Source organism: Schistocerca serialis, chromosome 6 (genome assembly GCF_023864345.2).
Source record: "Schistocerca serialis cubense isolate TAMUIC-IGC-003099 chromosome 6, iqSchSeri2.2, whole genome shotgun sequence".
NCBI classification, from domain to species: domain Eukaryota; kingdom Metazoa; phylum Arthropoda; class Insecta; order Orthoptera; family Acrididae; genus Schistocerca; species Schistocerca serialis.
In genome coordinates, this window is record NC_064643.1 from 475,266,824 (window position 1) to 475,338,912 (window position 72,089).

General features: G+C 41.7%; 1 protein-coding gene across 1 annotated transcript; it reads left to right on the forward strand.

Annotated features, from left to right (window-relative positions):
• The first annotated feature begins 27,064 nt into the window (after positions 1-27,064).
• LOC126483797 (26S proteasome regulatory subunit 6A-B) lies at positions 27,065-52,446 on the forward strand. Its single transcript, XM_050106975.1, has 8 exons — positions 27,065-27,261; positions 27,548-27,754; positions 28,653-28,760; positions 39,001-39,201; positions 39,329-39,431; positions 48,503-48,789; positions 50,109-50,336; positions 52,248-52,446. Exons 1-8 carry the CDS (start codon positions 27,214-27,216, stop codon positions 52,356-52,358), a joined length of 1,293 nt encoding a protein of 430 aa, XP_049962932.1. The 5' UTR covers positions 27,065-27,213; the 3' UTR covers positions 52,359-52,446.
• Positions 52,447-72,089: the final 19,643 nt, after the last annotated feature.

Below are 72,089 nucleotides of genomic sequence, written 5' to 3' on the forward strand. Positions count from 1 at the left end.
GCTGAAATCAAGAGAATATGAACACATTTCGTGCATGAGAAGCGTATATTTCTGTCGTTGTCTGTTGTTATTATCACAGGTATTTTCCTTGGTACTTAATAATTTTCACCCATTCTTACACTTCACTCGACTTTCTAAAACAGGAATATTTTGGTAAATGTAACTATTTTTGCTTTAAAAGAGAATATGTTGAAGATTCCTGCCGTTTGTGGATCAGATCTAACAACAATTGTGGAACTGATTTCTTCTGTATTGGGAAATAGTTTTATTGCTTTTGACGATTTATTATCACGTCTGTGTGGTTTTCCCTTAGCTATAGTTGTGGTGGCTTATTTGATACGTTGAATAATGTAGGTATTAAATTCCATTTTGATTTCCTACATTCCACATTCACTGAGTTGGCCAAAAGTGTAGCGAACAAAATTCTGCTTTGTTAGATAGCTATACGACGTCTTTCTGTAAAAGGTAAGGTCTTCTGGCATTCACTAATAATTTTTTGTTATCAAAGGAAAACCACATTATTCTGTAAAAATGGCTCGAATGGCTCTGAGCACTATGGGACTTAACTTCTAAGGTCATCAGTCCCCTAGAACTTAGAACTACTTAAACCTAACTAACCTAAGGACATCACACACATCCATGCGCGAGGCAGGATTCGAACCTGCGACCGTAGCGGTCGCGCGGTTCCAGACTGTAGCGCCTAGAACCGCTCGGCCACTCCGGCCGGCTATTCTGTAAATGTTTGTACGTTACATGAGAATCTTAAGTAAACTGTTCTGTAATGAACCGTTTGATATCCCCGATGGTTCTTAAGAAACTAATTAATCAAAAATGTAGTATAATTTCTTAGTTATTGTCGACTTTTATGGCACTACCTATACTCCCTATTGTTAAAACTGCACTGATGTCCAAAATTAAAGCAACAAACGGAAATTTCGCAAGACTGATTTATTTTGCCACAAAACACTGTAAACAAGTGACAGTAAAGTAGGAACAATGTGTTGAATCATAACGTAAACAACAGCAACAAGTATAAATAGGCAAAAATGTTATTCGTTTTTTCAACTTAACGGGTATGCGCACACATTCTGACAACTAGTTAATTGACTGGCCGGAGTGGCCAAGCGGCCATTTGAATTAGTTAATTTGCTCAGTATGGGGTGTGGCCACTTCTCGCAGCAGTGTAGGCCTGACAACGACAGGGAATTGTGTTGCTTGCAAGTCTTGGAGAATGGCTGGTGGATGTTGACGTGAGGCAACCCTTCTCCCTAGTGGATCCTACACATGATCTATGGAAATCAAATCGGGAGAGCGAACAGGCCACGCCAGGCTTGGAATAATCTGTTTCCTAGGAAACATCAACCACCCATGCTCTATGAGGTCGAGCATTATTGTCCTTGAATACTAAGTCCCCACAGCGCCTTGCAACAATCGAACATGTGGTCCCAAGATCTTGTCACGACACCTGACAGCAATTAAACCTTGCTGATTCACCTGTACAATTTCTTAAAGAGCTGTTACAGTGTTAACATAATCCCTGCCCACACTGTTAGGGATCCTCCGCGGTATCGATCTCTTTCCATAATGGTTGGGACCCGAAATCGTGTTCTATGTGCCCTTCAGATGCAAATCCGTCGAGAATCAGTCTCCAGACCAATTCAGCACTCATCTGTGAAAAGAATATTGGAGCTCTGTTCGACCTTTCAGGTGGCTTGTTAACGACTCCACTCTAGACGTTTCCTTTGAAATATTCCCTTAGAAAAATTATACATTACTGTGCTTAAACTGACACACAATATTTTTTTAGCGCAACGCAATCTGACTTTCAATAATCCCTACAAGAGAATGGCCCTGACTAAATTAACCTATACGTTTCACAAATCACTTTCCTCACAAAAATCTTCGTTACTCGAACTACTGCAATACAGCGAGCGCCACTACTGCCAGCTAAATAAAAAATTCAAACTACTGAAGGCACTAACTACTGATAGGCATAGTTAGCAAAAGAAAGATTTTGATAGAGAACAAACAAGGTATTTACCTTAATGGTGTTCAAAAATCATAATATATATAGCAGTTCATGACATCCAGTCTTACCATGGAGGTAAGAATAAGGGGAGATGGCGCTACGTATCCCAGCCGTACTACGTTTTGAAGCCATGGGGGCGTGGCTCGCTGCCATGACACTCTGACCAAAACATTGCCATTGTGCTATAGCGCTGCGTGTATTACAGTCGCTAATTGCACCATATACGCATGTAACGTCATCAGATTGGTTGTTTCAAAGTTTTTGTTTAAAATAAAATCTCGTAAAGGCGAAATTCCGCGTTTCTTCTGATTAAAAATAGTTTTTAATGTAATATTACGAATAGATAGTCTTCAATGTAAACGATACAATTTTGTTAATTCAGTAATAAACGTGTATCACAAACTAAATAATAGTAACTGAAAACTAAGTCAGCTATACGCTCCCTCCAAAGCCCCATAAATACATTTTGTTTGTAATATGTACGGAACATTTCAGTTACGTTACACTACTGGGAAACACTCTTCACTACCACTAATATTTACTGAAATACGGTACATAGAATGGCAAATCTACACAGTGTCCTGTTTAGGCCTATACTGTACGCCAGTTAATGTAGTGTTAGCTTTTAATTTGGTACATGATGAAGACAAAGTGAGTTACTCAACACTCCGATTATCGACGATACGTACGTATTATACTGAAACGAGAACGTGAAAACTAAGAATTTAATTCTTTGAATTAACATACCTTTTGCAAATGTTCTGGGTATGTAGGGAAAACTGATGGTACAGCATTTTCACGCAGCCTTACTGTTGAAAGGGAAGTTCGGTCTATGTCCTCTTCTCGAAAATGCTGAGAACACACAGAGCTCCATTTAGACGCACGACAATTCTTCCTCCTCACGGCATTCCCACAGAGCTTTCGGACTTTTATTTTTAGGAAATCTAAAATCATACAGGAGAAAAATACGCTATAGTACAAGTACAGATGTAGCACACGTTCGTTCACAATGAAGTTGTAAAATCACACCTAACGAGACAACTTACACATGAAATGTTATTCCCTTCGATTTCGCATCACAATCAGAACGATTCGTACATCCGAACACCGCACAAGTCACCATAATAGCGCAGAATCCTTCCAAAAGCGAGCGACAAGCCTATGCACACAAGCTTACAGCAGCAATGTTTTGGTCGGATTGAGATGGCTACCCTCGGCTTCACATAGCTTTGCAGCTGTGACGTCACGGCGTCTCCCTCTATTCTTACCTCCATGAGTCTTACAAATGTACTGTTTCTGATGGACACACGTCCAGATCATCCGCTCTCAAAATTCCGCCATTTCTCTCCCCACATCCACCACTGCTGGCGACCCACCTCCAACTGCGCTACGCTATGCGCTGTTAACAGCCAACTGCCCAACACTACAATAGCAGACAACAATGCAAACTAGCCACAGACTGCACACAGCACAGCCAGTGATTTTCATACAGAGTGCTACGTGGTGATACCAATAAGAAAACCTAAACAGCCTATTTACACCTTCTGTGAAGACACGTCAGAGGTAAACATACAGCAGGTCTCCACCAATAAAGGCCACTCTACTAAAGCATTCTGTACACCGTTTGCCTCGGTACAACACGTCCAGTGTGTGCTGCGAGGTCAGATGCCAGTTGCAGTGCAGTACGAAAGCGGTATGTTGTATCCTTACAGCGAAACAACGGTCTCGTCTTTCTGATGTCCCACTTGGTCGGCACTGCCCTGGTCTTAGGGATAAAGTTCCGATCTCTATAAAGTGTCGCAATATCCGAGAAACAACAGAACGATTTACATCAAGTCATCGTGATTTTGCGACTGTTCTGCTTCCATTCTTCCTACGGTCCTCCACTGCAGAGTTACTGGTAGGCGTCTTCTCTGCGCCACACTGCACTGCCTGTGACAGTGCACACGGCGATTGTGATTGTGGAACCCTGGCAAACATTGCCCCGTTAGATAGGAGCGCCGACGTCATTGTGGTGTAATTTTCCGTTGACCGGAATGCCGTTTTCCGTGCAGAACACGATCCTATGAACATCTATTGACATTTTGTATGACTACATAGTGAATTAGACACAGGACGGTGAAATAGCCGTTTGTTACTTTACTTATTGGACACCGGTGTATGTTACAAATCATTACAAACCTTAGTATTCGCCATCATCTGGTACCATACTCAAAAGTGTTACTTGCCGCCGCTTGGGGAGCTGCTATCGTATCAAAGAACAAGACGTAGTGTCGCAACTGTTATGTTAGACTGTGGTAGCAGTCTGAGGGAGCTCTAGAGTAGTAAAACAACGTCGAAACTGCACCAGGCGGCCACGTTTCCTCCCAGCTGTCCGCCGCTGTTCACCCAGTGCACAGCGTAGTTCCAAGGTACTCAGTCTATCAAGTGCGTCTCAGAGATATACACAAAGTGAATGTCACATTGATCGAGGAAACACCCCTTTTTAGAATATTAGCAAATTCCAATTCAAAACGTGAAAAGGTCGCGTTCTAATCTGGGCCGTCACAGTAAAAGCCTGAGCTATGACCAGAATTTTAGCAAACTTGCCCCGTGCAGTACACAGTGTCAGGGAGGGGTCGTTGCAGTGAATCCGCACAGCCATACGGCTGCTGGTGGTTTGTTAGAACTGATGCCTATGCTGACTGTCTACTGATTACACAGTACTATCCGCCACTCTTTATAATGGCGGATCCACCTCTCTTCACATCTAGTGCCCAATTTAGCATTAGATAGAGTTGTCCAGATACTTTTGATCCCATAGTGTACTGCAGTTACCAAACGATCGCTCCTGTAGAGCCCCAGAATACGAGAGTAGACTAATTGCAGTGTGAAAGAGGCATTCCATGCACGAATGGTACGGAAGCAACCCTGTTAAGTGACAGAATGGGAAATACAGTACCAATTGCCATATAGTTCTGTGATTTGCACTTTTGCAAGATAGACGCAAAAACATCGAAACTACTAGTGGGTTTCCAACGTTTTTAGGACACTAACGCTTCACAAATTGTTGGTGTATATGTTTATCAACTGATAATGGCATCCTTGAGTCTGCTTATTTTTTTTATTAGTTGGGGCATTCGCTTTGACAGATATGGTTTAGAGAATCATTTTTGCAATATCCACAAAGTATGAATCAAGAGGAACACTCGACACATGTCGTCTGCTTTGATCAGTGACGCAGGAAACATGTGACAAATGTATATGTATGCCGTGTGTGACTTAATAACTGCTGATTCTTGTCAGACGTAATAAAGAGAAAAAAGTTTTATATCACGAAACAAATACATAAAATTACGAGTATTATAACGAATGATATAAAAATAATTATTTTAATGAAGAAGCAGTCGATTATTGTAAAAAGATACTCTAGGTTGCTATAATAGACGTCATAACATTCAGTATGAACTGAAAATAATCATTTCTCGCAATAACAGAAACTATTGGTGGAAAATACACTGCACCTATATACAGGTCAGTCAAAAACGGTCTGGAAAGCCTCTAAGGGAGTTGCAGGACAGGTTGTGCTGAGAAATAATTGTTAAGAAAAAAATCGATGCGTTCCGAGATAATAGGCATTGAAGCCAGCCAATCAGGCCTTTGTGCGCCCAAATTCAAGTGGCACCCCAGAAGGTGTCAGTAAAACTGTTCTTCGTTGGGTTTTCTAAAACCGAACAAGAGAGCCTCACATGGGACCTGGGACGGTAGTAAATATAGAACCTGAGCCAAAAGCTGAGCAGTTTCATGCGTTATCATCTATGCTTTGAAAACAACTCACACAAATTGTGTCTGACAGGCCACTTGAATTTGAGTGCAACAGCCTGATTGTCTAACGCCAGTGCCAACTAACTCGAAAACGGCTCAACATATCGAATTTTTTTCTTACAGCCTATCCTGCAATACCTTTGCAAGCTTCTCAGACTGTTTCTGACCATCTTGTATACAGGGTGAAACACCTAAAACTTGCACAGCAAATATTGAGGAAACTGTAAATGCTGTCGATGTGCAGTTTTAGCAGAATGGATTGGTAATCAGGCTCCGTAATGTTAGCTAATCACCAGATTGTAATAATATTTAAAAAGTGTATTTTTGTGCAAACATACTCTTTTTTAATGGGGCAAAGTCCGTTGACATTAACAAACTAAAATTAGGGTAAATTAGTATATCAGTGGTATCTGTTGAAGGATTCTAGTGCGAGTCACTTACGGGATACCGTATTTTGAAAAGTTCACACATCTACACTTGCAGAATGCCTGTGGTAGTACACAATAAAAAACAATATAAGTTCATACAATAGCTATGTGCTTCTTTCCAATAATGAGACAACTGACTATCACAGACTGTGTTCAAAATGACCACTGAAAGTGGCAATTTACACTTCCAGTCTGGTATGGAGATGTCTATGTTGTATATCATTGAGTGTAGTTAGTATGTCCTTGCAGATAGCGTCTTTCAGCTTTCCCCACAAAAAAGTCTACAGGCATCAAATTCCAGGAACGTGCCAGCTAAGGTGCAGGTCTTCTGCGTCCATTCAAGCGATTTGGAAACAATTTGTGAAAATTTGCTGGCATACTTCGTGCACTATGGGCTGGATGACCATCATATTGATGCCATGGGTTGCTTCTAGTCTGCATCCGTGGAAGGTGGTCTGTAAGGAGGCTGTGATACTTGTGCACAGTCAGTGTTCTGTCCATGAAAAATGGGCCTCTGAGCTGATGGTTGACTATCCCACACTCCAAGGATGCTGACATTCCACCTGTAGAAGCCAATGGCGATTGTCAACAGACCAATAGTAGTAAATGTTCCAGTGGTTTATCTGGGCATGATTCGTAAATGTGGCTTCATCACTAAACATAATACATAATACAATATGGGTATCCCATCTTAATGCCCATGTACAGATATCAACGAGATTCTCATAATCGTTTCTATGCAGCTCTTGATAGAGTGAGATATGATAAGGTTAGAACCTAAGTCGATAGAGAATGCATAAGACAATTACCTGACTCACGCCATTTCCGCGTACTATTGCGTGGAAGCTAACGTGCGATCAACTGAAACAGCTGCAAGGACATTAATTTCTCACTCTTTTGTCGTCATTTGTTTCCTTCTGTTACTTTCTGTAGGTGCTACACTATCACTTGCACGAAGCTGGTTGAAGAGGTTGATAAATAATTGCCGAGATGGTCGACATCTATTGGGATCTCCTGCCATACACACTGTACAAGAACGAACTGCATTCTTCCTACACTATCCATACGCCATGAGGATGTTGGCTTTTTCTGCATTGGTAAATCCCCTAGGCCACTCACTACTTACTGCTCGGACTGTCACATACTAACCGATTAGCAAGTCCCAGTGCACTCAACGTACACATAAGTATGCTGTAGGCAAACATAGCAACATCATATCTAGCAACTACGCGCCTAAATGACGCAAAACAAGTGTAGGTGTGGAAACTTTCAAAAATACGATATCTCGTACATGACTCACATTAGAATCCTGCAGCAAATACCACTAACTTTCTAATTTACCCTTACTGACTGACTTTTAGTCTGTCAGTATCAATAGGCATTGTTCCAATTAAAAAGTGTATGTTTGCACAACAAATACACTTCATAATTATTGTCAGAATCTGTTTATTGGCTAAAAATATTAGCCCCTGACTATCAACCAATTCTATGAAAACTGTAAATCAAAAGCAGTTTCCATTTCTGGAATGTTTGTGACACAACTTTTAGGTGATTCACCCTGTATGTATCGAGGTCGTACAGGTATAGGCAGTTACAAATGCTATACATAACCTGTTAGACACCAAGTGGAATCATAACTGACAAGGATTGCTATCTGTTGGAAACGATGTACTTACCAAATTGAGAAATACACATTTATTGTAAAGATATCGAAGGAAATATCGGAAAACGTACTCTATGTAAATAAAAAAAAAACTTGCTACTAAACAAAACAGCTCAAAACTATCACATATAAAATCTGGACAAAGAGCACTAATGGTGGCAGCAACTTTTCTACAGTCTGATATTAATAATGGCTACTGTGATGAATAATGGGAAGTCAACATGACAAATCATCACTCGCTTATGGACAGCCAAGGGGTTTTTCCTTCAAAATGTTACTGCTTCATACATAAATGTAGATGCTGTAGTAGTAGTTTATTCATCCATAGACAATTTACATTGCATGGATTTCGTTAGAAAATACATTATACAGGGTGATTCAAAAAGAATACTACGACTTTAGGAATTTAAAACTCTGCAACAACAAAAGGCAGAGCTAAGCACTATCTGTCGGCGAATTAAGGGAGCTATAAAGTTACATTTAGTTGTACATTTGTTCGCTTGAGGCGCTGTTGACTAGGCGTCAGCGTCAGTTGATGCTAAGATGGCGACCGCTCAACAGAAACCTTTTTGTGTCATTGAGTACGGCAGAAGTGAATCGACGACAGTTGTTCAGCGTGCATTTCGAACGAAGTATGGTGTTAAACCTCCTGATAGGTGGTGTATTAAACGTTGGTATAAACAGTTTACAGAGAATGGGTGTTTGTGCAAAGGGAAAAGTTCTGGACGGCCGAGAACGAGTGATGAAAATGTAGCACGCATCCAGCAAGCATTTGTTCGCAGCCCAGGAAAATCGACTCGCAGAGCTAGCAGAGAGCTGCAAATTCCACAATCAACTGTATGGAGAGTCCTACGAAAAAGGTTAGTTATGAAACCTTATCGTCTGAAATTGGTTCAAGCACTATCTGCAGCTGATAAGATTAAAAGAATCGATTTCTGTGATTTTATCCTTGCTCAAATGGAAACAGATGAATCTTTCGTTTCAAAGATTGTGTTTAGTGATGAAGCAACTTTCCACACTAACGGGAAAGTCAACCGTTACAATGTCTGTATATGGGACACTGAGAATCCGCGGGAAACAACTCAGTATGAACGTGACTCGCCTATGGTGAACGTTTTCTGTGCCATTTCAGCCAATAAAGTTTTTGGTCCCTTTTTCTTCGAAGGTGCTACTGTAACTGGACTACAGTATCTGGAGATGTTAGAGAATTGGCTGTTCCCTCAGCTCGAACAAGAAGCACTACAATTCATATTTCAGCAGGATGGAGCGCCACCACATTGGCACTTATCTGTCCGTAACTACCTGAACGTCAACTACCTGAGGCGATGGATCGGCCGCCACGCAGCCCGTGACAAAGCACTTCATCACTGGCCTCCAAGAAGCCCTGATCTTACCCCCTGCGATTTTTTCTTATGGGGGTATGTTAAGGATGTGGTGTTTTGGACACCTCTCCCAGCCACCATTGATGATTTGAAACGAGAAATAGCAGCAGCTATCCAAACTGTTACGCCTGATATGCTACAGAGAGTGTAGAACGAGTTGGAGTATCGGGTTGATATTGCTCGAGTGTCTGGAGGGGGCCATATTGAACATCTCTGAACTTGTTTTTGAGTGAAAAAAAAACCTTTTTAAATACTCTTTGTAATGATGTATAACAGAAGGTTATATTATGTTTCTTTCATTAAATACACATTTTTAAAGTTGTGGTATTCTTTTTGAATCACCCTGTATATGAATATTATATAAAATTGAGAGCTCAGCAAAAAATGGCCACGGAATGCGCGTTGAAGCAGCAAGTGCCATGACTTGCACTGAAACATGCACGATGTGTGCAAATTTGCTAATGCAGGAGGAAAGAGTGGAACGTTTAGAGTATCAAATCGCGCGCCTGAACTTAAAGCTATCAGCACAGCAGCCCAAATTCCGACGCTGCTATGAGTGCACCCCTTACCAGCAGACAGGGTGTCAGAAAGATGATTGGCGTATATTTGATATGACTACTGTTCAATGGTGCTTCTATAACAGCGTTTTGGGGATGCAGTTTCTCCCTGCTGTTGCCCAAACACCATAGATAGACAGATATTAGAGGACTTTGACATTCGTCCGCAGCAGTGTGTTTGTATGCAACAAAAGGATGAAAGATAGCTTGCAAATGCAATACCGTCGGCGTTGCACCGTTCACAGATGTTATTATGCACGATTGCATCTCTGGTAAAAATTTTCTTGTAGATTGTGGGTCTGAGAAGGGAGTCTACCCCAGAAAGCTGTATGTTATACCTGTCTAACCGACGCAGAGTATACTCGCCACACCGAATGACTTGTGCATTGAAACTTTTGGTGAACAGAGAATGACATTAGATTTGGGTCTTCAGTGTGAGCCTTCTTGGGCATTTATTATCATCAATGTCGCCAACCTTATACTCGGTGCAGATTTTTTGTCTCATGTAATTAGTGAACTGCCATTTAATTACACTGAGTTGGAGTGGTGATAGGTCAGCCATCTAATCTAACAGGTAATGAGGAGTCGATTGTGCCTGGTACAACAGTGTGGAAACCACCTGAGTGTGGCTCCAAAAGTTTTTTTGGCTGATAGAAACAGTTACTACAGTAAATGATGGCTATATTTTCAGCCCTGTACTACCAAAATTTCCAGCACTCATCTGTCCAGTGAAATGTCACTACTTGACAGTGCACCATCTTCACACATCACCTGGTCAACCCATTGCAGCTCATCTGAGGAGGCTTCCACCAGACAAGCTACTGGCAGCGCAAGTGGCGTTCCAGGAGCTGTTGGAAGTGCGTTTTGCGAAAAGCTCGGATAGTTTTTGGTTATCTCCACTACAAACGGTGGACAAAAAGACAGCACCTGGTGATTATGCAGGGTTTACAGGGCAGTCAGTGCGTGCACAACTCCCGATCGTTACCCTGTGTGTAACGTGACTGACTTTAACAGTTCCATCGCTCATGCTCTGGTGCTTAGTGTGGTCGATTGTACAAAGACATATTAGTAAATTCCAGTAGTGCCATAGGATGTACAGTACAGAAAACTGCTATAATAATTGATTTTGGGCGTTCCAGTACAGACTCATGTCTTATGGATTGCGAATTCCTATTCTGTTACATGGATGATATATTCATATTTTCACCTACAGATGAAGAGCATTTGACCCACTTGCAAGAGCTTTTTCAATACCTACAACAATTGGTGTAGTCATTAACAACGCAAAGGTTGTTTTTGACAAGTAAAAGGTTCAATTTTTAGGATAGGTAGCTCATCAGTCAGTCTGTCATCACTTTCTGGACATGTAACAACAGTGCAAGATATGACTTTGCCGTTAGTCTACAGAGGATTGCCCAGGTTTTTAGAAATGATAAATCACTACTTGCGACATCTGCCAAGGCTGGTATGTCAGCAGGAACAACTTGCTGCCCTGCTCTCAAGCAAGCACACAACTGGTAGTTGGAAGATAGCGTGGATCCCAGGGAGTGAAGCGGCATTTTATAAAGTCAAGGAACGTTTGGCACAAGCAGCATGGCTCACTCACCTGTGCATTGGTGCTCCATTGGCTCTCATGGTGGAGGTGAGCCAAAATTTAGTTGGCGCCGATCGGCAACAGAGAGTGGATGGTCGATGACAACCGCTCGCCTTTTACTCGCGCAAAGCCTTATGCTGCAGCAGAAGAAATGGAGTGTTATTAGTCGCAAATTGCAGGTGATCTACAGGGCCATTAAATATTCTCCATCACCTCTGAAAAGAAGACATTTTGCAGTTTTTACTGACCATAAAGCACTAAACAGTTTCTTACAATGTGCAACAGATCATGGCTCACCACAGAAGTGTGGATAAGTGGAATATGTAGTCCAATTTACGACTGATGTGCATCACATTTCAGGTAGAAACAACATTGCAGCAGATTTCCTGCTGGGAAACTGTGCCAGCCTTCAGATGGTGCATTGGGCTGAGACAGCGGCAGTATTGGAGCATGAGGGGTATGGCCCCAAAGTACCATTATCCAAGATGGCGGCGATGATTTCACCCAAGATGGTGGCCATGATGTCAATCAAGATAGGAGCCATGAAATCAATCAAGATGGCGGATTTTGGCGGGAAGTTTGAATTTTGGCGGGAAGAAGGTCAATTGGGCTACCTCCACTAACCTAACCCCCAGAAAAACGGCGCGAACGTCAAATTCCAACATGATAATGCACCACATCCCTGTTATCTTTACTAAGCAAGGAAAATGGTGGGAAAACGGACTTGTCTTTATTATTTAACCAATTTCAAGCAGATGTGTTCGCCACTGGGTCTGAACTCCAACTGGCTTAGTTCATATCGTCGCCACCAGAGTGCACTCTCATGATGTCAGATCATGACGCAAGTACCGTTATTCAAGATGGCGACACCCAGTGTGTTCACCACGACCTCCAGAGCCCAACTGACTTAGTTCATATCGTAGCTACCAGAGACCGCTACCGTGACGTCAGGTGATGACACAAGATCGTCTGCTCTCTCTCTCTCTCTCTCTCTCTCTCTCTCTCTCTATCTCTCTCTCTCTCTCGCACGTTATAACCAGACACGCACCACGTCAGCGGTCTGCGAGCGTGCGACTGTTGACCTCATAGCCTCCACCTTGCACGTTCATACCCATGCCACAGAAAGTCTTCTGCAAATATCGTAACGAATGTAAGAGAACACTTGTAACACCCACATTGTGCATCTGAGCTATCAATTACCTACGTACTTTATTCCATTTCAGTTTCAATCATATTCCATAAATCAATGTGCAATTTGCATATTCAATTATGAAATCACAATTTTCACATTTTCCCACTAGGAGCAGCAATATTCATTCTTCCATGACATACCACCCCCCACCCCTAGAATGGTGCACTCCTATTGGCTACTGCGTTAGTCACGTGACTCTTCGTCATCGAACCCCAGATGATGGTCTGTAAGGGGAAAAGTGTGTGAAAATGACTCAGACTGGGCTGGGCTGCTGGGGAGAGTAAGGAGGGAGTGCACTGTATTTATTTTGGAACATTTTATTTATCACACTCATACAAAAGACATACTTTGGGCCATCTCACACTGCTCACAGACCTGTAAACTACTTCTAAATAACGTTCTCCAGACACGCAAACAACTCCTAATTTACCGAAATAATTTAATTACACACTTGCAGACTCCTCCTAAATAATGCAGCACAGGGATATGTAGACACGCTTAGTATTCGTAAACTGTCCAGATAACGCATAGCACAGCCTACAGACCTGCTCGCAAAATAATTCAATCAATGCACAAAAGCACCCTCCGCCAACTCCTATCCAGTAGAGACATAGGGAACCCCATCGACGTGGCGCGGCTGTCAGCTGTCAAACCACGCACAGGCTCCCGCTCTTGTCCCATAAGCATGAGGCGGCGACATCTCATTCATACTTCGTTTCTCAGAAATTCCTATCCAAATACGTGTCCCGCCGAATGCAGGTGAAAGTTGTATGTAGGCACCGTTCATGACGCGATTGGACAGGGACGAAGGCTTATTTAAAGAGCACCCACTCCAAGCAGGGTGGTGCATGTGGGGGGATCCTCACTACCCTCAATAGTAGTTTTCGTCTTCTCTCAGCTTGTATGCACGGAAATTCTTGCCCTAATAGAACCTCTTTACGAAAATAACGCACAATAACGTCCAATGCAGTCCTAACGTGATACCCACTCCATCACATGACACCCATCCCGCTCTCAATATATGCAAATGTTCTCACAGCTATGTAGGGGCTCCCATATCCCAGCACAAAGCACGTGAATGAATCCAACGTTATCATTTCCTCTTATGGAATTTACGCGTCGAATTACTGATGCCGCCGGCGTCCAAGCACCATCCACCTCTTCTTTCTGGGACTTTCAGTGGTAAAATTATTTTGCACAGATCGCTAAAGTGCATTGACAATTAAACCCTTAAACTTGTATACAGATCATCAAATACATACCATACTCACAACGATATTGGAAGCCAGGAATATATCTACCAATGTAACTACAATTAAATATTACCATTGCTGATACAGTTGGACACCCATCATTGTACAGTTAATGTCTCCTCTTGATGGCTGTGCTTCTGGAATCAGTTTTACTACCTATAGCGCACATAATTCTCAACATAAGAATTCTCTCTCCGTTATCCATGTGCTGAAACTATACATCCCTCACGATAGGACACACAGTCATCCTCTCTAGTCACGCCACAACATAAACAACACTAACTTTACAATGCAATATATACACTTTTACACAACATAATCCACATTATCATTACAATGCAATAGATACACATCTTACACAAAGAGTGCACTTATCTTTTATATCTGTACAGCACCCAAAAAAATAATCATATGCCTGCACTCAAACCCACTGTATGTCACTGCGCTCCTCAGTCCTAGGGAAGCACCGTCCACCTTTTCTTTCTTTCTACAGATGTGACATTAAGCCACAATAAGCTATTTTGCACTGATCGCCATATTGCACCAGCAACTAAAAATCGAAAAGTGCCATACATATCGTCAAATACGTAAACACACCTACTCATTTACACTCTCCTCCCACTGGGTCCAGGAGCTCGAATATTAGTGTGTGAAACCGATCTCCAACTCAGCAATATATCAATGTGTATGGTATCGATGTAGTAAACATACAATTCATATCCTACGCAATACAAAATCACCCATTTTACATCAGAAAGCCCTCGCTGAATCGAAGTCACTCTCAGAGCTGACGTGCAAAGACCGAGTCCTTTCCCCATCGATACAAACGTGCTACTGTTTCAAGTCTGGACCTGTCTGCTTGCTTGCCTTTCTACACCCATCTCCAGACTCTGGGGTTACACGAACACAAGTATTTTCGCATCATCAACCATAATTTTATATGGTTATCGCGGTAGTTCCTGACATCAAGCACACAGTAGTAGATATAGACTCGAAATTATTTCTCTACAAACCTGAAACTTTACCTAGGTGCAGCGTGCTCTAGACCTTTGAGTAACTAGAAACAAACAGATGAAAAAATGACATCACCACTTGCGAATACCGATCTCACTAACTTAACATACTCCAAATCACCAACACATACTAAGTATTAGTTCTCTATTCGATCGTCTAAAGACGTCAAAGTTAACTCATATACATTCCTACACTTCTATACTCCAACAGGCCTCAGCATTAGGACGGCTGCTGCCGTTAACAGGCAACATGAATCATTCCCATCATAGCCCATGCATACACGGAATTATTCCAAAAACTGGTCACATATATCTTTTATCATTATACTTACAATTAAATGTTACGATCACGATCTCAATTGAATGGCATTCGACAATGAGCGAAGTATCGGAAATACCCCCTGCTGTCGGCAGTGGCTCTGGAAATAGAAAAATCTGTACCTTCCTTACGACTAGACATACTCTTCCTTTGCTATCACAATACTCCATGTCAAATCCAGACCCTCCTTATGAGTGGACATGGTCATTTCCTTTCCACAAACACATACTTTATAAACCTTATGCTCAAATGCGAACATATCACGCATTCCCTCTACTACTATATGTAATACTTCTTCAATACACGATTGCCTGCAATACGAAATGATACTGACCGAAAATCAGCCATCTTTGTGCATGTCAATTACGTTTTTCTTGAGTGTCCTTCCACCCTATCCTAGACAGAGAGATGTAATTGGTGATATGTTAAGAAAAAACCTGATCACAGCAACTACCATATTTTACTGTCACAAGTGGTCTTGGTTCTACAGGTGCGCACAAGTATCCATGTTGAAAGCTATACCCACTTCACGAATCGAGGTACGACATTGCCTGTGAATGAGGTGTTATTTTTTTTCGGACAAATACCGTGACGGTGATTGTAGGCATGCGTATTATCAGCCCATGATGCAAACTCGTGATAAAATTACCCCATTTTGAAAGTGATTCGGCTAAGGAACGTCGTGGTGAACAAACTGGGTGCCGCCATCTTGAATAACGGTACTTGCGTCATCATCCGACGACATGAGAGCGCACTCTGGTGGCGATGTTATGAACTAAGCCAGTTGGAGTCCAGACCCAGTGGCGAAGCATCTGCTTGCAATTGGTTAAATAATAAAGACAAGTCCTCTTTTCCTGCCATTTTCCTTGCTCAGTAGAGATAACAGGGATGTGGTGCATTATCATGTTGGAATTTGAAGTCCACGCCATTTTTATGGGGGTTAGGTTAGTGGAGGTAGCCCAATTGACCTTCTTCCCATAAAAATTCAAACTTCCAGCCAAAATCCGCCATCTTGATTGACATCATGGCTGCCATCTTGGCTGACGTCATCGCCGCCATCTTGGACAATGGTACTTTGGGGCCATACCCCTCTTGCTCCAATACTAGCAGCCAAACAACAAGAGGACACAGTACTACATGACTTAGTGCAAAGTGAACACACAGGCCTGCAGGTTCGACGTATATCTGTCCCATATTGAGCCACAGGTGTTTGGTGTCACACATCCTGGGACAAAAAACATGCATACATTTCCACAGAATTCTGACACATAGCACTCTGCATAATCTGGTTCCTCCAGGCAACAGTCACAAGTGTTTAATGAGCCCCTCCAACTACGCAGCTGCAACCATCCTGGCACCACTAGCTTCCATCCTGCTAGTAATGGAGTGGTGGAGAGGCTGCATCACCTGCTGAAGGTGCACTAATATGTTACTCATCAACGTGATTGGACAGCTTGCTGCTAGAATTATTAGGCCTGTACAAATCAGTAAAGAAGGATAGGCGATATTCGTCAGCCCAAATGGTCTGTGGTGGGCAGCTGTGGGTGCCAGGTTAACTCATTGTAACAACACCACTTTTGCAAACTGCTGCAGAAACAGTGACAGCATTCACATGACATTTCAGCCCCCAAATGCAACATTTGCCTGCAGCCCCACCTGTCAGGCACGGAGAGAGGTTCATCCATAAAGATCTGCTTACAGCATCACATGTCTGGCTAAGATATACACCATGCACCTATTATTTCAATGATCCCTGAAGGGTGCTTTAGAAAGAGCAGAACACTTTAAAGATTGACCAAATCGGTAGACACGAAACAGTTCCATATAGCGACTAAAGCCTGACTATTTCTACTAGGAGGAAACTCTGCAGCATCATCCTGTCTGTTTTCTACTGACCTCTACCGAGCCTACAACGCCGAGTGACACTGCAGCCTCGCCAAGGACATCATAGGTCGACACAATTCCACCAGAGGCTGCCAAGAGCGCCTCATCCTCCCACTCCCTCCCCCCCCCCCCCCTCTCCCAGCGATCGTCACAAGGGCTGACTGACAGGCTAAGCACCAGTACTCTAATATTCCTGCAGCACTCAGCTTTAAAAAGGGTGGAGGGGGGGGGCTAATGTGGCGACATTACCTTGCTTGTGTCAGCTGCTTGCACAGGAACTGAAGACGCTACACCAGGCATCCTCCTGCCCTCCTGCCCTCTTTAAAGCCAGGTGCTTCAGTAATAGTGAGGCTCTGGTGCTTAGCCTGTATATTCTAAACTCTCTGGACACAAGAGATAGAAGATGAATTGCTGGTTTGGCAAAGATTCTTTACTATCAAGAGAGGGTTTTGTTAAATATTACTTACTTTCTTAAATATTACTACCTTTGTTAAATATTACTTACTTTGTTCAATATTATTTATTTATTTGTTACATGACTAACTAAAAATCGTAAGTGGATCTGACATTCATCTGAAATTGGAACTGGAAAGAGATCATGTGACAGCCCTCAATTGTTACTTTTGAAGTGTCTCATTAGGTTCATCATAAATTGGAAAGTAAACCGCAATACCAAAAAGTAATTAATGTAAAGTAATTAAATTTCAGGAATACATTTGTCTAGCTAACATACAAGTATTTAATGATTAACATAGTGAGATAAGACACTGCAAATGTGAAATGCTGGTACATTAATGACCAATGTAACCGCCAGAATGTTGAATGCAAACATGCAAACATGCATGCATTGTGTCGTACAGGTGCCAGATGTCAGTGTGCTGAATGGAGTTCCATGCCTACTGCACTAAGTCAGTCAATACAGGGATGGCTAGTGCTGTTTGTGGAGGTCACTGGCGTGTCGTCTGATAGTGTCCCATATGTGCTCGAATGGAGACAGATCTGGTGATCAACCAGGCCAAGGCAACATGGCGACACTCTGTAGAGCATGTTGGGTTACAACAGCAGTATGTTGGGAAACACTACCTGAAACGCCGTTCATGAATGGCAGCACAACAGATCGAATCACCAGACTGACACACAAATTTGCCGTCAAGGTGCGTGGGTTAGCCACGAAAATGCTCCTACTGTCATATAAAATCGCACTCCATACCATAACTTGAGGTGTAGGTTCACTACGTCTAGCGAATAGGCAGGTTGACTGCAGGTCTTCAACTGGCCTCCTTCTAACCAATGCACAACCATGACTGACACCGAGCTAGAGCCAGTCATCATCAGAAAACACAACAAACCTCCACCCTGTCCTCCAAAGAGCTCCTGCTTAACTCCACTGAAGTAGAAAATGGCTGTGGTTTTGGGTCAGTGGAATGTGCGCTACAGGGCATCTGGTCCGGAGCTGCCCTTGAAGTAACTGCTTTGTAACAGTTCATTGTGCCACTTTGGTGCTAACTGTTGCTTATATTGCTACTGTAGATGCAGTACAATGCGCCAGAGAAATAAGCTGAAGACGGTGGCCTTCCCTCTCAGTAGCGCCACATGGCTGTCTGGAGCTTGGTTTTCTTGTGACCATACAGTCTCGTGACCACTGCTGCCAGCAATCATATACAATGGCTACATTCCTGCCAAGTCTTTCGGCAGTATCGCATAAAGAAGATCCAGCTTCTCGTAGTCCTATTACACCACGCCATTAAAACTCAGTGATGTGTTGATAATGGCGTCTTTGTCGCCTTAAAGGCATTCTTGACTAACATGAACTCACGACGTCCAGTCTCAAAGGAAACTAACGCAGATGACCGTTGCAACGTGTGTAAAAGAGCAAATCTAATTTGCATCCTCATAGTGGCGCTACTAGCACCACTCTTATGCGACTGGCGCGAAATTTGATTAGACATCATCTTTCAAACGAAGAAACTCATCTATCAACTTCCGTTTTTAAAACACAAGTTCATTTTGGTGTTGCAACATTTTTTTCTGTCAGTGTATTTCAGTTGTTTCAATGTTATAACTTGGGTGTTATGTCAGTATGCCTTTTAAGGTGAAAGCACAGTAAAGGTTTATCCCTCTAGGGGCGATTTGTTATAATTAATTGTCATTTAATAACGTATCATCTGTTGAAGTGTATGCCTATGAACCGTTTTAAAGCATTATTTAGTCTGTGTTTACTATAGTTGTGTGGTTAGAGATGCATAATTGTGGAGTGGAAGGAAGTAGGTTCGAATCTAGGTACACAGTAGTACTTTTTCATCTCTGTGTTTGTAACACGTTCTGGGACTTCCTTATTCTTGTAACAGAAGTATGTTTCGCAGTATTCGATGTTATTTATATATACGAGTGTGCTCTCTCAGTAATGAGTTCGTTCCAAGTTGTGAATTCTCACCCAGGAACCCAAGAGCGCAGCTTAAATTGCTCAAAATAAAACGAGGAGCAGTTACATCTATTGTCTTGCCTGTACCATTGATTTAGTGTTTATTCTGAATATAGAGAGATTTCCTGATCAAAAAAGGAAAAATGAAATTGCTGCTAGTGAACCAACCTGCAGAGATGTTTGTATTCCTTGTTGTCGCAAATATTTGACCGGTTTTCCCGAATGTGTCACGATTTCCAATAGTATGCTTAGGCAGAAACCTAAGAGTACAGTTTAAATTGCTGCAAGTGAAAAGAGTGGCAATCTCATTCATAATCTTGTTTGTCACAAATACACTCTAAGATATAAAAAACGACGCAACACGAAGGGATTATCAGAAGGGGATAGAAATCGTTAGATGTGCTGTATATGTACAGACAAAGAAACGGTTATAATTTCAGAAAAATTGGTTGATTTATTCAAAAGAAAAAGCTTCACGAACTCAGCAAGTCAATAATGCCTTGTCCACCTGTGGCCCTCATACAAGAAATTATATGGCTTGAGATTGATTGAAGAGTTGTTGGATGTCCTCCTGAGGGATATTGTGCCAAATTCTGTCCAGCTGGTACGTTATATCGTCAAAATGCTAGCTGGTTGGAAGGCCTTGCCCATAATGCTCCAAACGTACCCGACTGGGAAGCAATCAGGTGAACATGCTCTCCAGGTAGGGTTTGACAAACACAAAGACATGCAGTAGAAACTGTACCCATAAGTAAATGGGCATTATCTTACTGAAATGTAAGGTCAGGATGATTTTTCATGATGGGCGACAAATCGGGTTGTAGAATATTGTCAACGTACCACTGTGTTGTAATGGTGTCACAGATGACAACGGAAGTGATCCTGCTATGAAAAGAAATGGCACCATAACTTGTGGTTGTCAGGCCATATGGTGGGCGATAGTCAGACTGGTATCAGGTGTGTCTCACGTCACGTCTTTGGTGGTCACTGGGGCTCAGTTCGAAGTGGGAGTCGTCACTGAAAACAATTCTTCTCCAGTCAATGAGAGTCTAGGCCGAGGATGTGTCTGGAGACGCCACAGACAATGGTGGGATACCTCATATGGCCCGACAATCATGAGTGATGGTTTGGGGCGCCATTTTTTTCACAGCAGAACCCCTTTAGCTGTAATCTGAGGCACCCTTACAGCAAAGCGATATGTCATCAACATTCTGCGCCCAGTTTTATTGCCTTTTGTGGCAAGCCATCTTGGACTTACATTTCAACAATATAATGCCCCCTCCCCCCCATACAGGGCAAGAGGTACTACTGCTTGTCTTCGTGTTTGCCAAATATACCTTGGCCATCAGTGGTGCTGAATCTCTCCCCAACTGAGAACGTTTGGAGCATTATGGGCAGGACCCTCCAACCATCTCGGGATTTTAACGATTAACACGCCAATTGAACAGAATTTTCCACGAAATCTCTCAGAAGGACGTCCAACAAATCTATCAATGAATGCCAAACCAAATAACTTCATGCATAAGGGCCAGATGTGGACCGACACCTCACTGGCTTGCTCAATTTGTGAAGCTCTTTCTATTGAGTAAATCGTCCAAGTTTTCTGAAATTGTAACCGTTGGTTTTTCTATATGTGTATACCACATCTACCGATTTTCGTCCCATTCTGGTAATTACTTCATGGTGTGACTTTTTTTCGTCTCAGAGTGTCGTTAGATGCGATCGAATCCTTAACAGTTCTTCAGTAAATTTGTCAGTCAAGACAAAATTCGCACCACATGAGCGAGGGATCTCATGTGACTACTTTCTGACTCCAGCCAAAAGGAACCTACTGATAAATCGCCTTGTCCACAGTTCTTATACGGGAATCATTTCTTGTCTACAAAATATCCATAATACAAACACATCAAACAGTGTTTATGGGGGAATATAGACAGCCTGTTTACTTTATCCATTATGTTTTTTTTCCCTTACGTAACTAATAATGTTATAGATAACTGGCTGCTCGTATGTTCTGTCCAAAATAATATTCATATGTCAGGATTGCCAGAAACTTCATTGATAGTTGTAACCACAAACTGTTAAATGTACTGCAAGATTCAAACAATCAAGGACTAACAATAAAATCCAAGGAGTAACAGAACTGTCAATTGGGTCTGTCCCAGATAATAAAAAACAACTTGCACTACATGCACTTCACACTGGCACTGACTGCTCCCGCACAGCCTCCCCTCCCTCACCCCTGTATAGCAGAGCTCCAGGGACTCAAGGGTATTTGTATCGATGTATCGTCCTGCCCTAGGGTGACATACAGGTGTCTGTGATTTCACCACTGGGTCGGCGTGATGTGTGGCTAATGATGTGTTTCTTTTCTGTGTTCTTTCCTCTTCCTGCAGTTCCTTCGAAGCAGGCAGTGTTTCTTCCTGTCGTCCATGCTCTGTTTCCGCATCTGACATTAGCATTTGGGCAGGTTTTACCAGGTCTAAGAAGATGATTTGTTGTTTCCATTGCACTCTGTCTTTTCGTATGCTCACCTCTTGTCAACACCTTATAAGGTCCAGAGTGGCTGGTTGCAGTGGTGATGGAACTGCAACCATCCTTAACCACTCATAGGACCAGAAACAAATTCTTTCTGTATGAATGGGCTGCCTCCATTGCATCTTGAGCCCAGCGCTGTGTGTAGGTACCTACCTTAGGACGTCTGGCATTTGTTCCATCTCTGACTGTCAGCGACATGAAGAAATCTGCTGGTCGGAGCAAGGCCTCTCCATAAACCAGATCTGCCATGGATGCCTCTAAATCCGGTTTATAAGTGGTTCTTAGGCGCAGTAACACTAATGGAAATGCCAAAATCCAGCTCACCATGTGGCACATGAATGTTGCTTTTAATGTCCTGTGCCAGCAGTCGACCATATCATTATTTGCCAGGTGGTAGACAGTCATGTGGTGATGCTGATATCTGCACATCTCGGCCAGCTCCAGAATACTGTCGATTCAAACTGATGGCCTTGGTCTGTGGTCACATGCAATGGACAATTGAACTGCACAATCCATGCCAACAGAAACACAAGGGCCCCTGTCTCCATCGATATATTTGCCAGTGGCACTGCTTCTACACATCACTTGTACCAGTCCACAGCAATCAGTAAATAACAGTAGCCTTACAAGGGCATAAAATGTTCTACAATGCCCTGGTGGATGTACGAGAACCAACGTTAGTTGGTGGGAATTCTCCCGCTGGCTTGCAGAACTACTGGCCAAACTTATACTTCTGGTACAGCATGCACATCTTCACGAATCTAAAGCAATCCTTTTTAATGCTTGGCCACACAGACCGGTCCGTCTGAAGTTTCATGCTTGTGGTACCATTTGGGAGGGTTAGCCTGTGGATGATACAGAAAACTGCCTTTCATAGTTCCTTGGGATCTAAAGGTCTAGGCTAATCTCATGTCATGTCGCCACCAAATGCTAACCCTCCCTCCTGCCAGCTGCATTTGATTGAGCTGCAGTTCTATAGGAATGTCCTGCTAGTACTCCTGTCGTTGAGGGTCTGTGGCTTGTGACACTGCCAACTCCTCATAATCAATTGTCTGAGAGATGGATTCAGCTCTTGAGCAGAAATAGGCGATGACGCTTTAGCTCCCTTAATACGAAGCAAATCTGTCGTGAACTGGCCGATGAATTCTAATTGTCGGAATTGTCATGGAGAACAGTTGTCTTTATGCATGCTGAATGAGAATGTGATGGATTTGTGGTCAGTATAAATCATGAATGCCCTGGCTTTTATATATGGACGGATATCTCCCACTGCCTCATACATCATGCTCAGTTCCCTGTCATGTGCACTCCATTTTGTCTGTGTTCCTGTGAACCTGTGCAAGAAGAAACCAAAGGGCTACCAATGCTTGTCCATCTATTGGTGAAGGGCGACTCTAATCTCTTTCTGACTGGCGTGGACCACTATTGATAACGGTACTTGTGGTAATAAGTGCGCCAACAGAACTGCCTTTTGTAGGTTTGCCCTCACTTGGTCGAACGTTTTATGGATTTCTGGAGTCCCTGCAAGGACTGTCAGCCACTCTTGCCTGCTAGAGGTGATGTCAACAGCACCTGCACTTCGGCTTGCGCTGGAAGATGTTGTTAGAAGAAGTTTACCGCTCCTAAAAGCCTTCTGAGTTGGCGGTAATTATTTGGTCGATGCATCGCTTTGGTGATTGATATTTTATCCTTCAGGGGGCATATCCCGGCTGCCGACACTGCTTAGCGCAAGAATGCCATCAGCTGTTATCAAAACATGCATTTCGCCTTATTGATTACCGCTCCATAAGTGGCACACTCGAAAAGACCTAAAGGTGCTCTTCATGCAACTTCTTCAGCTTTGAGAACCCCAATATATCATCCAAATACACGAAATGGCACTGCAATCCCATTAGCATCTCGCAAATAAACTGCTGCCACATCTGCACCACGTTCTTCAATCCAAACAGCACTCACACATTCTGAAACAAGCTGGAAGATGTTGTTGCTGCTGCCTTTGATACATCATTTTCCGCAATTTGCATCTGATGGTATGCCTTTTTGCAGTCAATTATTTGAAATATTGTCGCTCCTGTCAGGAGATTGGAAAAGTCCTTGATGTTGGGTATCGGGTAGCAGCAGTTATCACAGGGCCTCCATTTACCATCTTTCTCTTTTACCCTGTGTAGTGATGAGGCCCCTGGCCTTCAGATCTACATAGCATGTCAGTCTTCAACAAACCTTCAAATTCTTGCTTTGCTGCTATGAAACGATCTGGGCCTAACTTCCATGGCCACTTCAAGACTAGTTGACCTGAAGTCATCCTAATGTGGCGCACTGTGCTGTGTGACACATTCGGCATATGCACCAAGTTGCTGCCACTTTCACCATTTACTACCAAACTGTGTGTGTGTAGTTCATGGTCTGATTTGTTTTTCGTCCTAGTATACCTGTGACGAATTCTCCATCTTTCCTAACCTGTGTGGCGCTGATACATACGTCTATTCCCGTCTCATATAGGAAATTGGCACCCAGTATGGTCTCTACCACTTCCGCTAGTACAAAGGTCCCTTGGTAACTCTCTCCGAACCCTAAATCTACCTCCATTTTGTAGTTTCCCTAGCTCGATGTTGCTGACTTAGTCACTGCTATGAGATTCATTTGCGGGGCTGTGGCTGCAGTTCTGCTGTCTCCAATGGGCTGTGCACTAACGTCTGATCCTGAATCAATTAGGATGTTGTGTCCCAACCTCATGTCTTTAACATATAACCTGTGTGGTGGAGTAGATAAGTTGACAAAGTTTCCTCATCAGACTCATCTCTCTGCTGAAAGCGCTGCTGTTGATTTTTGCAGCCTGCCAGGCCAACGTCCGGACACTGTTGTCATTTGGCGTCATTTTGGTATGCAAATTGTTTGGTCCATCTTGTTGCTCGGCCGCCAGACAGCTGTTGATACTAACAAAACTCTTCCTGTTGGCTATTTCCAGTAGCTGTGTTTTACTTGTTCCTGGCCTGGGTACGTTCTGCTTGTTTTGCAATAACATCGACACTTGCCTCTCTAGCACAGGGCTGTTGTAGCTTTTTAGTAATATCCATGTGCTGGCCCTTCCTTATTGCTGTGGTCTCTTGCTGTGCAAAACAGTCAGAGACCATTGTTATGTATGCTGTATATGTACTGTTCAATATTGCGAAAACTTCGTCTGCCAACGTTATCTGCACCTGCACATCGTCTTTATCACAGGTCACTACTGCTCCCTAGGCTGCCCCCAATAACTGTGCTAGCCGTATGTGAAACAGCTTTGCATCAGGTAGCTCTCCTTCACTGTTGGTGTCACTAATATTCGTAGGATGTTATGTCTTCCATTTCCTTGATCTTCAGTACCTGTCTAAATGTTGAGCTAGCAGTTTGCACGTCCTGCTGATCATAATTTTCCAAGTACATATACTATCATTCTGCTGGCTGGCTTAAGTTTGTTGTCTAACAGCCACCTTCATGTATAATTTGTTGATTGGCACCAAAAACCCCACGCGTTCATTGCATATTTCATTCTGCTCAAATATTGCTTAAGCATCACAAACCAAAGTTTTAGGTACTTCAGTCCGGAGCCACGCTGCCGCTACGGCCACAGGTTCGAATCCTGCCTCGGGCATGGATGTGTGTGATGTCCTCAGGTTAGTTAGGTTTAAGTAGTTCTAAGTCTATGGGTCTGATGACCTCAGATGTTAAGTCCCATAGTGCTTAGAGCCATTTGAACCAAAGTACCGGTTTGTCTGGCAGGAACTGCACCATCCGCACCTCCGTTTGCAGGTTGTTTGTCGCCGCATATCTGCTGTACTCGGGCTCGGCATTGAACTCCCCCGCTCCTCCATTGACCATTGTCAACTGCAGCTCTTCGATCTGTCTGTGCAACGCATCTCGGAGGTTTGCTAACTGCTGGTTAGTATGCATGCACATCATAACTTGACCCGATAATATTGCTTCGCCCTGCATGTCTGTTTGTGAATCTCTGATTGTTTGGGAGGTCATCACTTTGTAAGTACCCTTACTACTCCTATGACGTATCCAAAAAATTTTCACACGTCAAGATTGCAATAAAATTTATTGACAATCACAGGCATAACCAAGAAATAACAATAAAATGCAAGGAATAACGGAACTGCCAACTGGAACTGTCCCAGAGAATAAAAAACAACTTGCACCTATGCACACTTCACTCTGGCGGCGACTGCTCCCACTATGTCATAATTTAAACAACTATGTTTTTCTCCTTCATTAGAGCTGAATGTTTCTCTTAACATGTTATTTAATGAAAATTGCTTCATCAACTTAAGTTCTTGTACACACATGGTACGGGTGTCAGCTCTGTTCTGTTATTTTCAAATCTAAATAATTTTTCTGTTTCCAACAATCAACACCGCTTGTGGAAGAAAACCCAGTATTAAAAGAAAATCCAAGTCGCCATGGAACATGTGCAGTTTAGCACTTCCGATGAAAACAGATGCCAACTTTGTCAAACTTTTCTCCTCGAGAAATCTTGACGTGACGGTCAGTTGAAGGTGTGGGTGAAAGCCACCATTGGAAATGCATTGTAGAATGTTTAGATGTATCGTGAAGGCCTGTGTGAATGAGTCTTTACAGGCGTCTAAAGCTAGCGAAATGAGGGATGCTCAACTACCGGACCTACCGATAGATGGCTCTAGCGCGTGCCGGCAAGAGGTTATATCATTGAGTGTCCGTCATATCTGAATTTGGCAAAAAAACGAAGTGTCAAAACACGGATGAAAATGTTTTTCGTTCTGCGCCCTCATAAGTATTTTATATTGGATGTTCTAGATATCTACACATCAACATAATTAAGTGTTTCTAATCTAGCGGGAAAAAACAGTGACAGTTCTGCTATGAAATTCCTAAATTCGAGTGTGTTTTGAAAGTTTGAAAAGCTGACCTACTCAGGGATATTCCTCTTCCAGAGATACGATTTTTGAGATTCATTTTTACAATATGTACAAAGCATCACACACTGAACTCTTGTACGTACTCATTCTGTGAATTATACCATGCAACAATTTTTTTAAAATAAAAACTCGTTATTTCTTTTAGTCAACCACCTTGGTTGTTATCGACGACGAAAGTAACATCTGAGGTTGGAAACAAACATGGCATCGACAGCGGTGGAAGAACCTGTAACATGGGGAGATGGAGAGGTAATTTGTACAACTGATGTACCTATCACGCTACGTAACTTTTTTTTCACTATGCTAATTACGCATGTGCCTGATTAAGTTGCATCTTGCAGAATCTTTTTATTCAGAAACAACAGTTTCAAAGTTTGGCCATGTCAACGATGACTTGTTCAAAATTGAATACTGTAGTTATAGGTTAAGAAACAGTATCTTGCAATTTTCGAATTCTCGGCTTAATTACAGTTTCAGTTACAGGTTAACAAGTGTCATCTGTATATAAGTGCGTGTTTTCTGTTTACAATTGTAGGAAGGCTTGGGGGAGGAGGTCCTCCGAATGTCAACAGATGAACTCGTTAGTAGGACGAGGCTTTTGGATAATGAAATAAAAATAATGAAGAGTGAAGTGATGAGGATATCTCATGAACTTCAAGCACAAAACGAAAAAATTAAAGAAAATACTGAGAAAATAAAAGTTAACAAAACACTTCCCTACCTTGTATCAAATGTTATAGAGGTAAGTTCACAGCCGTCAAACAACTTTTTCTATATCGTCTTGATTTGGGTTGACTCGTTCATACTAGCTGTATTTTAGTTCCTAGCCAACACGAGATTTAGTTTCGTAAGCAAACAAATGTGATTAAAGGAAGGACGCAATGTAGTGCATGGAGAGTAACTTGCAGATAGTGTTGCAAGTGATGTGCGGTGTGTTGATTTGACAAGTTCCGAAGGTTTGCTACACGAGGAACGTTTTATTTTTGTTGCAATTGTCTCAGAAGCTATTAACATTGCACAAGTGCTAACACTTCAAAACTCATATAGTACAACAGTGCACAATTCAAACATAAAATGCCTTTAATTTCGTGACTTCGCAATATCTTAGAGTTACTAACATCGAAATAGTAACATTTAACATGTTGATTTACATGAATAATCGTCAAATGATTTTGGGTAGTAGTAATAACATGTCTGGGTAATATGTCATTTGAAATACTGAATTACTAATAGTGAGTAGGAAACACCTGAAGTCAAATCTTTCCCAGACTGACTTCAGCTGAGAATCAGTTTGAAGAAAACCAGAGCACATAACGAAAGTAACAAGTGTACAGAGCCATTTGGCATGAAATATCAAAACTGTTAAATCATTCACGTCAAGACTAATGAACGTGTGAGTTACCCCACCCTGCTCAATTGTTGCTAACAGTATTTAACATGCCTTTGGCAGCAATTGCTTAAGAACAATTTTCAATGATTTATGACATAAGGTCGGTCTCTCTCTCTCTCTCTCTCTCTCTCTCTCTCTCTCTCTCTCTCTCTCTCTCTCTCTCTCTCTCTGTGTGTTTAGCTACATTAGTCAGGCTTAAACAAAGCATGAAGTCCATATTCCCCTGAATATTAATTTTTTTTTCTTGCAGCTGTTAGATGTTGATCCTCAGGATCAGGGGGAAGAAGATGGGGCAGTTGTTGACCTTGATTCACAGAGGAAAGGAAAATGTGCTGTAATAAAAACATCAACAAGACAGGTATGGTCATATTATAATGAATAGTCATTTACTGGTGCCGTAAAGGAAAAGCAAATCCTGATAAATGTTAACAATATACCAAATATACAATCATCTTACTGTTCCCAATTTTAGTGATGGGATTTTTTAAAGTAATTAGCTGTCTTGACCTGATAGCTCAGGCACATAGGCTATGCTTCTACTCCTAGGCCTCGGGCTATGCTGCAGATCCGTGACACCACAAACAAGATTCACTCTAACCAGCCCGTATGCAGCAGTCATCTTCTTACTGTTAATTTTCTTTTATACAATCTTGCATATATTTAGTAGTAAATGGCTGCTGACTGCATATAGAGTGTGTGTTGCCACTGTGCATTGCTAACTCCATTGCCCTCATAACAGTTTCTGGTAGTCCTACAGTGTTTAGGGCTTGTAATATATTTTGTTTTTAAAGAGATATGGTGTGTGTACGGGCCTTTAAAAGTTTTATTGGAAAAGGAAAAGATTTGGTAGATACCAAAAATCCAATACTGGTTGTTGGCTTTCACCCCCCCCCCCCTTCCCCTCCCCGCCTGAGGTCAACAGCAGGGTGGATACTGTATTTTGCCTTTGTTATGACAGCCTCAGTGTCACACATTCAAGATGCAAAAACATGAAAACAATCCCATTATACAAAATTTAATCAAAAGAATTTGAAGGAGAACATGAAACTTACGGAGCAGCTATATGAGTTGGAGGTTTTGGGTGCTGACAAACAAAATAAACAGCATTCCTAATATAAAATACATACTCGAAAAGAAAAAAGTAGGGAAAAATCCACAAAGCCTCCATACACAAACAAAGCAGTAAAAACTTATGTTGAAGGCATCACTTGACCTATAGCTCGAACGAAGTCCCCAGTAACACAGTATACAATGCGCTGTAAAAACTGGTACAGAAAAGTTCATGTATGTAGCTAGAACGAACTTCATAACACCAAAACCCAAGAAGTCGCTGCACTATTATCACAAATCTAACTAACTTAAAATAGCTAGAACAAAGTCCATGACACTAGAAACCAAAACTCACTGATTGTACTGTTATCGAAAACCCAAGTTGACTGAAATAGTTAGAACAAACTGCATGATCCCCACCAATCTTAATAATTAACTGCAGCTAATAACACAACCTACAGATTCATAAAAAATTCAATGAACGCCAATTTCCGTACACAGCTAAAACAGTCATGTGCGTACTAATGTTCACCATGCATTGATGATAAAAATGAGTGTGCCCCCCCCCCCCCCCCCCCCACACACACACACACCAGTCCAATCAGTCTCTAACAACACTGAAACATTGTCATTCAACACAACCAAATACTACAAAATGCCCCCTTCATACAAAGGCATCTTAGAGACATGATATACAATGCTACAGGGTGTCACTACACAGTACAGAATGTCATATGCTGCACAACCATAATGTCATGTTATAACAATCATATCACGAGTCAAAGCTGACATCCAGTATCACATGTTTCACTTGATCCAATATTTGTGCCATCTGTGGCAGAAGACGAAAAAGAAAAATTTCAGAATTAATACCCTCATTCCTTTCACAGAATGCTCTTTTATGTAAGTACTGTCAGCAGCATTAACTGGTTGTCAATGTTTTGAGTATTGGGTACTTTGCTAGGTGACTGGACTAAAACCTGTTTTGACAGTTAGATACCTCATCTTGTACCTATAGTAAAGTAGTTTTTGTTGATTGAATGTTTCCTTTATTCATGAAATTGGGGTATGTATTGTGGCTGTGCAGATGAGGAAAGTTGATGTAGCTTTTTTGCTGTGGTCATAAAGTTCATTTGATAATTTGAAGCATAGAGTGATAACATTGAAGGGTGTTGATTTGGTTAACAGTGTTACCTGGTTGAGTTATTGTTGCTTTGGAAAATGACCAACATTTTATCAACTTTGATCTCTGTTGTTATCTGGAACAACTTTTGTTAGATGTAAAATGTTAGCTGATGCTTCCTGTGGTGCTGTATTTGAGTTGGTGTATGTTGGTTCCTGACATATCTATGGGGCTGCGCAAGAAAGTTTTGCAGGCCTACCTGAGCCAATAACGGAATGCGATTTTGTAAACATCGTGGTGGAAATGCCTCAGTGTTGTCACAGCTCTATTGATGGCCACGGTTTTTGCCTGCAGCACTGGCTGCGGATCCGGGGGTTAGAATAGGTCCAAGGTATTCCTGCCTGTCTTAAGAGGCAACTAAAAGGAGTCTCATACTTTCCGGATGTATGAGTTCAGGTCCCATTCTATGATTTGACCTGCCACTTTCAAAATTGTACAAAAGTGTGGGCCATATGGGGAAGGATGCATTACATGGTGCATGAGTTAACCATAGTGCCCTTAGAATCGATCTCCTGCCTCTCGTCATGGCTTTGAATCTCCACCTGTGATTCAACTATATGGAGGAGGACATATTCCTGGGTGTATCATCTTCTTCCATTGTCTCCTGTCTTCATTCGCCCCCACGACAATATTGGATTTCTGTTTCCAATATCCAGCACTGTAGCCAGTCCGTTGTGGTTGGGCTGTGATATACCCATTTGGTGGTAGCCCCCAGACAACATAGGATTGCTCTGCTGATGCCTGAGCTGTAAACTCCCCATGTATGCCAAGGAGTAGATTCCTGTCTTCCTGGGGCATCAGGACACCCAGAAACGGCCATCATGCCAGTTGGCCTTTGCTGTGGCTGTGGCACCTGTGGACAGAGCCCCTGATCAGAGTGGGTGGCATCAGGGCAGACGACCCTCAATGAAGCACACTAAGTCATCTCTTGCTGGTGACCGTATGGCACCAGCAGTCTCTAAGAAGGGCAAGATTGAATAAAACGCCAACAGGTATGACCCTAAATGGTTTCCCTCCCTTGCTACACCATGGGAGGAACATAGGGCTACAGAACGGAGAGAGCCATATTCACCTTGGTTTTTAGTCTGTAGCAGAACTGATGAGGACTCCTTCCTACTTATGAATCCTCAATTTTTCATTGAACACCTTGAGGATAAGTTTGAAGAAGTGACAGCGCTGTCCAAGATGCGAAATGGGTGCGGTCTTGATTCAGACAACATCACCAGCCCAGTCCTGAACGTTACTCACCTGTGATAAACTGGATGATATTCTTGTTTCCGTCACTCCCCATAAAAGCCTCAACATGGTGCAGGGGATCAGTTTCCATTGCAATCTCCCCTTGCAGTCTGACGACGAGCTCTGTGCCAACTTAGAATGGCAGGGTGTTCATTTCATCCGGTGCGTTTACAGGGGACCCAATGACAACAGGGTTGCTACTAGTGCCTTCATCTTGGCCTATGAGGGTGATTTATTGCCTGAAAAGGTCAGGGTGATGGTTTACCACTGTGATATTAAACCATACGTCCTTCCCCCTTGCGGTGCTTTAAGTGATGGAAGTTCGGGCACATGTCTTCCTCCTGCACTTCCAGCACCACATGTTGAGACTGAGGATGTTCACTGCACCCAGATACTCCATGTGTGCGTCCTCCAACTTGCATCAACTGTGGGGAGCAGCACTCCCCATGCTCACAGACTGCCCAGTACTCCAAAAGGAGCGGAAAATTGTGGAGTACACGACCTTGGACTGGTTGACTTATACAGAGGCTAAACATAAATTTGAAACTATACACCCCATTCTATTGACGTCGACAAATGCTGCAGCTATGTTACAAGTGCCAGTGGTTCCTCACTTCGTGCCATGAACAATGGGCCCTCTGGGCCACCACAATACATCCGCCCCTTTGGTGGTAGGGGGCAAGTCTTCCTCCGTTGCTCCCAGAGCACCTACTTTGGGAGCAAGGCTCCCCTAAACGTAGGGGACATCGGTCCCCTCCCCCCTGCTGGAGAAGCAACAGCCTTCTCTGGCTCCTCTTGTGCGGAAGGGGTCCCTTTGGGCCCTCTCTACAAAGGTCTCCACTAATGCCACGGTGGACACTTGACAGTGGCTCAAGGAGCCAAAAACTGCTGGACGAAGAGCTTCACGGTCTTCCTCTGTGCCTGAAGCTGCTTTGGAGAAATCTTCCCAACAAGCTCCTAAAGAGAAGCGAGAGAGCAAGCCAATTAAGAAGTAGTTTGCTAAGAAACAGGACCCTCTGGTGGCCCCAACACCACCACTCCCTATCAGTTCTGCATCTGAGGATGCGGTGGAGATATTATTGTTCCCTGAGGACCTGGATCTCACTGATGCCTCATCCACCGTAAAAACGGCTACAAATACTCATTCGGTGGCAGCAGGTGACCCTGAGTCATAACCTGCCTCCTTGCGCGCTTCATGCCTTCCCAGCATCACGATAACTTCATCCTCCAGTGGAATTACGGTGGATTTTTCCACCACTTGGATGAGCTACAGCAACTCTTAAGCTTTACGCCTGCTTTCTGCATTGCCCTTCAGGAAACCTGGTTTCCTGGAAATGCGGACCCCTGCCCTCCACAGCTATAGGGGACATTACAAGAATTGTAGCGAATATAATAGTGTCAGATGGATTTTGCATTTGTCATGGACTGCGCCTTCAAACCCCTCTTGAAACTGTGGCTTTCAGGATAAGGACGATACAGGAAATAACTGTTTGCAATGTATATCTTCCTCCAGATGGTGCAGTACCCCTGAACCTATTGGCTGCAATGATTGATCAACTCCCTAAACCTTTCCTACTTCTGGGAGGTTTTACTGCTCATACCCGTTGTGGGATGGCACCCTGCTTACTGACTGAGGCAGAGATATCAAAAATTTACTGTCACAACTTGACCTGCTTCTTAAATACAGGTGCCCCACAACTTGACCTGCTTCTTAAATACAGGTGCCCCCACACGTTTGTGTGGCCCATAGCACATATTCGGCCATTGATCTCTGTTTGCAGTCCTCGCCTTGTCCCATCAATCCACTGGAGAGCACATGACAACCTGTGTGGTAGCGACCACTTCCCCATTTTCCTGTCACTGCCCTGGCGTCAGGCCCAGCGACACCTGCCCAGATGGGCTTTAACCAAGGCAGACCGGGATGCTTTCACCTCAGCTATCACCGTTGAACCTCCCCCACATGGTAACATTGATGTGGTGGTTGAGCAGGTAACTACAACAATCGTTGCTGCAATGGAAAACGCTATCCCTCACTCTTTAGGGTGCCCCTGGTGAAAGACAGTCCCTTGGTGGTCACGCTGAGGCAATTAAGGAGCATGGGCGAGCTCTACAGCGGCATAAGTGGCACCCTTACCTGGAACACCTCGTAGCCTTTAAATGGCTCTGTGCTTGCATTTGCCAGCTTATCAAAAGATGGAAACAGGAGTGTTGGGAGGGAGAGATAACTCTCGACCACTGAGTGTCATACGTCACCTTCCCAAGTCTGGGCAAAGACCAAATGAGTTTTTGGGTACCAGACCCCAATAGGTGTAACCAGTGTTAATTGTAAGTGGCATGTTATCTACTGACACAAACGCGATTGCCGAGCACTTTGCTGAGCACTATGCTCGCGCTGCTGTGTCAGAGAATTACCCTTAACCCTCCCCCTGCGCCCACCTTTCGCACTCTCAAATAGCGGATGGAAGGGAAAGTCCTCTCGTTCACTACACACCACAGTGAACCCTATAACGCGCCATTCCAGAGTGGGAGCTCCTCAGTGCACTTGGTCATTGTCCTGACACAGCACACAGCTCCTGGACCCAATCAGATCCACGGTCAGTTGATTAAACATCTCTTGTCTGACTAAAAAGTGACATCTCCTCATAATCTTCAACCAAATCTGGTGTGATGGCGTCTTTCCATCGCACTGGTGGAAGAGCACCATCATACCTGTGCTCAAACCCAGCAAAAACTCGCTTGATGTGGATAGCTATTGGCCCATCAGCCTCAACGACATTCTCTGTAAGCTGCTGGAATGTCTGGTGTGTGAGCAGTTGTGTTGGGTCCTGGAGCCACGTGGCCTACTGGCTCCGTGCCAGGTTGGTTTCCGCCTAGGTCTCTGTCTTGTGTACCTCGAGCCTGCCATCCAAACAGCCTTTTCCAGATGCCAACACATTGTTGCCATCTTTTTTGATGTACGAAAAGCTTATGACACTATCTGGTGACATCATATCCTTGCGTCACATTATACGAGTGGGGCCGTCCGCCTCACCCTCTCTGTATGCAGACGACTTCTGCATTTCATACTACTCCACCAGTACTGTTGTTGCTGAGCGGCACCTACAGGGAGCCATCCACAAGGTGCAGTCATGGGCTCTAGCCCATGGCTTCCAGTTCTCGGCTGCACAGTCGTGTGTTATGCAGTTCTGTCGGCATCATACCGTTCATCCGGAACCAGAACTTTACCTTACTGGCGATACCCTCACTGTAGAGGAGACATATCCATTTTTAGGACTGGTTTTCGATGCCTGATTGACTTGGCTTCCTCACCTCCATCAGTTTAAGCGAAAGTGCTGGCAGCACCTCAATGCCCTCCGCTGCCTGAGCAACACCAACTGGGCTACAGATCGGTCTATGCTGCTGCAGCCCTTGTTCAATTCCGTCTTGACTATGGGAGTCTGGTTTACGGTTCTGCGATGCCCTCAGCATTGTGTTTACTCGACCCAGTGCACCACTGTGGCGTTTGACTAGCGATGGAAGCTTTTAGGATGAGTCTGGTGACCAGCCTCCTAGCAGAGGCTAGAGTCCCTCCATTGCAGATCAGGCATGCTCAACTGCTCACCAGTTACGTTGCATAGTTCATAGTTCTCCTGCGCATTTGAATTACGGTTTCCTTTCCCCACCCCCGGCAGTTAACCTCCTACATTGGCGGCCCAGGTCAGGGCTTACAATTGCAGTTCGCGTCTGATCCCTTCTATCTTGCCTTTACCACCTATATTCTAAGTCCATTTGTGTGCACCTGCATGGTGTACACCTAGGCCGCAGCTTCGCCTGGACCTTTCACATGGCCTAAAGGACTCATTTCACCCCGCGGCTCTCTGCTGTCACTTCCTCTCGATTCTTGACATGTACCGAGGCCATGAAGTGTTTCACACAGACGGCTTGGATGGCTGATGGTCATGTCAGTTTTGTGTTGCCCATGGAGGACATATTGAAGAGCATTCCTTGCCAGATGGCTGAAGTGTCACTGCTGAGCTGGTGGCTACATCTCGTGCTCTTGAGGACATCCGTTTATGCCCAGGGGAGTCGTTTCTTCTGTATACTGACTCCTTGAGCAGCCTACAAGCTATTGACCATTGCTACCTTCATCATCCTGTGGTAGTGAACATCCAGAAGACTGGTCCTAGGCCCTGGAATGGTCTGGTCGTTCAGTGGTGTTTGTGTGGACCCCAGGACACATCGGAATCCCAGGCAATGAACTTGCTGACAGGCTGGCCAAACAGGCTACACGGAAATCGCTTATGGAGACCAGCATTCCAATAACTGACCTGCGTTGAGTTCATTTTTACGACGCCAGGATTTAGTCTTTGGGAGACGGATTGACATAGTCTTGGTATGAAAAACAAAATGCATGCCGTTACGGAGACTATGAATGTGTGGCAGTCCTCCATGTGGGCCTCTTGCAGGGACTCTGTGCTTCAATGCTGGCAGCTCCACATTGGCCACACTTGGGCGATTGACGGCTACCTGCTGCGCTGTGAAGAGCTGCCTCAGTGTCGATGCGGTTCCTGGTTGACAGTGGCCCATATTCTGGTGCACTGTCCCATTTTGACTGCCCTGAAACGAAATCTTTGGTTACCGCACTCGTTGCCACTAATTTCATCTGACAATGCCTCATTGGCTGATGTAGTTTTGCATTTTATTTGTGAAGGTGGGTTTTATCATTTGATCCAAGTTTTAGCGCATGTCCTTTGTCCCTCTTGTGTCCTCCACCCTAGTACTTTTAGGGTGGAGGTTTTAATGTGTTGCAGAGTGGCTGACTTCTCCTTTTTATTCTCATGGTCAGCCAACCATGGTAATATGTTTCGTTGTTTTAATCTCTTCTACCTGTTTTTTGCCTTTCTGTGCTTTTCTTCTCCCCTTTTGTCCGTTTAAGTGTTTGTTGACCCCCGTCGTTCTTGCTGTTTTTCGTTTCTCTCTGTTTTGTGTTGTCAGTCTCGCTTGTTTTATTCTCACACTTGTGGCATTGTTTTATTCGGAACAAGGGACCAATGACCTAGCAGTTTGGTCACTTCCAACCTTTTTGCCTACAGTTGGTAGTGCTTTGCAGCTGAAAGCTGATAAGTGCTCCAAGCTGTGAGGGACCTTCTTATGTGGTGCCAACTACAGGCGTCCTTTCGTGTTGATTATGCCTAAGAGGTGGCAGAGCGTAGACACTCTGTGGTGTCCTTTATGCCTCGTATGTTGAATATAACCCAGTCCACTGATGTGTATGAAAGGGGCATGACCAGCAAAATTTAAGCTCCTGACTCGCTTCTAAAATTCCCTGGACTCGCATTTGGGAGGACAAAGGTAGAAACCCTTGTCTTCCCATCCTATTTAGTTTTTCAGTGATTTCCCTAATTACTTAAGGCAAATGCTGGGAAGGTTCCTTTGAAAGGGCTTGACCGCTTTCCTTCTCCATCCTTCCCTAACCCGAGTTGGTGCTCAATCTCCAATGACCTCATTGTCGACAGGATGTTAAACTCTTAATCTCCTCCTCCTCCTTCTCCTTCCTGTGGGGACGTGTTCCTCTTCCTCTCAGATTTGGTCTAAGCCCTGTAGCCTTTTGCCAGTGACAGTTAACTGTCTAGGGTTTTATCCTACAGGGTCCTTGCAAAATGCCTCATGACACAGTTTGCAGCAACATTGGTGTCCTCTTCCTATCTTACTACCTTTCTTTGGCAGACACGACATGTTCAAGAAACCTCCCTCTGTTTCAACCCCCACCAAGCTGTAGCCTATAATGAACCCTTATCTGAATATCCTTCCACTACATCCTTCCCCAAGATTTGTCCTAGTGTAGTATCACTACCCTCCAATCCTTCTGAATTCTTCAAATTAAATGCCTGCGTGACCTCAGTTGCCAAAACTTCAGCTGTAAATGTAAGACAAACTCTGTATTAATCTATTACACAACATAAAAATGTTGACCTCAGCAGCAAAAGCTGAATCTGTGAATGTAAGACAATCCTTTGTAGTCTTGCAATGGTTTGTTGCGCAGACTAAGATTGTGGTCAGAGTGGGTCATTAGATATGTAACTTAAACTGTTACTTCAGAAGTGTAACTATTTTTAACAAACTGCCATAGATTGCCAACAGCCTTTTCTACATTAAAAAGTTGCACATCCTGAGGATGTGTTAGGTATAGGACATGAAAACTTGCCTCTGAGACAAGACTAGCCATTGTTCTCTCATTCAACAATTGAAATACGCTGTTAACACATACCCTGACATTCCAGTCACACCCCACAGCAAATTATGCCAACATTACTACAGAAATAACACTTTGCTTTATTCTTAACTTTGATCTGTTTTCCCTGACTTTCATACAGTAGTTATGTCGAGCATAAACTTTTTATTTATATAACACGTATTAGTGGAGATTCCTGTAGAGGTAAGGAACATGGATTGATTTTGCTTCAGAATTGTTGTCAAAAGTGGTATTTAATATTTTATTTGAATATGAAATCTGATTTTGGTTCAGAATTGTTGTTAAATTGGTATTTATTATTTTATCTGAATGTGGAATCTTGTTTGTGGTGGGAGACTGATACGTGGCATAGCCTGAGGGCTATGTTAGGTTGGAAGATGATAGTCTTATTTTCCATGAGCAAAGTGAATGGTGTAAAGAAGCTTCAAGATGAGAATTTTTAGGATTGTGTCAGTTAAAGATTATTATCGGTCAGCCATGTGTTAATTTTCTGTGTATTTGGCTATTCATCACTGCAAGCACATTTTATTTGTTCTTGTATGGATAGTAATTTGAGGTTGTTGTTACTAATATTTTCTTTTATCTCACAATAAAAAGAAAATCTCATTAATATGAGGTTACCAGCATATAACTGGCTTCTGTTCAGCCATTTTCATCCCTTTGATCACTTGTGGCAGGATTTAAAAAGAATAAAATCACCAAAAGACAAATTTATGAAGCAACATCTTAATTTTACATGCATTTAATAACATTAGTGGGTCCATCGGCGTACCTGTGCCAACTCTCTCTCTCTCTCTCTCTCTCTCTCTCTCTCTCTCTCTCTCTCTCTCTCTCATTTACACTTGTTCACATAGGCACATATTTGACTAACTCATCACAATTCTTGATGTATTTCAGACCTATTTCCTGCCTGTTATTGGACTAGTTGATGCAGAACGTCTAAAACCTGGTGACTTGGTTGGTGTAAATAAGGACTCTTACCTAATTCTTGAGACATTGCCTGCAGAATATGATGCCAGAGTTAAAGCTATGGAAGTTGATGAAAGACCTACAGAACAGTACTCTGATATAGGAGGACTTGACAAACAGATTCAAGAGGTTAGTCAGTCTGTCTTATGAAATACTGTATATCTGCTTTCAGGTCACTGCCATTATTTTTTGGTGCCCCCACCTCTCAATATCGTGTTGCTAACACTATCAATTTTGTGTGTTTTAATACTTGCAGTTAATTGAAGCGGTGGTACTGCCAATGACACACAAGGAAAGGTTTGAGAACCTTGGGATACAGCCTCCGAAAGGCGTTCTGTTATATGGTCCACCTGGAACAGGTGACAACTTATTAGTTTTTAAAAGACATAATGTAGCTTCACCTAAGCTTTCATTCGCTATATTTAGTGTATTTACAGTAGTGACATACTGGGTAAAATGAAAAGAAATTTTTTCAAGTTGGTACCAATTTAACTGTGAAATGCTAGAGTGAATAAAGAATGTTCAGTCCCCTTCTAAAACCAAAGTAAAATAACAGCCAAGAAAAGAAAAGTTAATTGTTAAAAAAATAAAGCAGTAATATTGTTTAACACATCCCAACTGCAGTAAACCTGTTATATAACTGCAAATGTTTGGAAGCATTTGAACATAGATATCTAAAATTAAGGTGAGTAGTTCTTACTGCCTGTAGTATCCAGGAAGCTGCACATGCACATGCAAAATGAACACCTCAGAGAAATTAACCAGCTGTGGCTGGTCTTGACTTCAGAAAGTTGGAAGTCCTAAGACAGGGCTACTAAGCTTTTCCAGTATGTGTTCCCTTTGCTAAGTATTGTAAGGTCTAATGACACTATCAATCATCATGGAAAGAGTGGCTCTGGTGTAGTACATGGATTACAAGGATTGTAGAAAACACTTAAGAAAGAAAACTACAAAGCATGAGGCAAACCGTATCCAAAGAAAATGCAGGGATGTGGAGGCAGAACATACTGTAGCAACCAGCTGCTGGACTCTTGCCACACCTGTGGGTGCTGCTGAGGCGGCGGAAACTGTGGGGGTCTCCAGACTACTTGTAAGTTTATACATTTGTGTGGAAGTAGTTCTGTTAGTGCACTTATTGCCTGATACATGTAACTGATGCAACTTTGTGTTAAAAAGATTATCGGTGTATAGGTTGGGCCATGATTTCCTTGATGTGCGAACTATCACTCAAAAACTGGACTAATTCTGTACGAGTCAATGTATGGACATTTTGCAACCTGCCACTTTACTGCTGCTGTTGTCAATTTGTAGAATTATTTAGAAAGAAAGATTAACAAACATAACAGCTGCTGTCCTGAATGGCTGAGCCAGTTTGATCGCATTGACATAATTTCATGCGTGTACTCAGTAGGTTTCACACTTTTCTGTAATTCTGCTACAAATTGTTGAGTAAGAAGTCTTGAAAGCTCAAGATGAAAAAATTGCTCAACAACTAACCTCCCACCTTTTTTTTTTTTTTTTTTTTTTTTTTTTTTGTGTGTGTGTGTGTGTGTGTGTGTGTGTGTGTGTGTGGGGGGGGGGGGGGGGAATAATTATACTTTGTCATTATTTTAAAATTCATAATTTATCAAAGAACTAAACTGAATATGAAAAATAAGTCTTGGAACTTCGTCATTTTTTAGTATACTGTCAAACGGGGTGATTTCAGACGGTTTTGTCGTTATTTTGATTGTAACTTTCATATATATTGTTAGATTAAATTGATTGTTATGGAAGTGGTAGGGTATATGTGTAACGAATAAAATATCACAGAACCAGAAAGTGGATGTGTAGGTATATTTATCTGAGGCAGTTAAATAAAGTGTCGGAAGTCACCCCATGAGTTGGGGTGATTTCGGAAATGTGTTTCTTAAATCTTTGTCCGAAGTGACAGTATACGAGGGTGAATTCGGACAGTTACTGCCTCTTTCTAAAATTCTACATGCTTTTTATTTGATTCTGGTGACATTCTACACATTTTAAGGGAGCCCTTTGTTACGAATAAGTGATATGGAATGATATTTTGTTGTTGTCGTCTTCCGTCCTGAGACTGGTTTGGTGCAGCTCTCCATGCTACTCTATCCTGTGCAAGCTTCATCATCTCCCAGTACCTACTGCAACCTACATCCTTCTGAATCTGTTTAGTGTATTCATCTCTTCGTCTTTCTCTACGATTTTTACCCTCCACGCTGCCCTCCAATACTAAATTGTTGATTCCTTGATGCCTCAGAACATGTCCTACCAACCGATCCCTTCTTCTAGTCAAGTTGTGCCACAAACTTCTATTCTGCCCAGTCCTATTCAATACCTCCTCATTAGTTATATGATCTACCCATCTAATCTTCAGCATTCTTCTGTAGCACCACATTTCAAAAGCTTCTATTCTCTTCTTGTCCAAACTATTTATCGTCCCTGTTTCATTTCCATACATGGCTACACTCCATACAAATACTTTCAGAAACGACTTCCTGACACTTAAATCTATACTCTAAGTTAACAAATTTCTCTTCTTCAGAAACGCTTCCCTTGTCACTGCCAGTCTACATTTTATATCCTCTCCACTTTGACCATCATCAGTTATTTTGCTCCCCAAATAGCAAAACTCCTTTACTACTTTAAGTGTCTCATATCCTAATCTAATTCCCTCAGCATCACCTTAGTTAATTCGACTACATTCCATTATCCTCGTTTTACTTTTGTTGATGTTCATATTATACCCTCCTTTCAAGACACTATCCATTCCGTTCAACTGCTCTTCCAAGTCCTTTGCCGTCTCTGACAGAATTACAATGTCATCGGCAAACCTCAAAGTTTTTATTTCTTCTCCATGGATTTTAACACCTACTCTGAATTTTTCTTTTGTTTCCTTCACTGCTTGCTCAATATACAGGTTGAATAACATCGGGGATAGGGTACAACCCTGTTTCACTCCCTTCCCAACCACTGCTTCCCTTTCATGTCCCTCAACTCTTATAACTGCCATCTGCTCTCTGTACAAATTGTAAATAACCTTTCGCTCCCTGTATTTTACCCCTGCTACCTTCTGAATTGGAAAGAGAATATTCCAGTCAACATTGTCAAAAGCTTTCTCGAAGTGTACAAATGGTAGAAATGTAGGTTTGCTTTTCTTTAATCTAGCTTCTAAGATAAGTCGTAGGGTCAGTATTGCCTCACGTGTTCCAATATTTCTACGGAATCCAGACTGATTTTCCCCGAGGTCGGCTTCTACCAGTTTTTCCATTCGTCTGTAAAGAATTCGTTTTAGTATTTTGCATCCGTGACTTATTAAACTGATAGTTCAGTAATTTTCACATCTGTCAGCACTTGCTTTCTTTGGGATTGGAATTATTGTATTCTTCTTGAAGTGTGAGGGTATTTCGCCTGTCTCATACATCTTGCTCACCAGATGGTAGAGTTTTGTCGGGACTGGCTCTCCTAAGGCTGCCAGTAGTTCTAATGGAATGTTGTCTACTCCGGGGCTTTGTTTCGTCTCACGTCTTTCAGTGCTCTGTCAAACTCTTCACGCAGTATCGTATCTTCCATTTCATCTTCATCTACATTTTCTTCCATTTCCGTAATATGGTCCTCAAGTACATCGCCCTTGTATAGACCCTCTATGTACTCCTTCCACCTTTATGCTTTCCCTTCTTTGCTTGGAGCTGGGTTTCCATCTGAGCTCTTGATATTCATACAAGTGGTTCTCTTTTCTCCAAAGGTCTCTTTAATTTTCCTGTACGCAGTATCTATCTTACCACTAGTGAGATAAGCCTCTACATCCTTACATTTGTCCTCTAGCCATGCCTGCTTAGCCATTTTGCACTTCCTGTCGATCTCATTTTTGAGACGTTTGTATTCCTTTTTGCCTGCTTCATTTACTGTATTTTTATATTTTCTTCTTTCATCAATTAAATTCAGTATTTCTTCTGTCACCCAAGGATTTCTACTAGCCCTCGTCTTTTTACCTACTAGATCCTCTGCTGCCTTCACTACTTCATCTCTCAAAGCTACCCATTCTTCTTCTGCTGTATTTCTTTCCCCCATTCCTGTCAGTTTTTCCGTTATGCTTCCCCTGAAACTCTGTACAACCTCTGGTTTTTTCAGTTTATCCAGGTCCCATCTCTTTAAATTCCCAACTTTTTGCAGTTTCTTCAGTTTTAATCTACAGTTCATAATCAATAGATTGTAGTCAGTCCACATATGCCCCTGGAAATGTCTTGCAATTAAAAACCTGGTTCCTAAATCTCTGTCTTACAATTATATAATCTATCTGAAACCTGTCAGTATCTCCAGGCTTCTTCCATGTATACAACCTTCTTTTATGATTCTTGAACCAAGTGTTAGCTGTGATTAAGTTGTGCTAAATTCTATCAGGCGGCTTCCTCTTTCACTTCTTAGCCCCAATCCATATTCACCTACTACGTTTCTTTCTCTCCCTTTTCCTATTACCGAATTCCAGTCACCCATGACTATTAAATTTTCGTCTCCCTTCACTATCTGAATAATTTCTTTTATTTCATCATACATTTCTTCAATTTCTTCGTCATCTGCAGAGCTAGTTGGCATGTAAACTTGTACTGATGTAGTAGGCATGGGTTTCGTGTCTATCTTGGCCAAAATAATGTGTTCACTATGCTGTTTGTAGAGTCTTACCCGCACTTCTCTTTTTTTATTCATTATTAAACCGACTCCTGCATTACCCCTATTTGATTTTCTATTTAAAACCCTGTGTTCGCCTGACCAAAAGTCTTGTTCCTCCTGCCAGCGAACTTCATTAATTCCTACTGTATCTAACTTTAACCTATCCATTTCCCTTTTAAAATTTTCTAACCTACCTGCTCGATTAAGGGATCTGATATTCCATGCTCCGATCCGTAGAATGCCAGTATTCTTTCTCCTGATAACGACGCCCTCCTGAGTAGTCACTGCCCGGAGATCCGAATGGGGGACTATTTTACCTCCGGAATATTTTACCCAAGAGGACGCCATCATCATTTAACCATACAGTAAAGCTGCATGTGCTCAGGAAAAATTACGGCTGTAGTTTCCCCTTGCTTTCAGCTGTTCGCAGTACCAGCACAGCAAGGCCATTTTGGCTAGTGTTACAAGGCCAGAACATCAATCATCCAGACTGTTGCCCCTGCAACTACTGAAAAGGCTGCTGCCCCTCTTCAGGAACCACACATTTGTCTGGCCTCTCAACAGATACCCCTCCGTTGTGGTTGCACCTACGGTACGGCCATCTGTATCGTTGAGGCATGCAAGCCTCCCCACCAACGCAAGGTCCATGGTTCTTGGGGGGTGGGGGGGGGGGGGGATGGAATGATATAATGAATTTTATATATTACAGCTAAGTTTTTATTTTGCAAGAATTTAAATAAACAGTCTCTTTGTTCACTTCAGCACGAGCTCATATAATATTTTCGCTTAAGCGAACGGAAAGATCTGACTGTCGTTTGAGGAATAAAAGCAGCCATTCTTCTCCTGGCAAGATGATATGAAATTCCTTCTCTTTTTGGCTAGATTTATCAAGGTAGCCTTTAACTAAATATCTAATATCGAATTTAGTGAAGGTAAATCCCCAGTGTGAAGCCCTCAAGATACAGTGGTTCAACATTTCTTCTTCTCTTCTTCTTCTTCCTCCTCTTCTTCTTCTTCATTTCGCACTGGCTGTACTCCATTTTTTTTTCCCCCCCCCGAATGTGCTTCCTGCACTTTATTTTATAGGGTTGATTTAGGTATACCATACAAATTGCGTGCTTTTCTGTACGATAATTTACCACTGTGAATATCACGAACAGCTTTATCTAATAGTTCCGGGTCATAATTACACTGTACTGTAGCACCTTTCCTGCTCTTATACATTCTTGGCATTGTCCGAAATCACCCCACACAGTACACAGTTTTACAAAAACCGTCGTTATTTTATAACCTTGCACGAGAAACTCGACAAACTTGTACAGACATTGTCTCAATGCTGTTAGCTACTGAGCGCGTCGACAATTACAGTTACAATAGCTTCCCGCTCGGCGCAACAATAGAAAGTTTCCACTTTACGATAATGCATGGATTTTTAACACTGAGATTGTTCATCAATTATTCACCTAGGGAAACAATTGATGCAAAATAAAAGTTGTGTAAAGCGATAAATCCAATCTTGCGCTTAAAATAACTGGCACATGGACGTTAAAATAAGTAACTCTTTGTTTCTATGCAGTAGGAAAGAGCAAATAAGCCATACTGTCTGAAGTTGCCCCAGTGTCCAAAATCACCCTGTTTGACGGTATGTTACTCCTGAAGAGGCATCAATTACATGTATGTCAGTAACACTTTAAAAACAGCATAAATGGGCTGTTTCCTAGGTTCACTATTCTTTTAAGTCGCCAGTCTCTCAAAAGCATTAAGCTGTTTTATAACCCTCCTGTTAATATTTTCTGTCATTGTAATATTATAAAAATTGATAATCAGTTGTATTAGTTGAAAATTTTGAAGGATAGAGTCAGTCAATTCCCTCTTCTTAGTTGTTATAAAGTAACGCAGTATCATGAAAAGGAATTCAGTTCCTGGTATGCTTATTTTCTGTTACCACTATACTTGTGCAGAAGCTTGAAAATAATGGAAGTGAAATAGTTTGGATTTTTGCAGAGCAGAGCAACAGTAAGTTGTAATTATTAGTAATTTTTCACATTTCAGCTAATTGTTATCAAAAGCAAATTATCAAACATATGATTATGCTAAAATAACACTGTTGTTGGCAGGGGCTGGCTGATTCTGCCAGCTAGTGTGCAGAATGCCACATTTTATATTTTATGAATAAAATAGTCTAGTTTGAAGGTGGCTTAATTCAGCCAAAACTGCTGATTACAATTGGATAAAAACAAGATGACTGCTCTCTGTTGCAGTAAAATGCTGCCTTTCTGCTTATGCATTTGATAGTTGGAAGTGTGCATCAAACTAAAATAAAGTGCATAACTGTTGCTGTTGTTTCTGTTGTTTGTGGAGAGGATAGATGCACTTCAGTTATATCACACTGTCAATATGTCAACAAAATATTAACAATATTTACTGGGTGTTTAGTGCATAAAATTTCTGCATTTTGGGCTAAAAAATGGAATGACTGTCATGGAGAGAGAGAGAGAGAGAGAGAGAGAGAGAGAGAGAGAGAGAGAGAGAGAGAGACGGGAGGGTGGGGGGGGGGGGGTGAGAGAGAGACTAGTAATCTATCAAAATGAGGCCTATTCCAAAAGTAAGCAACTGTTCATGTAATGTAAAATTTGATTCTGGCCAAGTTTGAAAGACATTATTAAAGGAATTGGTAAAAAGTGCAGTTAACGGTGTTGGTGGGTTTTGCTTTGCATGCTGCAGTTTGTAACTGTTTGCAGAGCGAATGATAGGAAATGAATATGACAGATCATTAGTCGAATGATTAGACAACCATCTCAAAAACTGGGGCATCCTGAAACAGTCCCACAAAGTTGTTGAAATGATGATTGCCTATGGCTATAGCCTGATATGTAACACAGCCCAGTTCTCCTCCCATAACATTTATTGGCTTCACCAACTCATAACTAACGATAACATTGGAATTTGGAACAATATATAGAGAAATCCTGTCATATTCCGGAAATGTGCAATACAAGAAGCAAATACGAAAACCAGTAACCGAGCTTCTAATTCATCTAGCCAGATCAGCAGTTGTCATTATTGTGCTTGACTCATATTGTACACCAAAACTAGTCATTAGATGCAGCAATTCTCATTGGCTACTGTGTACTATCACCTGATTGGCTACTACCAATGGAAATAAATCGCCAAGAGCAGCATGCAGTGGAAGATCTGTCAGCACCATAGGTGCACTTTTCCCTCAGGTTTAGCAGGTTTAGTGGTAGGGCTACCTGTGCTATATAAAATCTATTTATCCTGATGGAAGAGATAGCTCTGAAATAAATTTGTGTTAATCATTTTTTTTCTTAGCAGTGTGTGGCTTGAAGAACCCGAGTATCACATTTTTCATTGCAAACAATGTGTTGAGGTGTGATTGGCTGCTTAATTTCAATCCATCATAATAACTATCACAAATAACTTATTGATAGCCTGTTTGGAATGAATCTATGATGTGGGACCATAAGGTGAATAGAATCTTTTTTTTTTAACTGAACAATTTCCTCAAAATAACGTGAAGACCACATTGTCTAGAAAACATCCAAACCCAGACAAGAGTTTTAATGGTGCTTGCCGAAAATTTCGTATCTGGCAATGAATATTGCTGTGCTTCAGTTGCTCTTTTTTCCCCATTGAGTCATAGCATATGGTATGCTTTATCAGCATTTGGTTCTCCACTGTCTTTCCAAAGAGACCAATGTCTGTGCAAATAACGACACAGTTACTGAGTTGTAGAAATTTTATGCACATTTTTCTGTTAGGTGTAGCACAGAGCAGACATGTTTCCTGCTATGCTCACCCATTGTAATGTGAATGACAGAGCTGTGCTTACAAAATGTGCAGCATGAGGGAACACATGGAGATTGGGAATCACCTGCCGTTGGATGACAGCTGGCCCTTTGTACATATGACAGACAATGGAAAGTCCAGGGTGGAATAATAACAATATTATGAAAAGGATAGATTGCTACTCACCTTAGAGAGGAGACGCTGAGTCACAGACAGGCACAAGGGAAAAAGACTGTTACACATTTTAGCTTTTTCTGGAGTAGAAAACACTCAAACATTCACACAAGCACAGCTCACATTCACATGGCCATTGGCTCAGATCACTGTGGCTGAACTGATTTCTAACCATGCCTGACGGGAGTAACACTCCATCATGGGTGGGAGTAAGGAGGTGGCATGGGGTGGGGAGAGGGAGTCACAGGTTATGTGGCAGAAGGTTGAGTGCTGCTTGTGGGAGTGTGCAGGAATGTGGTTGGGACAGGGTAGGGGGCTGCTAGGTGCAATCATGAGGTTTGGGTAGGCAGAGGTTGGGGGGGGGGGGGGGAGGGAGGGAGGGAAGAGTGTAGAAAAGGACAGAAACAGAAGAAGGAAAAGGAGTAGTGGGTGCATTGCTGGAATAGAGCACTGTGTTGTGCTGGAGTGGAAGCAGTGAAGGGAGATTGGTAAGTGGAGGACAGGGACTAGTGAATGTTGAGGCCAGGGGGTTATGGGAATGTAGTTTATGCTGTGTGGAGATTTCCCGCCTCCAAAATTCAGGAAAGCTGGTGGTTGTAGGAAGAATCCTGATGGCACAGATTGTGAAGCAGTCACTGAAGTGAGCAGCATGTTCAGCAGCTTGGAGGTCCAGTCGCTGCCCAACAGCAAGAAACAACAATCAGTTATTTAAAAAGTGTATAATAGACTATCAGCTACTCATTTATATGTTGTGTTTATATCCTACTAGGTAAGACACTGTTGGCACGAGCTTGTGCTGCACAGACAAAATCAACATTCTTGAAGCTTGCTGGACCACAGCTTGTACAGATGTTCATTGGAGATGGTGCTAAACTTGTACGTGATGCATTTGCCCTTGCCAAAGAGAAGGCACCAGCAATAATATTTATTGATGAATTGGATGCTATTGGCACAAAAAGATTTGATTCAGAAAAGGCTGGTGATAGAGAAGTACAAAGAACTATGCTGGAATTGTTGAACCAGCTTGATGGATTCAGTTCTACTGCAGACATTAAGGTAATTATAAATAATGTAGCTATGTTTGTGTGAGTAGCAATTTATGAATTAAATGTTGCTGAAACACTGCAACATTAAAATGACTGTCACTTGCTCCCCTAGAGGCACATTTCAGAGGAAGATGGATACCTACTAGAAATTTTTCAGAAGATAGTTGTATCTGGTACTTCAACTTATCGTAGTTTCAAACTTTCTTCCTCCCCTCCCCTCTCCTCCTCCTGCTCCTCCTTCCCCTGTGTTTTTATCTGTGTCAGATCTATTAAACTAGTTCCACATTTGCCAACTGGTAAATGTTATTTTATCTTAATACAGTTGCTGATAGCAATTAATGATTGATTTTCCTCGTGTCATTCTTCTTTATCCTTGAATAGTCCTGTTTCCTTGTACAATTTCTTCTCTTTTGCCAGATAAAGAAATTAATATGAAAGGTGCTGTTTGTGCCATACCTTTTATTTGACTGGTAGAGAGTGTGTTCAGAGTTCTTTGTTTGTTGCTAGTATTTCTGCTGATTACAGTATTTGACACCACCAGATTTTGTATGCTATACCTTTTTCATTTTGATGTATTCAGTGTCAAAATTAGAGTTAATAACACACTCAGAAATCATTACATTTCTTGTTAACTTACTTGGTTACTTACCTTTCAGATCGCAGAATTTGACAGGGAAAAATGATAGAACTCTCTCTCCTTGTGCATTTTTGTAGTCCATACAGTAACATTTTCTTTTAATATCTGCATAAGATTGCATGAAAATCATCATACCACTATGGAAACAATTATTTAACTTTAATGAAGCTCCACAATTGGAAGAAGACAATCTGAATTTCATGCAGTCTCAGAAGCTCTACTTTATGTAAACACACCATTAGGGAAGAAATAGGGAAAAAGTAGATTTGTTGACCCATGCTGTATGTTCCAAATTGTAGTGTATCCATCTTCTGTGCTCATTCCACCTAGGGAGCCCCCCTTACTTTGCTTTCACATAGTTTCAGGTTTGACAACAATATCTCGGGCATGAAAGTTTTGTTTAGACAGTTTTCAGCACATTGCTTGTGTTCACCCAGACAGTTACTAATGTGGCATTTCAATTTTGCTACAAAACTGTCTTCATACCTGTTCACTACTATTTAACAAATCTACAAATTAAGCACAACACATCATATCTAGTAAAATACTAATGACTTTAAAAGGTACTTATTGTATTTAATTTGTTAACCTATTACATTTGTAAGGTAGTGGACTAATCTGAAAGTGATTTTATAATAAATTTGAAACTAGTTATCATGCTAAATTTATGTATATATGTTTACCACTTTTAGGTTATTGCTGCTACCAATCGTGTAGACATTTTGGATCCTGCACTTCTGCGATCTGGTCGGTTAGATAGGAAAATAGAATTTCCACATCCAAATGAAGAAGCCAGGGCTCGAATTATGCAGATACACTCTCGTAAGATGAATGTCAGTAAAGATGTAAATTTTGAGGAGTTGTCACGCTCGACTGATGATTTCAATGGAGCACAGTGCAAAGCGGTTTGTGTTGAAGCTGTGAGTATAAAATCTGTTGTTACCTAGACTTTTATTCTAGTGAGATGCTTTTTTCCTCCAAAATATTGGTGTTTAAAGAAATGGAAGGGATTCAGAAGTATACAGAAATTGTGCTATTACACATGTGTTGTAAACAGTAATTCACACTGAAATTCTGTCAGTAAGCTAAGTGTACAGTTAAGTTAAAGATAAATTTATTTGTGTATTCAAAAAATTTCTTGCTTTTGTATGAAATAAATTATCCTAATTGTTCCTCCAGGGTAAAATTTATCACTGTTCTCACAGTAGTGACTTCAGGTACAGCTTCATTTACCAGAAATGTTTTCACTTATATGTTTTTTAAATTCAACATGACTTTTTTATTTTGGCAAGCAGCATTCCCTGTGTTAAATACACGTCATATCATTGTGGATTGCACAGTAAATTTCCAGAAAGACCACAGCTTGTCCAGTTTAATTTTTAATTAGAAGAATAAATTTTGGCTGCAGTTTACTGCTAACTCACAGCGGACAAGACACCTAGCCATAAAGGCAAAATAGATAACTGTCAAATCACAAAGTGAAAAGCAAACCCAATTACCACGGGCCAAAACCAAGAATAAGAACACCAAAAAGGAGACTAAAATCATTCTCATGTAAAAACTAACCTTAAATATTCTGGTTTATCCTGTACTATGATGTGTTTTGAATGTTTAGTTCTTAGTTATTACATGAAAAGCATATCTGATTGATGGTTCAGTAAGTGAAGATTATAAAATATCTGTCAAGAAAAACCATTTACTGTGGAGATCCTTCAGTATTTATTTTAGTCACTGATCATGACAGTTAATAATGCAAATACTCCAGAAGTCCATAGTTTGTGCTGTTGTTGATAAATTTAAAATTGCTGCACCAAACAGACACAGAATGGTCCATTACCACAATATTGAAAATCTTTTTGGATGAGGGCTATATATCCCATAATCAGTCACAAATAAATAAACAGTTTGGTAGACTGAGATTGCATTACACAAGTGACTGGATCAGTATTTATCTGGACTGGATTAGCATTTATCTGGAGTCTTTAACAGCATCAAAAGGTAGCCCATACTCATAATTTATAAGAAAATTGATGCTGTATTCTTGTGAAAGGGGTGTCTGCTACTCGATGTCTTCTCCAAATGTGTGCATTTATTCCACTTAATATTTACAGATATAGCAAATGGAATTTATTTGTACCCAGTTTTGAAGTTATAATAGAAATTCAGTGAGGTCATTTCTGCTTCATCTTAGTTTAAAATGTGCATAATTGGGGACCTATTCAACTTGCAAGAAAGAAGAGATTGTCAAATTAGCACCAGATGAGCTCAATTCAAAATATGATCCTTGATAACTGTGACAAATACTGGCAAAAAAGAAGATACAGGTACTAATCATAGTAAATTCAGTTGAATGCCTAGCAGTTTTTTCCATGAAATTTTGTGTAAATATTCTATTCGTCGGGAAAGTTTTAAATTGTGGACCCAGTTATTTGTATTTAAATAGTTCAGCTGGGAAAATCGAAACAGTACTGTTGCTTACATGTGCTTGAACAGGCTTAGATGACTACATTGGTTTAAAATAACCTATACAGCAACGTAGTGTCCAAGATCTGAATAAAGCATTCAGTTGTTTCTGCACTTCTTTTAAATAAGATTTCTGTGCTCCTTGTTGATTCAAAATTTTGAAATATGTTTCGCATGTTTCCAAATTTAGGGAAAAGAACTGTTTCAAAAGGACATTTAAGAAAGCTACTTTGTCAGACTTCAATTTCTGTAACTGGAACATTTAAACTGAGCATTGAACATTGCTGGGTCATGTTACTCATACCCAAGTGTACTTGAAAATCCTGAATGCTGTTATTGTGATATCTCACTACAAATATTTTTTTCAGGGAATGATTGCATTGAGAAGGAATGCACTGACTGTCACTCACGAAGACTTCATGGATGCTATACTGGAAGTCCAAGCCAAGAAGAAAGCTAATCTTAATTACTATGCGTAAATGTTTTGTGTTTCACATTAATCTGAGACACTAATGTATGAACAGTTTACTGTGGTAAATAAATTATGTAATTCTGTAGTAGTATGAACTGTGGCAGCAGCAGCTGACTTTCATTCATCTACATACATTCAGAAATGTTCAGAAATATGATGCCTAAATTAAGGTTAACATTTTAGTAAAATTCCTTGTTTTGCTGTGATTGTCTCTCTTACAACTTATTTTCTCTCCTAAAAAGTTTTGATATTAAAGAACTGTGAGTTATGTTTTTTGAAATTGTATTGTATTGTTTTGTGAATACAACTGGTGGTCTCATTTGTTTATACCACACAGCCTAATGTGTCATGTAATTGTTTCAGGGTCAAGTTTTATCTATGCACTTAAACATTATGAAATGTACAGGTTGTCGAGGAATCAGGACTTAGGAGTGGGCATCAAGGACTGATATTACATGAGAACAGGAAATTGGGTCAGATAAAGAGCATGTATTTCAGTATATGGAATACATGGGGGCAAGCCTAGGGTAGGAAGTTAACAGGTGTAGGTCAGTCAAGGAAGTTGAACAAACAAAAGAAATGGTCAATGAGAGAGGTGGTGGTTCATGTTAAGTTTTGTTGGTGACCGATCTTGGAGTGCAGAGCCAGAGACTCTGAATCCAAAAAGAGATGTGTTCTCTAGTTGAGGTTTGGATCACAAGAGTGACAAGAAACTGTTTTGTTCTTTAGAACCCTCCAGTGTCCATACATGTGACCCACCTCCATGCTTGCTATAGGCCAAACTGATGGTGTGAATTTATCAGCAACTTCAGCAGAGGGCTTGAAGGCATCTCATGTCAGCATATTTAACCAGACAGGGCTGCCTCTTTTCTGAAGGCAGGCAGCTGGGAGAAAATTGGTAAAAACTTAAGTGGGGTGTTTCAAATAAATTTTTTAAAACTAAATCCTGAAAAATTCCTTGATTGTCTGCCACCTTGTACAAAAATTCTTCCTCCCACAGGAGTAATGGCACATTGTTTACAAAAGGGAGTCATCACTCCCTGGAAAGATGGTCTGCTGAAGTAGGGGACTTGAAAACCTAAAAGGGGGGTTTAATACACAATTTTGTTAAAGTGGGAGGGATCTAAATATAATTGTATTTCAGATTTCATCAGATAAGTAAATAATAAAATATTAAATGTTCAAATTTTGTGCAAGAATGTAACATTCTTAGTAAATGAAATTGTTCGTATCAATTAAAACCAGTCATAGTCAGTATAGCAACATAATGAATGCAGTGGAATAATGGAACAAACTTTAAAGAATCAAAAAAATTTCTCCTAATAGTTCAGTTTTACAGTGCTAAACTGGATCTAATAAAAGATTAGATACTTGCTGCACTTAATTAGTGCTGATATTTTAAAGATTCACATTGCCCCTAGGAATGTGTAGTAGTGTGTTTGCTGGCACATATTAATCTCATTGCTACACAGGGAAACCAATGCCAAAACAAAATGCCTCAACAACATAATCAAATGCTTAATTCTACAAAAATCAATGTATTTGGGTGACAATGGAAGATAATAAAATTTTGATAAAATGCAGAATTCAGTTAGCAAGTTGAGGAGAGGGTGTATTTCAAAACACATAACCCAAACATTACCTACATTAAACCATGCTAAAATATAGAAGCACGAAATTTTTTCTTACATTACACAGAAAATTCCATTCAAAGTAAAAAAAATTTCTAATTGCCAGATACAAGCAGGTAGTTGATTTCCCTGGAATGCCAGGAACTTGTATTCTAATGCAGTTACGAAGGGCATGACAACCAAGCTGTTTGTCCTCATGAATGGCCACTGACAAACTGTGGTCAAGAAACAGTCAGATCACCAAGTTGCTGAGCACGCTGCCCAACACAGTGATCATCATTTTACAGGCTGTGCTGTCTGGATTCTTCCTACCAGTACCAGCTTCTCTGAATTGTGCAGGTGGGAATTTTTCATGCAATATATCTTACATTCTCCTAACCCTCCTGGCCTTGACTCTCATTAGTCATTGCCCTACACCCACGTATCCTCTTCCCTGTTCCCTTTCTGACACTACACAGCCCAATGTTCCACCAATGCACCCACAGTCTTTTCACTTCTCTCCTTTTCCTGCTATCCCATTCCATCCCTACCACAGCCGCCTCCTTACCCCCACCACCCAGACTGCGTCTCCCATCATATGCTGCTGCTTGCAGTCTGACCTCAGCAGCCAGAGACTGCATCGCATGTATGAGGGGTGGGTGTGTGTGTGTGTGTGTGTGTGTGTGTGTGTGTGTGTGTGAAGACCTTCATAAAATAATCAAAAAGAGGGTGCAGAATAGATCCCAAGGTAAACACAATTCAAAATGGTGAGTTTGATTGCTTGTTGGTATGTAGTTCACTATGGCAGTATCACAAGAGCAGGGTACTAGTAGGACACTGCCACATGGGACAAATGGTAAAATTTTTAGTGTAAAGATGAGAGCAAAACTGGTACAACTGTGAGGGTTCAGCCTAAACTTCCCTTCGTTGGCAGAATAGAGGAAGAATAGTGCTGATGACACAGTAGGAGGATAAGAGTCAGGTGGGAGGGAGGTGAGGAAAGAGCGATCACCCACTGAGATTGGCAGAACAGATGATCATGATCTGACTTTCTCAGCAGCTTGAATAAACTGTATCATAAATTGTCCAAAGTAATCTCCCATTTGCTGTAGGAAAACAACAAAGTATCAAAAACAAAAACTGTCGAAAGTGTTGGTAGTTAAGGTATAATAATTTTCCTCAGTTAACTGTATCACATGTTTAAATGGCAGAAAGAACAAGGGTTTAATTGAATCAGTTTAACAGTAAACTCACAAATTTCTGATGTTAAGGTGCTTGGTCTGGGATGTAGGTGATATTTTCCATTGCTTAGTTGACTATTACAAATGAGGTTCTACAAGATCTTATATGCTTTGAAAATTAAATTATCATTTCAGTATATAACTCTTAAAAGCAAAAATATTGGATAATCAAAACAGAAATGGGGAAAGGAGTAGTTTCCAGTCAGTATTGAAAGTACAAAATGTTCTAAAGCTTGTCAAAGCATTGTCACCAGCTAAGCCAACTGGGAATCAGTAGAGTTTGGTACCAACAATACTAAGAAAAATGGTAATAGTTCCTAAGGACTCAGTATTAAAATGTTCTTGATAATGGCTTGGGTTTCAAGGCTTAACATTTTTGGGATTTGCACACAAGTGCAATCATTGGAGACATACCACTATAATACATAATTAAAATAAAACTACAGAATTCAACTATCAACTGGAATAATGATGCAACATAAAACATACATGCTAGGACTGGTGAGATTTAGGAAAAGGAGAGATTTATGGAAAAGTCACACTCATGCGTCACAGGAGACGTAGTGGACGGGATGAGAAGGAAAGACAGGCTTTGGGGTACCACCAGATGGGATATGAGAACCTGAGAGCTTGAAGGTGGAAGATAGGTTAATAAGCAAGACAGAGATTACTAACAAAACAACATAACAGGAGTTAATCAAAATGGAAAGCTACATGCATCCCTTCCCCCACCCTTTCAAGATCTCAGGTTTTCAAATCCCATCTGGTGCAGCTCTTTTCCCTCTTATTCTATTCAATAAGTATCCCCTGACCTGATGTTCTGGGTAACTTTTCCATAATCCTCCCCCTTTCCTAAAACTCACCAATCTGTTTTTCATCCATCGTACTTCCCCTTCAACCCTTCTGCCAGAAGAATGAGCCACTGGCTCCAAAAGCTTGGCTCCTGCAACTGCTTGGTGAGTAAATTTTTTTTATCTAATCCATAATATGCTTCAGTGTAGGGCAAAAGCCAGAAAGTCTTCCACTTTAAAATTACAGGAAGGTTTCAGTGGACATACAAATTAAAAGTGCACCATTATTTTTAACCCTTAGTGACACTTTGAAAGAAAATAATGGAAATGAATGCTTCTCAATTGACAATGGACTTAGCTCATCAGCAGAGCAGTGGAACATAATTTAAAAAAATTAGACGAAAATGTTAAGTGTAAAGGTCATTGAGCAATAAAGGTAAACAGAGGAGAGACTACAAAAAGAGTTGCACATTCTTGATGTGGCAACAAGACGAAATGCGCATCAAAGCAGATCTAGAAGACAGGGTGTGGCAGAAAATCTTATGCAGCAAGTTAAACTTAATGCCTTCTTTCATTGAGGCCCTACTGCTTGCACATAAATAACATCAATGGAAACACCACACTGATTCATATATCAACAAAACTTTACTGTCCTCTGCGGGGTAATAGCTGAAAGTAACCATATTCTTGCTTAATAACCTGCAAGGGCACAACATATCACTTCTCTTTTGCCACTCATTATAAATCGTAACCACATGATCTCCACACTACGGATCATTAACTGCTCCATATCGGACCGTTTAATGCATTGTAGCCTTGTGCACTGAGTTAACCAGTTACAGGCAGTTAACAAATATGAAAAACAAAAGGGTATGGACCGAAACAGAATAAAAGGTGGGGAGAAGAATGTAGTGGGATGCAGAAAGAAGAGAGAGAGAAGAGGGCGAAAGTTCAATCCTTTTGTTTGGTAATCTGGTGTGTCACAGTGTCTCAGCAGTACTGGCAACACAAATGCTAATCGCCTAATTAAGATTGTGTACACACTTGATGTCTAAAGTTGCCTATCCTGCAGGTAATCCGACAGATGCTACCAGGATTTTTAGAAAAACACACACACACTCTCTCTCTCTCTCTCTCTCTCTCTCTCTCTCTCTCTCTCTCTCTCTCTCTCCCCCCCCCCCTCCCTCATCAAGGTTCAGAGGATTTAATGTGCCAATGATTTCAGAAGTCTTACAGTTGTGGTATGGAGCTGCTGGGGGCTACAGAACCTTTAAAGTGATCACGTATGTGGAGCAGGGAGTAGGAACATACAAAATACTCTCATCAGGAGTCCCAGAAATGGTGTTACTAGGAAAGGCAAAAGAAAATAGTATGGATCATGACACATAAGTGAAATGGAGGAAAATCCCATTAATGGCTAGGAAACTGTGTGCCAGACACAGGGAAATCCATCTGTATGTATTATTCAATTGTGACTTTTTTTAAGATTGAAATTTTTGCTGAACTGTCTGTGGTAGATCATAGGATGTACAGTCAGTGTTACTAGCAGTGCTTTTGTTAGTTTATAAATTTAAAATACCACAAAATAAATTGATGGAACAAAAAGATTTTATAGCTAGTCCAAGTATTCTTGGGGCAAATGCCTGCTAGTACCGCTTGGCACTCCTTGACAGAATTCATAAGTTGTCATGATGTTTGCCACTGTGCTTGTTACTGCTGAAAATCTGTCAAGATGACACAGTTGCACTGCAGTACCTACTACTCTGTACTCTTCTTGTTATTTGACCTTGAGCTGTGGCTGTAATTTAATTTTGTATTGCTTTCATTTATACAAATAATCACCACATGTGAACATGAATGTTGCTTTAATGTGCTTCTTCACAAAACCTTGTTTCTTGTGTACATAATTTTCTTCGTAGCAAGTGGTCAGGATACAGTGCCAGCTGCAAATATTGTCAGTGCTGCCGGAGATGTTCCCCGCACAACATTCCTCACCCAGTGGCCACCATAGTACCTACCATTTCATTTCCTGCGCAGGGCCTCTGATGTAACTCAGAAGCTGGACAAGCTATAGCCATCTAACTATAGAAATCAATTTTACAATAAATATTGATTATCAATTGCAGCGGTGCCTGAACACCACTGTCACCAAGTTAAGTGATAAATCCCCATGTCTAGCTCTTGGCACATTTGTCAGCGACAAATAATTGTAACTTTTCTGGAGATTAAATATATTTAAATACAGACTGAGCAAGTTTTTTGGTGACACAAATAGTGTTCATTCCACTAATGGCAAGCCTACAGGAGTTTAGAGATTCTAGCATTGTGATTTTGTTAGTTACATAAAAACTGTGTTGGCAACATTACTGATGACCATCATTTCCACACTTGGCTCTTTTGTCAGTGTGCTGCTATTTTACATGTGCTGTGTTTCCGATTTAAGTACAGTGCCTATTTTCATTTATTCAGTCACATCCCGAAAGGTTTACCAGCAGCTAAGGAATGACTCTTCTGTTGGTCATGCTTATTACTTCAGAAGGATCCCAAGAAGCCCATTTCACCTAAGTTAGCTAAACTACGTGAAGAATTTGACTACACGAAAACATCTTGGAACATACTGTGCTCTACTCTTTGTGATCATGAGAATAGTTTTCTACATAAAAATAATTATTTAGCATGGACGTGTTACAGACTTGTAGGTAGCAGTGTGCATTCCTTGTTCCAGAAACTACTGCAGAAAGAAAGCAATTTTTTACGTGAGCTGTTAAAGAAATGTTAGACATTACTTTAGCCTTACGAAATTTGTCATTTATGGGAAGTAGCCACTAATTAGGACAGCCAGGTAATGGTAACTTCTTGGGATTGAGTTATTGGCTAAATATGACCATTTTAAGAGAATATACTATTTATGTTGAAAGCTGTCAAGAGAAACAGAAAAGGTAGTGCACTATTTGTCTTGGAGGGCACTGAATGAGCTGTCTTTGTGTGGGGACAATATATTACAGAGAATCATAGAAGCAAGGCAGGAAGCTCTGGTTTTTTATTTATTTATTCATTTATTTTATGTCCGATGCTACTCCAGATGTGTCTGACTGTGGTATTGTCCAGACATTGTGGTGCCGTGCCTTAGTTGGCAAATTGTATTGATACCACAGGTGTTAGCAACGGCTCATTGCAGTCTGGAATAATGTATGGAAGGCACTCCTGAAGACCACACCTCTCCCCTAGCACTGCAGTCTCCTTCCCCCCACCCCACCCCCAGCACTGCAGTTTAGTTCCCCCTGCACTGAGGTCAGTATAGTGTCGAGCATCCAAGAGCTACCCCAGGCTGTGACCAGTTTCAGCAGTCATCATTATTTAGTAGACAGTGTTAGTTAAAGTCTCAGTGGAACCCGTAGTTTTGTTGATTTTGAACACTGTACTTAAAGAGAAAAGTTTGTGATCATTAGCATCAAGTGATACTTTCATAATCAATAGTTGTGAATATTCTACGCCCTCTTGTGACAAAGAACTGTCTGAAGCTAAGTAAATCTTTTTATTCATTCATGTAATAAAATAAACTAGGATATCATCTGTTGTTAAAATGAACCGTCTCCCAGATTATTCAAAGAACCCGCAATTGTGGCTGGACAATTTTTGTTTCATCTAGTTAGTACAAAGATTGAAAAGAACATTCTTATTGTAAGATATGGTTTGTTTTTAGTTCTTTGTGTGGTTTTTTTTTTTAAAGGAGGAAAAAAATGGAAAATTCATGAGAGGCATCTGGAATATTTTGATTTACAGAAAAATTCCAGTGCTACAATTAGTAATGCTATCATAGATACAGTTACCAAGCATTAAATTGATTTACAGCTCTGTCATGGTCAGTGCTTTGATAATGGATAAAATATGATTGGGCAAATAAAAGGCGTGCAAGCAAAAATTAGATTCATTTATCTGCTGCTAACTTTTTTTTGCCTCATGCAGCTTATACTTTGAACTTAATAGCTCGTCTCATAAGTTATCGCTTTCTGTCGCGTGGGAGGGTATTGAGATCCTGGCATTTGCCCGAGTGCTGAGGGAAACCTCCCTAAAACCTCAGCAAGGATCTGTTGATGCTTCTCTTTCTTGTGTTTTGTTGTTTTCTCTTCTTTGTTGTCTTGTTAGTGTGTGGTTGTGATTTTCATTCTTGTTTTATGTGTCGTCTTCCTCTTCTGATTCTTCGTCCTGTAGGTGTTTTGTCATGTCCTGTTGTATGTCATCGTCAGTGAAGTTTGTTGTACCTCAGTACGGTGTAATTTCCTAGTAGAATGTCTGTTGTGGCTGTTCTATTGCCCAATCTGTTGGTGCCGATTTTAGCGGTTAATTCTAGCCATCTTCTCCTTAGGGGGTGCACTTGTGCGTTCCTGTATACTACTTCGTTTCGTGTCCTGGCGTTCATCTGGCCTGTTATCCTTAATATTTTCCTTTATGTTGCCATTAACCTCTGAGTCACTGTTTTGTTCGCCATCCATACCAGAGCGGCATATTCCAGTATGGGGTGGACAAAAGCTTTGTACGTGTATATCACTGTATCCCTTTTGGCTCTGTTTGTCCTGCCTCTGAGTAAGCGGAGTAGGTTTAGTCGTGTTTTGGCTTTTATCTTGATGTCTCTTGAGTGTGCCTCCCATGACATATACTTGTCGAGTGTAATGCCCAGGTATCTTGCCGTGTCTTTCGCTTTTATGGTTTGTCCCCATAGCTGTAACCTGCAGTCTTCTTGGTTCTGTTTGCGCGTGCGGGCTCGTTTGTGGTTGAACAGAATAAGTTGTGTCTTGGTAGCGTTAGGCTTGATTTTCCATTGGCTGAGCCAGCTTTCTAGGAGGGATAGGTAGCCTTGAGTTTGTCTGTTGGTATCTTGTGTTGTTGGTGTGTGGCACCAGTACGCTGTGTCGTCAGTGTACAGTGTCAGACCCTCGTTCCACTTGTTGGGTAGTGGGATGTCTGCTGTGTACAATGTATATAACAGGGGAAGATATGATGGCTCCCTGTGGGACTCCCGCTTTTGGCGTAAAAGGGTCTGGTTCTGCATCGTTGACCAGACCTTGGATGGGCGATTTTTGAGGATGTTTGACAAGAGTGTGGTGATCTTCGCTGGTACTCTCAGTTTTAGGAGCTTGTAATATAGGCCATTGTGCCACACTTTGTCGAATGCCCTTTCAATGTCTAGAAATATGGCAGCGGCACAGTCCAGGAGGTTTAGGCCTCTTGTGACGCCGCTACATAGCTGTACTATTGGGTTCTATGGTGGCGTGATTTTTTTCTGAAACCTGATTGGCAGTCAGGTATTAGGTGGTTTGTATCCGCAAAGGTGATTAATCTGTTCTTGATTATTGTCTCGAAAACTTTTCTTATTACCGGAAGTAGGGTGATGGGCCGATAAGATCTTGGGTCATTGGGTGGTTTCCCTAGTTTGGGGAGCATTACTATTTTTGCTTGTTTCCAGTGTACTGGGATATTGCCTATTTTCAAGGTCGCATTGTATAAGGTCTTTAGACAGGTGAGTATCTTTTCTCTAGGGGCCAATCGTATCTGGATTCTTTTGATGCCATCTTTTCCCGGAGCGCTGTTTTTTCCTTTTAGGATTGCTTCTTCCACTTCCGAGTCTGTAATTTCCGCCGTTAGCGCTGCTTCGGCGTCTGTCAGTGTAATGACAGTTTTTTGTAATTTATCTAATTTGAGGGTGATCTCCCTTTCGTGTCTTAGGTCGAATTTTGGGTCAGTTGGGAAGCTGTGTACTTTGTCTAGAACTTCTCTAAATATATTAGCTTTTTGTTTGTCATCTGTTATAATATTTCCTTCATGGTAAAGGGGTGGATCTGATTTGTGGTGGATTCCTGTTACTTTTCTAAAGGCATGCCAGTATCTGTTTGTTTGCCTGTGAGCTAGGTTCTTGCTTATTTCTGCCCACTTGTCTGCTCTGAACTCTTTCAGCTGCTGCTTGACCAAATTGTTTAATCTATTCCATTCCCGTTTATATTCGCAGTCAGCCGTTTGTTTGAAGAGCTTGTAGATGCGTCTTTTTTCTTTTATTGTACGTAGTATTATCTGCGGAATTCTGTCTGCGTTGGGTTTAATGACTTTGATCGGCGCGTTGTTTGTTGTCGCTTTCGTAATTGCCTGTATAATGTTGGTGTTACATTGTTCCAGATCTTCAATGCTTACGATTTCTTTAGCTGGCGGTAGGCTCTCCGTGAGTTCATTTTCGTAGTTTTGAATGTTTAGCTGTTTAATGTCGATTATGGCTTTTCTGTTTTTGTTGTTAAGTGGTGAGTGCATTAGGTGCGTTTGTGTTATTAGCGGCATATGATCTGACCCTGTGCTGTTCCGTGCCCATGGAGGGCTGAAGTGTGTATATATGGATTTTGCGCAAATGAAGTGGTCCGGGATGGAAGTTCCCTGGTGGTTAATAAATGTTGGTTTGTTGTAGGGCAGTCTTACTCCGTTTTCGATGTCTTCCAGGTGCGTTGTTAATGCTATTCCGTTCCTGTTGTTCTTGTTGTCTCCAAATGTTTCCGACCTTGCGTTGAAATCCCCATGATTATAAAGTCGCCTAAGTTTCTGATGTATAGAAGGAATTCAATTGGGATTTCGTCGCCAGGTGGGATGTGGACGGTTATTAGGTGTAGGAATTTCCTTACACGTGTTTGTAACTGTAGGTGGATTGCCTGGACATGGGAGAACTGGGGCGGTAATTTGACCCTTATAGCTGGGGTTTTCTTGTTGTGGAAAACCGCCACGCCGCCTTTAGTAGTGCTTCTGGGTACAGGAATGGCTTTTAGTACATGTGTGACGAAGTCAAGTAAGCGTAGAGGGTAGTTCGTTGTCCTCGTTTCCAGGACCCCTAGAATGGCTAGTTTCTCCTGAAGCCATTGGCATTGACGAAGCCAATGTTAATGTCGTCTTTGTACGCATCCTCCATCCTGAGTGTGTCTTCTGTCTAGTGTGTGTCCTGGTTACAATTGTGACGGCCTTGATTTGTGCGCCAGCGCTTCTTGTACGGAATGTGATGTTTGTTGGCTATCTGAGCTGCGTGTTGTGGGTTCTTGCGTTGTTGGTTCACTATTGGGAGTGGCTGGGGTCGTGGCTTCCTTTAATGCGAGTGGTTGTGTTCTATTTTGTGTTGAGGTGATGGGTACCTCTTCAACTGGCCCATTGTGGCGGGAATCTGCTGGCGTCTTCGTGGGCTGCAGATGGAAGTGTAATTTGTTTCCTACTGGCACTGTTTCGAGCTTTCTGCCGAAGAAAGTTTTTGACACCTCTTTCATTGCTTACACTACCTTTGATTTCCTGTCTGGTACGATGTTGATCATGGCTGTTGTGATTGCCCTTATTAGGTCGTCTGTTTTGACGTACTGGTCGTTCGCGGGTGTTTGCGACTCCTCCTGTGCCGGTTTGTCCATGCACTTTATTGTTTGAGTAGTTTCTAGGGTCGTGGGGGCTGTTGGCCTTTTCGGGCATTTGAGGTCCATAGGGTGATGGTCGCCTTCGCAGTTAGCGCATTTAACCCTTTCCTCTTTCGAGTTGCATTCGCTTGCGAAATGCGCCCCAGCGCATCTGGCGCACTTTGGCGACTGGTTGCATTTGTTGACCGTGTGTTCGTAGCTGAAACACTTAGTACAGTGATCTGGTTGTGGAAGAGGCAGGTGAGGCGATTCTACTTTATACGAGCGCATATGAATTCTAAAGTGCTCGGTTAGGAGTTTTTCCACAGTATTTTGCTCCCTGGTCAGAACCCTAATGTTGGGTGTGAGCTCCGACGTGTTTCATGATCTTATGCAGACCACGCGCTCAAAATTGTACGCCAATGTGGTGAGTTCCTCTTCGATCTCCGCCGTGCTGACATCGAAATCGATGTTTTTGATTACCACACACATGCATGGTTTAGTGTTGGCCTTTCGGTCTTTTGGCGTGTGGTACACTTTGATAGTGCAACTGGCTTCCGGGCGGTGGTGAGACAGGAACTTATCAATTTTGTTTTTAATATCTTGGTGTGTGCTGTATATAGTGGCGGACCTGTTTCGATGTACTACTACATTGGTTATGTACTGTGCCACATTTAACGCCTTTAGTGCATAGCAGAAGGATTTTTGGGTTTCTTCTGCTGCAAGATTTTGCACTGTCAGAGACATGCTTTTCCATGGTAAGGCTCGTTTTTGTTCTCTTGCTTTGCGTGTTCCTCTGATTTGGGAGGCTTTACTTTGGTCACGACAATATTCGTGCCGTTTGGTGTAAGTGTTGCTTCATATTTCGGTGTTTCAGCTCATGGTGTTGCCATTACATCTGAATATGATTTTCCTGCCAGTGAAGATTGCGTGATTGACCCTTTGGGGGCTGTTGCAACTTTTGCACATGTTCTGGGTTTCGCAGTCTTAGATCCTTTGTCCATGGCTGAACCGGAAGTGAAGATGCTTGGTGAACAAAGGTGGCCTGAGGAAGGGCGTGCAGTGTGCGCCGTGTATAAGTGCTGTGTGATCGAGTGCGTAATTTCCTCTTCGCGGATGTACTGCTCTGTTCCTGCTCCTTTGTCTTTGCCTCTGCGGGCGTGGGCTGATCCGACTGGTTCGTGTATATCCTATCTAACAGCCCTATTTCCGGCTATCCGGAATAATGTCCTATCCCTGACTCGCCCTAAGGACATGACAATTTGCTTTTTTGGATAGACAAGGTAAACTTGTCGAATATGCTCTGCGCGTGCACGCTTGTCGAGAGTGTGACTGTGACACAAACTGCTTCTGCGGCGTTTCGTCAGCTACGGTGTAGAAGAAAGATTACCAGAAGTGTATCATGATGGGATAGGTGAGCTGATCAATTATTTCTCTAAGTTTGAAACATTGATTCTCTTGAGTATTCAGAGCATCGTTTTTGACCATATAAGTGTAAGAAGTTTGATTCTGAAGTCAAAAGATACTTCTCTTGAAACTACAATGAAAAATATTAAAGCTCCTACATTTACCCTAGATAAGGTGCAAGACCTCTTGGGTTTGAATTCTTTAGCAGAGTCAAAAGAAGGGCTACTGAAATTGAGAGTGAGGTTTAAAAGAAAAAAAAAGGGGGGGGGGGGGGGGGGGGAGAGGAATAGAGGGAGTTCTTTGAAGCAGTGGAGCACCTGACAGTCCCAGATGAAACTGAAAAACAATAATTTAAAAAACAGATTTTTTGATGTGATCAGACACAAGATTCTTTCTCAGACTGTTTCTCAGTATGATGAAATGGGGAATATTTGTACAATTTTTGAAGCCATTCTTAGAATGATGGTGGTTATACAGTTAAGAAATTAATAAGAATTTATCATGATGATCTAGCTGAATTTTACCAATGAAATAGAAATTTTTAAGTCAGTGAGTGTAGCTACTTTCCCAGATTTGACAAATATAACAGAAAACAAAGGACTTCTATTTGCTCTTATAAATAAAATTTATAAGTTGAGGTGATAATACACTGCACTCAGGATTTTCATTACCGTACCAGTGACAGTATCTCAAGGTGAGAGGGGATTTAGTAAATTAGCATTAATCAAAATGTCACTGATGATACACTTTTAGGCCTTCAGAAACCTAATCTCCTCACATCATTATGAATAGAACAGGAACTTGCTTCTAAAATGAGCTTCAGTGATGTAGTGGGTAACTTCATCAGCTGCATGAATAGAAGATTCTGTGTTCCATCTACAGCTGTCAAAAATTGTTTAGCTGACACTGACAGTTTCAACCAGACTTTCTAAATCAAGACACAAAGTATGCTAAAAGGTTTCTCACTAAATGTTAGGTTTGTTTCTTTTCATAGCTGTTATTATTATTATTATTATTATTATTATTATGTGTATTAAAATTTGTGTCCATTCAAATACATTACATTCAGTTAATAAATAAATTATTGACAGCGCACTGTGCAGCATGGTTTATTTACTGCTCACATTAAAACATTGTACTGAAGAATGTGTATTTATGATTATTAACTCCTGTGGGATGAGAAAACTTGGGGGCCTTCACAAAAGTTTGGCTGGGCCCCTATGAAATCTAAGGATGGCCTACTGGAAATTATCAGAAAACTCTACTATGGGGCCACCTTAGCACATAACATTGAAAAATATACACTACTGGCCATTAAAATCGCTACACCACGAAGATGACATGCTACAGATGCGAAATTTAACCAACCGGAAGAAGATGCTGTGATATGCAAATGATTAGCTTTCCAGAGCATTCACACAAGGTTGGCACCGGTGGCGACACCTGCAACGTGCTGACATTTCTCATACACAAATAGCAGCTGATCGGCATTGCCTGGTGAAACATTGTTGTGATGCCTCATGTAAGGAGGAGAAATGCGCACCATCACGTTTCCGACTTTGATAAAGGTCGGATTGTAGCCTATCGCGATTGCGGTTTATCCTATTGCGACATTGCTACTCACGTTGGTCGAGATCCAATGACTGTTAGCAGAATATGGAATCGGTGGGTTCAGGAGGGTAATACGGAATGCCGTGCTAGATCCCAACGGCCTCGTATCATTAGCAGTCGAGATGACAGGCATCTTATCCGCATGGCTGTAACAGATCGTGCAGCCATGTCTCGATCCCTGAGTCAACAGATGGGGATGTTGGCAAGACAACAACCATCTGCACGAACAGTTCGACGACGTTTGCAGCAGCATGGACATTCAGCTCGGAGACCATGGCTGTGGTTACCATTGACACTGCATCACAGACAGGAGCGCCTGCGATGGTGTACTCAACGACGAACCTGGGTGCACGAATGGCAAAACGTCATTTTTTCGAATGAATCCAGGTTCTGTTTACAGCATCATGATGGTCACATCCGTGTTTGACAACATCGCAGTGAACGCACATTGGAAGTGTGTATTCGTCATCGCCATACTGGCGTATCACCCGGCGTGATGGTATGGGGTGCCATTGGTTACACATCTTGGTTACCTCTTGTTCACATTGACAGCACTTTTAACAGTAGGCATTACATTTTAGATGTGTTACAACCAGTGGCTCTACCCTTCATTCCATCCCTGCGAAACCCTTCATTTCAGCAGGATAATGCACAACCGCATGTTGCAGGTCCTGTACGGGCATTTCTGGATACAGAAAATGTTTGACTGCTGCCCTGGCCAGCACATTCTCCAGATCTCTCACCAATTGAAAACGTCTGGTCAATGGTGGCCGAGCAACTGGCTCGTCACAATATGCCAGTCACTACTCTTGATGAAGTGTGGTAGCGTGTTGAAGCTGCATGGGCAGCTGTACCTCTACACGCCATCCAAGCTCTGTTTGACTCAATATCCAGACATATCAAGGCCGTTATTACAGCCAGAGGTGGCTGTCTTGGCTACTGATTTCTCAGGATCTATGCACCCAAATTGCGTGAAAATGTAATCACATGTCAGTTCTAGCATAATATTTGTCCAATGAATACCCATTTATCATCTGCATATCTTCATGGTGTAGCAATTTTAATAACAAGTAATGTACCCATAGAAATGTCTCCTCATCATGTCACAACTAAGTGTGAAACGCTTGGAGTTCAAATAAATGACAGTGAAGTAAACAGGACTCAATATGAAATCAAATAGTACAACTGACACGCACATTAAAGAAAGCAAAGGGGATGCCTAAACTAGAACTGACCCTAACTAATAACACATAAATACTGGTACTCCAAGAACCAAGGCTCTCTGGCAATAGTGTAGTGGATTGTGAAAATTACACCTTTCCACAAGTAAAATGAATAAATGAACAAGTGAATACTGGAAAAACATACAATGCTCAGGTGTTGATTTGGCCATAAAGGGATACTTACTTGTCTCCATAATAAATGTGTAGTCTGTAGACAATATGCTAATGACAATGGTCCTGAGGTATATTGACAAAATGTGACCACCGATCAATGCACACATGCCATCAGTGCTGGAAATAAACTGCGAAAATAAACAGATCATGGAAAACACTAGAAACATTAGTAAGTAAAATTTCACTAATCTATGTCAGAACATTACTACATACAGATTCTTCCCAGCAAACTAACTAAATAACATAAAAAATTTAGCCTCCAGGTGCCTGTGGAATGTGCAGAGACAGCTTCTGGCTGACAGTGAAATAACAGCTGCAAATACTTCTGACCAGATACACAACACTGAACATGAACTGCCAGTGTACAAGTTGTCAATCGTTCAGGATTTTTGGAGTGGGCCTCCAGGACTGATATTACCTGAGAACAAGAAATTGGGTCAAATAAAGAGCATATATTTCAGCATGAGGAATACATAGTGCAAGCCTCAGGTAGGAAGTTAATAGCTGTAGGCCAGTCTAGGAGGTCGGACAAACAAAAGAAATGAGCAATGAAAGATGAAGTAATTGAAGCTAAGTTCTGCTGGTGGCTGGTTGAAGAACACAAAGACAGAGGCTCTGACCCTCAAGAGACATGTCTGTTCTAGTCAAGGTATGGATCACAAGAGCGAGAAGTGACTCCAATTTCCTCACACATGACCCACCTCCAAGCCTGCTATAGGCTGAACCTATGGCATAAATTCACCAGCAGCGTCAGCAGAGGGCTGTTGTCAGCAGCTTTAACCAGACAGAACCGTCTTGGTTCTCACAGGCAGGCAGCTTGGGTTTTTAGCCATAGCTGAAGTTACTCTGGGGAAAATATTGTAAATACTTGACTGAGGCCCTTGAAACAATTTTTTTTTAACTAAATCTCTACATAGTCCTTGACTGTCTGCCACTTTGTGCGGAAGTCCCTACATGTGGTCCTGCAAAATCATTGAACCTTATTGGTTAATCTCGTCCATGTTTAAAGTCGTTTGGGAACTCATTTGAAAAAGTTTCCTCTCTTATCATTTTTGGTAATTTCATTTAGATCAGGACTGTTGACTGAGCTGCAGACTAGCTACTTGTCATACATTGTTATTCTGTTTGCATATGTCAATTCCAAACAAATTTAAGGGTTGCTTTGTTTTAAGATTTTTGTATACATATGTATTAGTACTGTTTCCTGAAACATTGACTGTAGGTGGGTGACAAATAGGCACAGCCTTCGTCAGTAAAAAGCGCATGCACGCGCACCCTCTGATTGTCTGTGCACATTGCACTTCATTTAGTGGCCCAGCTTGCATCCACTGTGGGTGATAGGTCTAGTAACTGGTAGGTTACTACAAGCCTCTCCCATACTGTCACTTTAATTTTTTTTTATAGTTGGTGGACACTGTACTTGGTTTTTTTCCCAGTGCTAAAATACCATTAATAGATAATACTGATGTCAGACATATGTTATCTTCACATTTTGTTACGTGGACGAACCTGCCTTCTAATGAGCCAGAATTTTTATAACAATTTACAAGATCTATTTGGAGAGAAAATCTTCAACCTGTTTGCCATTTCTGTGTCTGTGGTATTTAACTTCACCTAAAATATTGTTTTTGACAAAGTAGCTTTCATAAAATGTGCGGCAATGGATTATTGTGAAAAGTGGGGAGGGACTGATTACCCATGGTGTTCCAGCTCCTTTGGGTTCTTCTACTGAGAAGTTATTCTCTTTCCATGGTATTACTCAAATCACAACTCCTCTGGCAGTTGTTAATATAAAATTTTGCTGTCAAAAAAGATTCAACTTACTCAGAATATATGAGTATGTTAAGTGTACATTGTTCTGTAAAACTCAGAGTTTACAACAGTTTAATAATCACTGGTTATGTGTTCAAGCTGATGACAGTGACAGATTTTATGTAGTTTCCCCAATCTGTCCTTGATTTCAGTGTATGAGTATGTCAACCAGATGTAGAAAATTTCATAAAAGGCAAAATTGATCACAAATCATTACCACACTTACTATTTAAAATGAGAATACAGGCTTTCTTATCAAATTTCATTGATGAAAACTGTCCAGGTTATCAGTCAATGAGTTTCCTACTTTTCATCTTCAGGTGAATTGTCTGGTTCACACCCAGTTCACTCCTTTTTAGCCACTGGACTGCAGACTTCTCTGTCATTAACCAAATGAGTGGGCCTACCACATTCCTCCAGAAAGGATAATGGGTGCTGTTGTAACGGCGACCGGAACGGTCGTGGGGTTGTAGTGACGGAAATGTGGCGTGACCCGCAGAGTGGCCCGCGAACAACAACACAATGGGAGAGGACGGACACGACCAACGGAGGACCTTATGACACAACAAGAACAGACAACAGAGTCATGAAACAAACAAGACAACTACGTCCACTCGTATAGAAACTCGAAAGTCAATACGCTGTCTGAGGCGATATGTCCTGAGACGCACGCAAGCTTAGACTGGTGGCTGAGCAACAGGCAGGCTCTTAAGTACTTGATTGGGGACGCTGCTATTGGCTGCTGCAACCACATGTTCCACTGTGGTGCCCTCACTCTAAATGTGGGCCAGGAGGCACGCACCGCCACAGCTTATGGCGCGATGGTACAGAGACCTCTATGGGTATTCGATGTCCATGACGTCTGGCGGGGATTAAAATTCCACGGCGTGCGGTACCAGGGGTGCAGTCATAAGGTGGCCACCTGACCGGATGAAGAGGTATCTAAATGTCAAGTCATGGTGCTACCTGTTTATTCCATGAGCTGCCTGTCTTTTCCATGAGCTGCCTGTCTATTCCATCTGCTGCCCTGTGAGACGCCTGTGTATTCCGTGTGCTGCCTGTCTATTCCAAGTGCTACCCCCACTGCTTTCACATCATAACATTACTGATGTAGTTTTGCTCATGCCATATCTCATGCGGAGATCAGTTGAAAACTACTGTTCCGGCTTACAAAATCATAACGCAGTTGTATTTCCACTGCCTCTTTTATGACTGAATTCCAGAGTCCATTGGCACAGCACAGCATCTTTGTTCAAAAACAAACTTGTTGACAACAACAATTTCAACAGCTAGGTGAGTGCTCCAAAATATTTTGGTTGAATTCAGGATATGTGGCAGTATTTCCGAGTGTGAATCTAATGAATTCTGGTTTTATGTTTGCTTCGGTTATAATAGTCTATGTTATTTGAATTTCCTCTCAGATAAGACCAGCCCCACCACATATGATTTGGGGGGGGGGGGGGGGGGGGGTATGGCGAAGGTGGCGAGGATTTCAACATCCCTGCTGCTCAACAATGACAACAAACAACTGCCCAGTGGTTACCTGAAGATACAGTTCTCTTTCAAGCATCTCCAGGAACTACATTGGACTCCCTGTTGTATGCTATCAGCTACATGTTAGTGGTTGTTAGGTGTGAATCTGGGATACATACTGAAGAAGAGAAAATGGAGATTAAGAAGAGGAGCCCATCAGCTGTCCCACTATGAGAAATAAGCATCAAAGTGAGGTTAGTCTGAAATTAAGAAATCCAAAAACCTTTATTGCAGTAGCTAACCAAGTATCATCTGCTTCTGTTGTTTCAAATGTATCTGGTTCCCATGTAAAATGCAGCTTATGTTTCTGATCAGTGTCAACAGAGTGTTAGAAACATTCTTCCTGTAGAGTCTGTAACTACTCAAAGGTCTCACAACTTTTACAGGTGTGCAGATGGTGGTCTGTACATAGCTTACTATGGAAGCTACAGCAAATATCAGCATTCCAAAGAAAAAAAGATTTTATTATTATGAAGCAATATTATCCTTCTTGGTGGAATCTTGATTGATCTAGAGAAGTTGTGAAACACTGACGCTCTGAAAACCAATCACCAGAATCCTAACTTGGATAACTTCTAGGAAATGAGAAAAGTAAGTGTGTGAGTAAACAAATTTCTGGGAGGAGGAGGGGGGAGGGGGATTGGATTCAGTTTTGTTCTCCACTCAATAAAGTAACCAGTATGACCAAAATTTGATATAAAACAAAGGCTTTTAGAAACGTCTGTCTATCATCCACTCTTCCTACTACAACTGCCTGGATAGATGAGCTTATCAGTACACTCACTCCTCCCATGATCCCATTCCAAAATTATCCTCCTCCTGTGGAATGTGACTATCATCACATCTTCCCAGAATGAGATTTTCACACTGCAGCGGAGTGTGCGCTGATATGAAACTTCCTGGCAGATTAAAACTGTATGCCTGACCGAGACT

Bases quoted from the DNA above. Each gene is read 5' to 3' on its own strand.
- LOC126483797 (XM_050106975.1), top strand. From the start codon at position 27,214: ATGGCATCGACAGCGGTGGAAGAACCTGTAACATGGGGAGATGGAGAG. The intron at 27,755-28,652 runs GTAAGTTCACAG...TTTTTCTTGCAG, and splicing joins TTGTATCAAATGTTATAGAG to CTGTTAGATGTTGATCCTCA. The intron at 28,761-39,000 runs GTATGGTCATAT...GATGTATTTCAG, and splicing joins TAAAAACATCAACAAGACAG to ACCTATTTCCTGCCTGTTAT.